The sequence below is a fragment of the Oncorhynchus mykiss genome, chromosome 2, assembly GCF_057628025.1.
Source record: "Oncorhynchus mykiss isolate SJ-2025 chromosome 2, ASM5762802v1, whole genome shotgun sequence".
NCBI classification, from domain to species: Eukaryota; Metazoa; Chordata; class Actinopteri; order Salmoniformes; family Salmonidae; genus Oncorhynchus; species Oncorhynchus mykiss.
In genome coordinates, this window is record NC_143023.1 from 94574557 (window position 1) to 94627888 (window position 53332).

At 43.9% G+C, this 53332-nt stretch overlaps 2 protein-coding genes across 2 annotated transcripts; one reads left to right on the forward strand and one right to left on the reverse strand.

Moving 5' to 3' along the window:
- The first annotated feature begins 5383 nt into the window (after positions 1 to 5383).
- On the forward strand, positions 5384 to 21790 carry LOC110500230 (neuroepithelial cell-transforming gene 1 protein). The gene is made up of 13 exons (XM_036959631.2): positions 5384 to 5705; positions 6959 to 7025; positions 8866 to 8931; positions 11096 to 11161; positions 11414 to 11521; positions 11721 to 11888; positions 13752 to 13814; positions 13898 to 13994; positions 16031 to 16107; positions 17130 to 17387; positions 17535 to 17705; positions 17918 to 18104; positions 20050 to 21790. The coding sequence occupies exons 1-13, from the start codon at positions 5581 to 5583 to the stop codon at positions 20430 to 20432; spliced, it is 1836 nt and encodes a 611-aa protein (XP_036815526.1). The 5' UTR covers positions 5384 to 5580; the 3' UTR covers positions 20433 to 21790.
- A 1444-nt stretch (positions 21791 to 23234) lies between these two features.
- On the reverse strand, positions 23235 to 30738 carry asb13b (ankyrin repeat and SOCS box containing 13b). Its single transcript, XM_021577491.3, has 6 exons — positions 30535 to 30738; positions 26811 to 27010; positions 26279 to 26429; positions 25873 to 26007; positions 25357 to 25548; positions 23235 to 24484 (listed from the first exon to the last, which is right to left on the reverse strand). The coding sequence occupies exons 1-6, from the start codon at positions 30575 to 30577 to the stop codon at positions 24321 to 24323; spliced, it is 885 nt and encodes a 294-aa protein (XP_021433166.1). The 5' UTR covers positions 30578 to 30738; the 3' UTR covers positions 23235 to 24320.
- Between the last annotated feature and the right edge of the window lie 22594 nt (positions 30739 to 53332).

The following is a 53332-nucleotide window of genomic DNA, read 5'->3' on the forward strand; positions in this document are numbered from 1 at the left end:
CTGGCCCAACAGCAGTCCCAACACCTTACCACCGCTACACCTGGCTATCAGCTGACCCAACAGCAGTCCCAACACCTTACCGCCGCTACACCTGGCTATCAACTGACCCAACAGCAGTCCCAACACCTTACCGCCGCTACACCTGGCCCAACAGCAGTCCCAACACCTTACCACCGCTACACCTGGCTATCAGCTGACCCAACAGCAGTCCCAACACCTTACCACCGCTACACCTGGCTATCAGCTGACCCAACAGCAGTCCCAACACCTTACCACCGCTACACCTGGCTATCAGCTGACCCAACAGCAGTCCCAACACCTTACCACCGCTACACCTGGCTATCAGCTGACCCAACAGCAGTCCCAACACCTTACCACCGCTACACCTGGCTATCAGCTGACCCAACAGCAGTCCCAACACTTTACCGCCGCTACACCTGGCTATCAGCTGAGCCTTGTCTGGCAGTGAAACAGTTCATTCAGCCCCATTTACTGCCTTTAAAAACATAGCTGACATGGCTGACTTGCTTAAACAAATGTGGTTTCTACTGTCATTTGAGATGTACGGACTAAGGCATAAAAGGGACGACAATCGGATAAGAGGCAATCCGTAATTTTGATTAAGACATTAATGAGCGAGCTAGGACGGACATAGTCATAACTATTTGTTCAGCACTTTTGAAATGTACAGTGACAGAATTCGAGCTGCAACAAACACTCAAACTGGACAATTAGCCACTGTCACTGATTCCTTCCAAACCACTCATTGTCGAATTTGCGATTCCCAACTTGTTGTTTATGTCTAATGGCCTATGAGCATCGATACGTTTTATCTATCATTTCTCTTCATTATTTATCTTCATATGTTAAGGATTAACATAACACTCACTGTCACAGTCATACGCTGGACCTAGTTTTGTCCCATGGAATAAATGTTGTGGATCTTAATGTTTTTCCTCATAATCCTGGACTATCGGACCACCATTTTATTACGTTTGCAATTGCAACAAATAATCTGCTCAGACCCCAACCAAGGATCATCAAAAGTCGTGCTATAAATTCACAGACAACACAAAGATTCCTTGATGTCCTTCCAGATTCCCTCTGTCTACCCAAGGACGCCAGAGGACAAAAATCAGTTAACCACCTAACTGAGGAACTCAACTTAACCTTGCGCAATACCCTAGATGCAGTTGCACCCCTAAAAACTAAAAACATTTCTCATAAGAAACTAGCTCCCTGGTACACAGAAAATACCCGAGCTCTGAAGCAAGCTTCCAGAAAATTGGAACGGAAATGGCGCCACACCAAACTGGAAGTCTTCCGACTAGCTTGGAAAGACAGTACTGTGCAGTACCGAAGAGCCCTTACTGCTGCTCGATCATCCTATTTTTCTAACTTAATTGAGGAAAATAAGAACAATCCGAAATTCCTTTTTGATACTGTCGCAAAGCTAACTAAAAAGCAGCATTCCCCAAGAGAGGATGACTTTCACTTTAGCAGTGATAAATTCATGAACTTCTTTGAGGAAAAGATTATGATTATTAGAAAGCAAATTACGGACTCTTCCTTAAATCTGCGTATTCCTTCAAAGCTCAGTTGTCCTGAGTCTGCACAACTCTGCCAGGACCTAGGATCAAGAGAGACACTCAAGTGTTTTAGTACTATATCTCTTGACACAATGATGAAAATAATCATGGCCTCTAAACCTTCAAGCTGCATACTGGACCCTATTCCAACTAAACTACTGAAAGAGCTGCTTCCTGTGCTTGGCCCTCCTATGTTGAACATAATAAACGGCTCTCTATCCACCGGATGTGTACCAAACTCACTAAAAGTGGCAGAAATAAAGCCTCTCTTGAAAAAGCCAAACCTTGACCCAGAAAATATAAAAAACTATCGGCCTATATCGAATCTTCCATTCCTCTCAAAAATTTTAGAAAATGCTGTTGCGCAACAACTCACTGCCTTCCTGAAGACAAACAATGTATACGAAATGCTTCAGTCTGGTTTTAGACCCCATCATAGCACTGAGACGGCACTTGTGAAGGTGGTAAATGACATTTTAATGGCATCGGACCGAGGCTCTGCATCTGTCCTCGTGCTCCTAGACCTTAGTGCTGCTTTTGATACCATCGATCACCACATTCTTTTGGAGAGATTGGAAACCCAAATTGGTCTACAGGGACAAGTTCTGGCCTGGTTTAGATCTTATCTGTCGGAAAGATATCAGTTTGTCTCTGTGAATGGTCTGTCCTCTGACAAATCAACTGTAAATTTCGGTGTTCCTCAAGGTTCCGTTTTAGGACCACTATTGTTTTCACTATATATTTTACCTCTTGGGGATGTTATTCGAAAACATAATGTTAACTTTCACTGCTATGCGGATGACACACAGCTGTACATTTCAATTAAACATGGTGAAGCCCCAAAATTGCCCTTGCTAGAAGAATGTGTTTCAGACATAAGGAAGTGGATGGCTGCAAACTTTCTACTTTTAAACTCGGACAAAACAGAGATGCTTGTTCTAGGTCCCAAGAAACAAAGAGATCTTCTGTTGAATCTGACAATTAATCTTAATGGTTGTACAGTCGTCTCAAATAAAACTGTGAAGGACCTCGGCGTTACTCTGGACCCTGATCTCTCTTTTGAAGAACATATCAAGACCATTTCAAGGACAGCTTTTTTCCATCTACGTAACATTGCAAAAATCAGGAACTTTCTGTCCAAAAATGATGCAGAAAAATTAATCCATGCTTTTGTCACTTCCAGGTTAGACTACTGCAATGCTCTGCTTTCCGGCTACCCGGATAAAGCACTAAATAAACTTCAGTTAGTGCTAAATACGGCTGCTAGAATCCTGACTAGAACCAAACAATTTGATCATATTACTCCAGTGCTAGCCTCTCTACACTGGCTTCCTGTCAAAGCAAGGGCTGATTTCAAGGTTTTACTGCTAACCTACAAAGCATTACATGGGCTTGCTCCTATCTATCTCTCTGATTTGGTCCTGCCGTACATACCTACACGTACGCTACGGTCACAAGACGCAGGCCTCCTAATTGTCCCTAGAATTTTTAAGCAAACAGCTGGAGGCAGGGCTTTCTCCTATAGAGCTCCATTTTTATGGAACGGTCTGCCTACCCATGTCAGAGACGCAAACTCGGTCTCAACCTTTAAGTCTCTACTGAAGACTCATCTCTTCAGTGGGTCATATGATTGAGTGTAGTCTGGCCCAGGAGTGGGAGGGTGAACGGAAAGGCTCTGGAGCAACGAACCACCCTTGCTGTCTCTGCCTGGCCGGTTCCCCTCTTTCCACTGGGATTCTCTGCCTCTAACCCTATTACAGGGGCTGAGTCACTGGCTTTACTGGGGCTCTCTCATGCCGTCCCTGGAGGGGGTGCGTCACCTGAGTGGGTTGAGTCACTGATGTGGTCATCCTGTCTGGGTTGGCGCCCCCCCCCCCCCCCTTAAGTTGTGCCGTGGCGGAGGTCTTTGTGGGCTATACTCAGCCTTGTCTCAGGATGGTAAGTTGGTGGTTGAAGATATCCCTCTAGTGGTGTGGGGGCTGTGCTTTGGCAAAGTGGGTGGGGTTATATCCTTCCTGTTTGGCCCTGTCCGGGGGTGTCCTCGGAGTGGGCCACAGTGTCTCCTGACCCCTCCTGTCTCAGCCTCCAGTATTTATGCTGCAGTAGTTTATGTGTCGGGGGGCTAGGGTCAGTTTGTTATATCTGGAGTACTTCTCCTGTCCTATTCGGTGTCCTGTGTGAATCTAAGTGTGCGTTCTCTAATTCTCTCCTTCTCTCTTTCTCTCTCTCGGAGGACCTGAGCCCTAGGACCATGCCCCAGGACTACCTGACATGATGACTCCTTGCTGTCCCCAGTCCACCTGGCTGTGCTGCTGCTCCAGTTTCAACTGACCTGAGCCCTAGGACCATGCCCCAGGAATACCTGACATGATGACTCCTTGCTGTCCCCAGTCCACCTGACTGTGCTGCTGCTCCAGTTTCAACTATTCTGCCTTATTATTATTCGACCATGCTGGTCATTTATGAACATTTGAACATCTTGACCATGTTTTGTTATAATCTCCACCCGGCACAGCCAGAAGAGGACTGGCCACCCCACATAGCCTGGTTCCTCTCTAGGTTTCTTCCTAGGTTTTGGCCTTTCTAGGGAGTTTTTCCTAGCCACCGTGCTTCTTCACCTGCATTGCTTGCTGTTTGGGGTTTTAGGCTGGGTTTCTGTACAGCACTTTGAGATATCAGCTGATGTACGAAGGGCTATATAAAATAAATTTGATTGATTGATTGAAAAAGGGTTTGCCAGTAGATTGTTGACTTGATTCATAATGACTGCTAGCCAAGATTTTGAAAGTTTGTTGACATGGTCAGTCCAATCAAAGCTACTGTACATATAACGTGATTTGACGTACTTTTATCTGTGGCCAATGACCTTGAGCCTTCTTGGAAAGACACTTCTAATGTAACTCTATGGCAGCACCCAAGGGGCTAGAATTTCGTAACTCTTGTCTTAGACTTGGCGGTGACGTTGTGTCCCCATGAGTGACAGAACACTGAGCCAATCACAGAGCACCATATTTTCTGCTGGCTTGCCCCACCACCACAGAAAGCACTGAGCTAGGCTGAAACACCTGCATTTTGGAGCCGCCTTACTCTAGAAAACAAAAAAGAGAATGTTTGTATGCAGCTTTATTAACGCAAACTGACATGTGACACGTATTAATGCCAACATAGCATGTAAAACAGGCAAGCCCTGCCCCACCTGCCTTGAATAATGGGTCACCACTGCTTGGCATAGATTGTTCAAGTGGACCTAAACCATTCCATAAAAATGCACCCCACACCATAACACTGTATCCCTCATTTACTCAAGTGTTTCCTTTATTTGGGCAGTTACCAGGATGCCTACAGTCGGGAAAAGAGTTTGTGCAGCATGCAAGCTAAATATAGTTTGTTGCATTGTGACCACAGACATATACTCCATAGAAATGATTTGTAACCTCTTACCCTGGCAATTTGACTGCTAAACTAATGGGTACTCAAGCAAATGGATGCCGGTCCTGATTTGAATGGGAACTGCCATCTATAGATTATATTTCTATGGTTGGTTGTTGTTGTCAGTTTCCCTTTTGCAGATTTCAAAATACAATCGCGGGAAAAACGTACAGTTTGGAAAGCAAATGCCTTCTACTGAAAAGAGAGAACCAATAGAATAAAAACAATTCTCAACAACTCCCAATTTTTTAGTTAACAGCCGCATTAATCACTTAATCGGGCCATGCTTAATCCGGCCATGTTTCTCACTGAAGTGAATTTACTGAGAGACCGCCAACGTGCTTTTCCTCAATATTCTTTTCAGTAAATTAACTCCTCCCACTCGAAATCCTCAAGCTTTCCCTCATTGGCCGATTTGTGATATTCCGCCATATTCAAACTTCCGCCGTCACTTTTGGTTGGATTGATCGATTTACTGCGGATTTCTTTCATCCATCGTTGCAATTTCCATTGTTTTGAATTAGCGATATTAGCTAGCTTCCTACTACACCCAACCTCTAAAATGGAGGAGTCAGAGGTGGGCGAATTATCTGTGGAAGACGAGCCGAAGAGACGAAGGATTTCCTCGAAGAGAACGTCCACGGTCAACTCAGAAACCTCCCCCGCCACTGTCAACAACTCCAAAAAGTAAGAAGCGATGGGTAATATTGATACATTGAATGTGTGTTTCTAGACTAAAAAAAATAATATTCAAGATTAGCCCGATATGCTAGCCAGATTTGGAACCTAAAATTTGTCACATCACATGGTAAATCCATTTAATAATGGTTCAATCAATAAAATATGGATTTAGGTTGGCCTTCATGTTACTGTGGCTAGTTAGCCAAACGTATCAAGCTAGGGTCCCCTGATTTTAACGTATGGGTCATGTGCTCTGTTTACATTTTCTAGTAAATTAGCCTCAAACAAACACTGCATCGTGAACTATAATTCTGGATTTGCACTCTAGTAAGTTAACGTTAGAGTAGTTAGTTAGCTAAGTTAACATGTATTGGCTATACTAACTAGTAACGTTATGTAGCTAACTAGTTTCGTTTGATTTTTTTTATTTAGACAAAACAAAATGTTCAGTTTGAGTAGTCTCAAATTTGCCTAAAATAGTTAGCTAGCTAACTACGTCCATAGCAGTACATCAGTGGACCACCCCACAGCCTTTTAGAGGCATCTGATGCTGAACTTACTATCAATCTCCTGAGGAAAGAGTCCATCAAAAGATAACATTGTTCTTCTATATCGGTGTTGTAGGTTTATCTAGAACACCTTTTCAGGAAAGTTGTATGCTTTGCCTCAAACATACTGACGAGACCACCATCGCATGTTGATTTTTGTCCACCCACACCAGACGCGATCAGGACACCCAGGTTGAAATATCAAAACAAACTCTGAACCAAATATATTAATTTTGGGACAGGTCAAAAAGCATTAACTCTTTTGGCAGTTTAGCTCGTTTGCTGTTGCTAGCAAATTTCTCCTGTAATATAAAAAATACTCCGATAATTAATCCACAGATAAACGGGTAAACCGAGTAGGTTTTTAGTCATCTTTCCTCCTCCAGGCTTCATTTTCTTTGGACTTTATATTGCGGTTGGCAAGCTACATTGCAATACATTTTTAACTGCTTTTCGACCTGTCCTCCAATTTAATATAGTTTGTTAAGAGATCGTTTTGATATTTCAACATGCTGGTCGTGTCTGGTGTGGGTGGACGAAATCAACATGTAAGTCTACACTTAACACCAAAAGTATGATTTGTGTGTGTGTGTCTGATTTGTCAAAGAGTCAGATTCCATACGCCCTAGGTAGGGGCATTTGAGTTGGGATACAGTATGAATATCTCAAATAGTGTTTTATTTCTGCCTGTTTTCCTTTCTCTCACTGTAGACCTCCACTGTGCCGAGGGAGTTCCTTCACCTTTCTGACTCCAGGAACACCATGGGACTTCAGTCTGGTGAGTAGTACTAAACTAATGTAACGCCAACATCAATCCAGCATCTATCTCTGTCTTTATCAATTACTACGAAGTCAGTCAATAAACTTTTAACACAGTACAAAAATAATTACTTCATTTATTTCAATGTGAAATGTACAGTGCCTTGTAAAATTATTATGTCCCCTTGTTTAGACAAGCCTAAGTGTAAAGGAGTCACAAATCACATAAGTTACATGGATTCACTCTGTGTGAAATAATAGGGATTGACATGATTTTTGAATGACTAACCCTTCCTCTGCCCCCCCCCCCCCATACATACAACAACTGTAAGGTTCCTCAGTCAAGTATTTCAAGCACAGATTCAACTTCAAAGACCAGGGAGCTTTTTGAAAGCCTCATAAATAAGGGCAGTGATTGCTAGGTAACAATAACTCATCAGACATCGAATATCTCTTTACGCGTAGTCAAGTTAATAATTATGCTGTGGATTATGTATTAAACCACCTAGACACATCACAGATACAGTTGTCCTGAACTGAGCTTCAGGACAAGAATTAAACTGCTGAGAGATTTAGTTACCATGAGGCCTACAGAGTTCAATGGTTGTCTTTTGGGAAAACTGTAGTGACTCACAATAATTACCTAAATGACAGAGTGAAAAGAAGAATACAAATATACAGAATAAAAAATATTCCAAAATATGCAGGGAGGAAAAAAAACAGCAAAGGAATACACTTTTTTGGTATAAAGAGAAACTAGGTGGGGCTAAGCAAAGACTAAATCCTAGAAGAAACCGTCTGCATTCCACCAGACACTGGGAGAGGAAATCAGCTTTCAGCAGGACAATGAACTACAACACAAGGCCAAATCTACACTGGAGTTGCTTACAAAGAAGACAATGTTTTTGAGTGGCCATATTACAGCTTTGACTTAAATCTGCTTGAAAATCATTAGCAAGTTTAGAAAATTGCTCAATAGCCATGATCCCCAACAGAGCTTGAAGAATTTTGAAAAAAATAATGGATAGGGCCTCCCGGGTGGCGCAGTGGTTAAGGGCGCTGTACTGCAACGCCAGCTGTGCCATCAGAGTCCCTGGGTTTGCGCCCAGGCTCTGTCGTAACCGGCCGCGACCGGGAGGTCCGTGGGGCGACGCACAATTGGCCTAGCGTCGCCCGGGTTAGGGAGGGCTTGGTCGGTAGGGGTGTCCTTGTCTCATCGCGCACCAGCGACTCCTGTGGCGGGCTGGGCGCAGTGTACGCTAGCCAAGGTGACCAGGTGCACGGTGTTTCCTCCGGCGCATTGGTGCGGCTGGCTTCCGGGTTGGATGTGCGCTGTGTTAAGAAGCAGTGCGGCTTGGTTGGGTTGTGTATCGGAGGACGCATGACTTTCAACCTTCGTCTCTCCCGAGCCCGTACGGGAGTTGTAGCGATGAGACAAGATAGTACAATTGGATACCACGAAATTGGGGAGAATTCAACAAAAAAATGTATAAATATTGCACAATCCAGGTGTGCAAAGCTCTTAGAGATTTACCCAGAAGACCCGCAACTTTAATCAATGCTAAAGGTGTTTCTAACATGTATTGACTCGGGGAGCTGAATACTTATGCAACTACTATATTTGTATTCATCTTTTATCATTTTTCTTCCATTTTGACATATGAGTATTTTGTGTAGATCGTCGACAACAACAAAAAATACGATTCCATCCATTGTAAATCCCACTTTGTAACACAATAAAATGTGAAGAAATTCAAGGGGGTTTGAGTACTTTTGCAAGGTACTGTATATTCACATTTTTAAATCTTGTGAAGGTTAGCAACACACTCATTCTGTACACGTGTTTATCTTTCCCACAGAAGAGGAAACACAAAGAGCCCAAGGATGATGACACTGTCAGTCTGTCCAGCTTTGACCTCAAAGTAGTAAGCCAAGGCTCCACCAAATGTTACACGTTTTCTGAGGATTAATACACGCCCCCGCCCCATGTGATATATGTATATACTGCATACCGGTAGACTATATCCTGCCCCCCCCCCAATGTGATATATGTACAGTGCCTTGCGAAAGTATTCGGCCCCCTTGAACTTTGCGACCTTTTGCCACATTTCAGGCTTCAAACATAAAGATATAAAACTGTATTTTTTTGTGAAGAATCAACAACAAGTGGGACACAATCATGAAGTGGAACGACATTTATTGGATATTTCAAACTTTTTTAACAAATCAAAAACTGAAAAATTGGGCGTGCAAAATGATTCAGCCCCTTTACTTTCAGAGCAGCAAACTCTCTCCAGAAGTTCAGTGAGGATCTCTGAATGATCCAATGTTGACCTAAATGACTAATGATGATAAATACAATCCACCTGTGTGTAATCAAGTCTCCGTATAAATGCACCTGCACTGTGATAGTCTCAGAGGTCCGTTAAAAGCGCAGAGAGCATCATGAAGAACAAGGAACACACCAGGCAGGTCCGAGATACTGTTGTGGAGAAGTTTAAAGCCGGATTTGGATACAAAAAGATTTCCCAAGCTTTAAACATCCCAAGGAGCACTGTGCAAGCGATAATATTGAAATGGAAGGAGTATCAGACCACTGCAAATCTACCAAGACCTGGCCGTCCCTCTAAACTTTCAGCTCATACAAGGAGAAGACTGATCAGAGATGCAGCAAAGAGGCCCATGATCACTCTGGATGAACTGCAGAGATCTACAGCTGAGGTGGGAGACTCTGTCCATAGGACAACAATCAGTCGTATATTGCACAAATCTGGCCTTTATGGAAGAGTGGCAAGAAGAAAGCCATTTATTAAAGATATCCATAAAAAGTGTTGTTTAAAGTTTGCCACAAGCCACCTGGGAGACACACCAAACATGTGGAAGAAGGTGCTCTGGTCAGATGAAACCAAAATGGAACTTTTTGGCAACAATGCAAAACGTTATGTTTGGCGTAAAAGCAACACAGCTGAACAAACCATCCCCACTGTCAAACATGGTGGTGGCAGCATCATGGTTTGGGCCTGCTTTTCTTCAGCAGGGACAGGGAAGATGGTTAAAATTGATGGGAAGATGGATGGAGCCAAATACAGGACCATTCTGGAAGAAAACCTGATGGAGTCTGCAAAAGACCTGAGACTGGGACGGAGATTTGTCTTCCAACAAGACAATGATCCAAAACATAAAGCAAAATCTACAATGGAATGGTTCAAAAATAAACATATCCAGGTGTTAGAATGGCCAAGTCAAAGTCCAGACCTGAATCCAATCGAGAATCTGTGGAAAGAACTGAAAACTGCTGTTCACAAATGCTCTCCATCCAACCTCACTGAGCTTGAGCTGTTTTGCAAGGAGGAATGGGAAAAAAATTCAGTCTCTCGATGTGCAAAACTGATAGAGACATAACAGCTGTAAGTCGCTTGGGGTATCGCAGCAAAAGGTGGCGCTACAAAGTATTAACTTAAGGGAGCTGAGTAATTTTGCACGCCCAATTTTTCAGTTTTTGATTTGTTAAAAAAGTTTGAAATATCCAATAAATGTCGTTCCACTTCATGATTGTGTCCCACTTGTTGTTGATTCTTCACAAAAAAATACAGTTTTATATCTTTGTTTGAAGCCTGAAATGTGGCAAAAGGTCGCAAAGTTCAAGGGGGCCGAATACTTTCGCGAGGCACTGTATATACAGCATGCCAGTAGGCTATATCCTGCCCCCCATGTGATATATGTATATATCCTGCCCCCCACCCCCCCCCCCCCATGTGATATATGTATATACAGCATGCCAGTAGGCTATATCCTGCCCCCCACCCCCCATGTGATATATGTATATACAGCATGCCAGTAGGCTATATCCTGCCCCCCACCCCATGTGATATATGTATGTACAGCATGCCAGTAGGCTATATCCTGCCCCCCACCCCCCATGTGATATATGTATGTACAGCATGCCAGTAGGCTATATCCTGCCCCCCACCCCCCATGTGATATATGTATATACAGCATGCCAGTAGGCTATATCCTGCCCCCCCCCCCCCTAACGGCCTTGTGAGCGTCACTGACTAGTCTAAGCCTTCTCTGGTACCATCTTTACAGAAGAGAAAACGCAAAGAGAAAAAGGAGGATGACGACACCGTCAGTCTGTCCAGTTTTGACCTCAAAGTAAGTCGACAGAGAGGAATGCCTCACTTCTAGTCCTTAGGACACTTTGCTGTGTTTTTTTTAATGTATTATTTCTTACATTTGGCACAAGCATTTTGCTACACTCGCAATAACATCTGCTCACCATGTGTAAGTGACCAATATATATGTGAGAAGTGGAGTAAAGCAAAGCGATAGGGTCGTTAGTTATATCCCCTGGGTATGTATTCAGATTGCTGTCCGTAACAATGATTTCACTCCTCTGTATTGCAGGAGCCCAGTAACAAGCGTGTGCGACCACTGAGCCGGGTGTCATCTCTGGCTAACCTGATCTCCCCTTCCAAGAATGGAGCCGTCCGACGCTTTGGTCAAACCATCCAGGTATGGTATATATCATGCTGTCATAACTCCAGACAGAAGCCAATGGCACGTGACCTGATAGCAGATCATTTTTGTTGTTGTGTGGATTTTGTTTAATGAACAGCAGGAAGTTATAGAGAAGGAGATTGACAGTAGTGGCACGGACAGAGAAGCCCGAGACCAGACTCTGGCGTGTCTAAATTATTACTCGTGTCCTCAGAACATGTCGCTGCGGGGTGACAGCAAGTCGCCGGGGGCGTCCCTGAAGTCGTGCAGTAAGGCAGCGGGCCCAACACCTCCCAAACGTAGGAACAGCACTCTGTGGTCTGAAACACTGGACGTTCACCAGAAGAGCACCTTCTCCACCAAAGAGATTAAGAGACAGGAGGTAACATACAACTGTAGCATACGTTATCATCATAGTTCAATGACTTTTATAGATAATGCGTTGTGCCAAGCATAATATAATCACAATATTTCATGCCTTATTATAAACTGGGTGGTTTGAGCCCTGAATTCTGATTGGTTGAAAGCCATGGTATATCAGACCTTATACCACGGATATGACAAAACATTTATTTTTACTGCTCTAATTACGTTGATAACCAGTTTATAATAGCAATAAGGCACCTCGGAGGTTTGTGATATATTGCCAATATACCACGTCTAAGGGCTGTGTCCAGACACTCAGCATTGCGCATAAGAACAGCCCTTAACTGTGGTATATTGGCCATATACCACACCCCCTCTGGCATTATTGCTTAATTATTGTATATGTAGTAGGGCTGGGTGATATAGTTAATGTAATTTATTCTAATTGCGCGATATTCCAAATGCCTGTATCGCAATAATCACGTTTTTATTTTAAAATACATTTTATTTTGTGTTTGTCTGCTTGTTCTCATGATGCCTTGTCGTTCTCGCTCCTGTGCTGTGTGCACTTTCCCATTTACAAACACACCAAGCCCCTGCCCCCGCCACCCACACCAAGCCCCCGCCCCCGCCACCCACACCAAGCCCCGCCACCCACACCAAGCCCCTCCCCTGCCGCCCACACCAAGCCCCCGCCGCTCACACCAAGTCCCTGCCCCCGCCACCCACACCAAGCCCCTGCCACCCACACCAAGCCCCTCCCCCCGCCACCCACACCAAGCCCCTGCCACCCACACCAAGCCCCTGCCACCCACACCAAGCCCCTGCCACCCACACCAAGCCCCTGCCACCCACACCAAGCCCCTGCCACCCACACCAAGCCCCCGCCACCCACACCAAGCCCCTCCCCTGCCGCCCACACCAAGCCCCCGCCGCCCACACCAAGCCCCTCCCCTGCCACCCACACCAAGCCCCTGCCACCCACACCAAGCCCCCGCCACCCACACCAAGCCCCCGCCACCCACACCAAGCCCCTCCCCTGCCACCCACACCAAGCCCCCGCCACCCACACCAAGCCCCTCCCCCCGCCACCCACACCAAGCCCCTCCCCCTGCCACCCACACCAAGCCCCTGCCACCCACACCAAGCCCCTCCCCCCGCCACCCACACCAAGCCCCTGCCACCCACACCAAGCCCCTCCCCCCGCCACCCACACCAAGCCCCTGCCACCCACACCAAGCCCCCGCCACCCACCCACACCAAGCCCCTCCCCTGCCACCCACCCACACCAAGCCCCTCCCCCCGCCACCCACACCAAGCCCCTCCCCCCGCCGCCCACACCAAGCCCCTCCTCCCCCGCCGCCCACACCAAGCCCCTCCCCCTGCCACAGATCCAGAGCAGACGCTGCTGAAAAGTGCGTATCAATGAACATTGATTTAGGAAAATAAGACCACGTACAGCACCAAAATAAACCAATATGATTTTTAGGCCGTGTCACCCAGCCCTAGTATGTAGTAAGGGGATTGATGTCATAGTTTGCAGTTTGTGTCAGAGTTCGATATGTACTCTTTGTCTGGTATGGAATAAAAATAAAAAATTTTTTATTTTATTTAATTTATTTTATTTATTTTATTTTACCTTTTACCTTTTAACCAGGCAAGTCAGTTAAGAACAAATTCTTATTTTCAATGACGGCCTTGGAACAGTGGGTTAACTGCCTGTTCAGGGGCAGAACGACAGATTTGTACCTTGTCAGATCGGGGGTTTGAACTCACAACCTTCCGGTTACTAGTTCAACGCTCTAACCACTAGGCTACCCTGCCGCCATGATGAATTCAGAAGTGGCAAGTCTTATTGACCACATAATGTTCTCTCTAGGCCATTCATGAGCTATCCAGAGGAGAACAGGACCTTATTGAAGACCTCCAAATGGCACGAAAGGTACAATAAATGATTCAATTAACAAGTTTGTCTCTTCCCCTCGTGAAGCTGATTGACCTTAGCTTTCATTTCTTGTTCAACAGGCATATCATGATCCCATGCTGAAGCTTTCCATCATGACAGAGGAGGAGCTAACTCATATATTTGGAGATCTGGATTCTTACATTCCACTTCATGAAGGTACTAGGTCTTCATCGTATTCGTACATTCCACTTCATGAAGGTACTAGGTCTTCATCATATTCGTACATTCCACTTCATGAAGGTACTAGGTCTTCATCGTATTCGTACATTCCACTTCATGAAGGTACTAGGTCTTCATCATATTCGTACATTCCACTTCATGAAGGTACTAGGTCTTCGTCATACATTCCACTTCATGAAGGTACTAGGTCTTCATCATATTCGTACATTCCACTTCATGAAGATACTAGATCTTCATTATATTTACTACTAGCCTCAACAGGGTTGGGGGTCAATTCCAGTTAATTTTAATTACATTTTAGTTTCAAGAATTGGAGTTGGATTTTCCATTTACTTCCTAAATTGAAATGGAATTGACCCCAGCTCTAAGCATTAGTGTCAATAGTGCTGCCAACTCTTTATTTGAGAGTTGGTGGCTACTGGTTTAGTAACCCCCAATACGCCCTCTGGTGGCTACTGGTTTAGTAACCCTCAATACGCCCTCTGGTGGCTACTGGTTTAGTAACCCCCGATACGCCCTCTGGTGGCTACTGGTTTAGTAACCCCCAATAGGCCCTCTGGTGGCTACTGGTTTAGTAACCCCCGATACGCCCTCTGGTGGCTACTGGTTTAGTAACCCCCGATACGCCCTCTGGTGGCTACTGGTTTAGTAACCCCCGATACGCCCTCTGGTGGCTACTGGTTTAGTAACCCCCGATACGCCCTCTGGTGGCTACTGGTTTAGTAACCCCCGATACGCCCTCTGGTGGCTACTGGTTTAGTAACCCCCGATACGCCCTCTGGTGGCTACTGGTTTAGTAACCCCCGATACGCCCTCTGGTGGCTACTGGTTTAGTAACCCCCGATACGCCCTCTGGTGGCTACTGGTTTAGTAACCCCCGATTCGCCCTCTGGTGGCTACTGGTTTAGTAACCCCCGATACGCCCTCTGGTGGCTACTGGTTTTAGTAACCCCCGATACGCCCTCTGGTGGCTACTGGTTTTAGTAACCCCCGATACGCCCTCTGGTGGCTACTGGTTTAGTAACCCCCGATACGCCCTCTGGTGGCTACTGGTTTAGTAACCCCCGATACGCCCTCTGGTGGCTACTGGTTTAGTAACCCCCGATACGCCCTCTGGTGGCTACTGGTTTAGTAACCCCCGATACGCCCTCTGGTGGCTACTGGTTTAGTAACCCCCGATACGCCCTCTGGTGGCTACTGGTTTAGTAACCCCCGATACGCCCTCTGGTGGCTACTGGTTTAGTAACCCCCGATACGCCCTCTGGTGGCTACTGGTTTAGTAACCCCCGATACGCCCTCTGGTGGCTACTGGTTTAATAACCCCCGATACGCCCTCTGGTGGCTACTGGTTTAGTAACCCCCAATACGCCCTCTGGTGGCTACTGGTTTAGTAACCCCCAATACGCCCTCTGGTGGCTACTGGTTTAGTAACCCCCAATACGCCCTCTGGTGGCTACTGGTTTAGTAACCCCCAATAGGCCCTCTGGTGGCTACTGGTTTAGTAACCCCCAATAGGCCCTCTGGTGGCTACTGGTTTAGTAACCCCCAATAGGCCCTCTGGTGGCTACTGGTTTAGTAACCCCCAATACGCCCTCTGGTGGCTACTGGTTTAGTAACCCCCAATAGGCCCTCTGGTGGCTACTGGTTTAGTAACCCCCAATAGGCCCTCTGGTGGCTACTGGTTTAGTAACCCCCAATAAGCCCTCTGGTGGCTACAGGTTTAGTAACCCCCAATAGGCCCTCTGGTGGCTACAGGTTTAGTAACCCCCAATAGGCCCTCTGGTGGCTACAGGTTTAGTAACCCCCAATAGGCCCTCTGGTGGCTTCTGGTTTAGTAACCCCCAATACGCCCTCTGGTGGCTACTGGTTTAGTAACCCCCAATAGGCCCTCTGGTGGCTACAGGTTTAGTAACCCCCAATACCAGTGACTACGACAAGACTATTTGAAGAAGAAGAAATCCTCTTGAAATAGAGGGCTGATGGTTTCGTTCGTGTGTTTCTCCTTGCTACAGACTTGTTGGATAAGCTTGCAAAAGGCACCGGTCCTAATGGAACAGTTGGTCAGATTGGACAGATCGTCGTGGACTGGGTAGGTGCCTCCTCTCTTGTGTATTGGGTTTATGGTATTTATCTGTGTATTTTTAATAACCTGCCCAGGGACTGCGGTTGAAAATTAGCCGGCTGGCTAAAACCGGCACTTTTACTGAAACGTTGATTAATGTGCACGGTCCCAGTAAAAATAAAATAAACTCAAACTCATTTGTATATTTCTTTATGGCTATTTTTTCTATTGCGTGAGCTCGAGCGAGTAAGATTTCCAATGTATTAATTACACTTTGCAAATAAACTTGAAATGTAAAATCTTTCTCGCATCGCCAGTATTTAGAATTTAATGTGTTTTGTTTATTTATGAAATGTAGTCCCAGCTTCATGCTCTCGCCCCCCGTGTTGCCTTCATCCACAGATGCCATCTTTGACCTTCTTCTCCCCGTCTTTAGAGAGAGAGGAGTCAGCTGCCATCTTTGACCTTCTTCTCCCCGTCTTTAGAGAGAGGAGTCAGATGCCATCTTTGACCTTCTTCTCCCCGTCTTTAGAGAGAGAGGAGTCAGCTGCCATCTTTGACCTTCTTCTCCCCGTCTTTAGAGGGAGGAGTCAGATGCCATCTTTGACCTTCTTCTCCCCGTCTTTAGAGAGAGAGGAGTCAGATGCCATCTTTGACCTTCTTCTCCCCGTCTTTAGAGAGAGGAGTCAGATGCCATCTTTGACCTTCTTCTCCCCGTCTTTAGAGAGAGGAGTCAGATGCCATCTTTGACCTTCTTCTCCCCGTCTTTAGAGAGAGGAGTCAGATGCCATCTTTGACCTTCTTCTCCCCGTCTTTAGAGAGAGAGGAGTCAGCTGCCATCTTGATCATCTTCTTCTCTTTGATTTAAAAAGCAGACACGTTTCCATGATCTGAAAATGACACTTGTCTTCTTCTCTTCCAAGTTTTCTTTGTCTGAATGTGCACAGGGATGAAACTCCTTTTTTCTTCATTTCTTAATGTTTTGTGGGGGGGGGGGGGTGAGAAAGAGAATGTGTCTTCATCTTCATCACCCCCCTGTCGTCCTCTAGTTGCCAGGTCTGAATGCGTACAGAGACTATTGCAGTAACCAGCTGGCTGCCAAGGCCCTGTTGGACCAGAAGAAGCAGGACCGGAAGGTGCAGGACTTCCTGCAGCGCTGCCTGGAGTCTCCCTTCAGTAGGAAGCTGGACCTGTGGAGCTTCCTGGATATCCCCAGGAGCCGTCTGGTGAAATACCCCCTGCTGCTGAGAGAGATACTGAGACATACACCACCAGATCACCCTGACGTTCCCTGTCTGGAGAAGGCGGTTTGTAGAGAGCACCCACACTACCTTACATCGTCACACAGTTATCGGACACATCATAAGAGTTACAAATGGCACAGCCACACATGCTAATAGAATTCTACATGTATTAAGAGTTGAATTGACTGAGGTGTAACACTGTGATTCCAGATAGCCATCATCCAGGGTGTGCTGTCTGACATCAACATGAGGAAAGGAGAGTCAGAGAGTCAGTACTACATTAATAAGCTGGAGTATCTGGACGACAGGCAGAGAGACCCGCTCATCGACAACTGCAAGACCTTGTTGTGTCACGGAGAGCTACGCAACAAGAGTGGCTCGGTGAGCCTTGTTCAGACACGCTGTATAGCAATATAACCTGTTCTGTATGGCTTTATGCCCCCTCCAACTACCATGTATCCAGGCTTTCTGTTTTTCTTCTCTGTGTAAAGTTGATTAATCAAATGTATTTATAAAGCGTGTGTTTTACATTAGTAGTTGTCACAGTGCTTTACAGTACCGGGCATGTTGTGATAACTCTGTGTGTTGTGTAGAAACTGCACGTGTTCCTGTTCTCTGAGCTGCTGGTGCTGACGAGGCCGGTGACACGTCACGAGCGGAGCTGCTACCAGGTGTACCGTCAGCCCCTCCCCATCAGAGACCTGGCTCTGGAGGACCTGCAGGATGGAGACGTACGCATGGGAGGGTCATTCAGAGGGGCCTTCAGCCAGGGGGAGAAAGGTGAGGAGTTATGGTCTGGGGCTCAATTGTTTCAATTAGACTTTCTTCAATTCCTTGTGTTCTTTTTCAAAAATGCGTTGGACAAGTAGATCTCAGGATTAAATGTCCAGTTTATGAGTTGCTGACACAATATCCTGTGTGTCGTTAACACCACCTATATTTTTCTGGGTTCATGATCCTATTGGGACAGATACTGAGACCAAGGAGATGTGCAGTTTCTTCCAGTTGTGCTTTAGGAGGTATTACAGTGCCTTGCGAAAGTATTCGGCCCCCTTGAACTTTGCGACCTTTTGCCACATTTCAGGCTTCAAACATAAAGATATAAAACTATATTTTTTTGTGAAGAATCAACAACAAGTGGGACACAATCATGAAGTGGAACGACATTTATTGGATATTTCAAACTTTTTTAACAAATCAAAAACTGAAAAATTGGGCGTGCAAAATTATTCAGCCCCCTTAAGTTAATACTTTGTAGCGCCACCTTTTGCTGCGATTACAGCTGTAAGTCGCTTGGGGTATGTCTCTATCAGTTTTGCACATCGAGAGACTGACATTTTTTCCCATTCCTCCTTGCAAAACAGCTCGAGCTCAGTGAGGTTGGATGGAGAGCATTTGTGAATAGCAGTTTTCAGTTCTTTCCACAGATTCTAGATTGGATTCAGGTCTGGACTTTGACTTGGCCATTCTAACACCTGGATATGTTTATTTTTGAACCATTCCATTGTAGATTTTGCTTTATGTTTTGGATCATTGTCTTGTTGGAAGACAAATCTCCATCCCAGTCTCAGGTCTTTTGCAGACTCCATCAGGTTTTCTTCCAGAATGGTCCTGTATTTGGCTCCATCCATCTTCCCATCAATTTTAACCATCTTCCCTGTCCCTGCTGAAGAAAAGCAGGCCCAAACCATGATGCTGCCACCACCATGTTTGACAGTGGGGATGGTGTGTTCAGCTGTGTTGCTTTTACGCCAAACATAACGTTTTGCATTGTTGCCAAAAAGTTCCATTTTGGTTTCATCTGACCAGAGCACCTTCTTCCACATGTTTGGTGTGTCTCCCAGGTGGCTTGTGGCAAACTTTAAACAACACTTTTTATGGATATCTTTAAGAAATGGCTTCCTTCTTGCCACTCTTCCATAAAGGCCAGATTTGTGCAATATACGACTGATTGTTGTCCTATGGACAGAGTCTCCCACCTCAGCTGTAGATCTCTGCAGTTCATCCAGAGTGATCATGGGCCTCTTGGCTGCATCTCTGATCAGTCTTCTCCTTGTATGAGCTGAAAGTTTAGAGGGACGGCCAGGTCTTGGTAGATTTGCAGTGGTCTGATACTCCTTCCATTTCAATATTATCGCTTGCACAGTGCTCCTTGGGATGTTTAAAGCTTGGGAAATATTTTTGTATCCAAATCCGGCTTTAAACTTCTTCACAACAATATCTCGGACCTGCCTGGTGTGTTCCTTGTTCTTCATGATGCTCTCTGCGCTTTTAACGGACCTCTGAGACTATCACAGTGCAGGTGCATTTATACGGAGACTTGATTACACACAGGTGGATTGTATTTATCATCATTAGTCATTTAGGTCAACATTGGATCATTCAGAGATCCTCACTGAACTTCTGGAGAGAGTTTGCTGCACTGAAAGTAAAGGGGCTGAATAATTTTGCACGCCCAATTTTTCAGTTTTTGATTTGTTAAAAAAGTTTGAAATATCCAATAAATGTCGTTCCACTTCATGATTGTGTCCCACTTGTTGTTGATTCTTCACAAACAAAATACAGTTTTATATCTTTATGTTTGAAGCCTGAAATGTGGCAAAAGGTCGCAAAGTTCAAGGGGGCCGAATACTTTCGCAAGGCACTGTATATGTGGATGTGTTTTACCATGAACAACAGTTTATATCATCTTCATTTTTTTTCTCCTTCTCTCGCTGTCCTCCAGCTAAGAACGTGTTCCGCGTGACCTCCCTGGACCCGACCCACGGCCAGTCTCACACTCTGCAGGTCAACGACGTCTTCCACAAGCAGCAGTGGCTCAACTGTCTCCGCAGCGCCATCGACGCCCAACCTCAACAGCAGAGGGCGCCACTCAGAGATCAGCACAGTGAGGCTACAACCATGACCAGGGCCAAGCGTCGTTCTTCTGTGGTGTCCATGTCTGATATGGTGGGGGAAGGGGCAGATGAGAACGTCTGGCACCAGGTCGGTGAGCCAATCCTTGGGTGTAAAGGCACAGAGACACTCCCCGCGTCTGGTTCTTCAAGTAAAATCAAAAGAGAGTGGAGCCGTGGTACTCATCGCAGGAGGAAAGAGACCGGGGTTTAGGAGAACGGAAGAGTCCACGGAGCCTCGTGGGATGTCTACACCTGTACACCTTCATTCATTTGTATTTCTACTGTGTCTTCTTCTTCTATGGTGTTATGTTGGACTTCTTACTTGTGATATTAATGTGGAGGCTACTTGTTTGTGAATTTCCATTACACCTGTCTGTCGAGTAGTGATTTAGCATAAAAGAGTATGTATGACAATAGCAGTGATGTACCATGACGACCATGTAGTAAGCTATGTCAAAACCGTCCAATCACATCCGTCCAGTCTGTGCACTGCAAACCAATGAAATTGAAGAGTTCTGTAAATTTCAGGAGAAAAAAAAGTTATTGGTTTACTTTACAAGGGAATGATATTTGCCAACCAAATTGACTGAAAATGGTTGTTACAGCGATTATGAGAATTAGGATTTTAGGATTAGGATTTTTTTTTTAAATGTTAAAATGACTAACTCTGTTTTTTTATACAAAATAGCACTGTTTTTAGCTCTTAGAATAAGAATAAATGTTGCTTGGAACTGGAATTTATTAACCACTTGATTTGATAAGTCATTATTTCTACAGGGTTGGTCCGTGTGTCCTTCGTTACTATTAAAAAGGCCTCTGCAGGCTTTGTTGAGACGTTTCTCTGTGCCCCAGTATGACAGCCTATTCCATGCTTTTTTTTGGGGGGGGGGGGGGTTTCATAGCCCTATGTGGCCTGGTCAAAAGTAGTTACACTATATCGGGTTGTGGGGTGCCATTTTGAGACTGGAGCCTCTCTTTCCATGCAGCACCATGTGTTGAGGTTGATCTTCAGTAGTGTACACAGTGCAGACCACATGCAAATATTAGTCAACTGTCTGATGTGTTGTTGTGGAGACAAAGGTGACAAAGGATAAAATGAGTATGTTGTTGTGAGAAGGCTCGGCCGATTCTCTACCCTCCTTCACAAGGAAGTGTTCACTCTCTCACATTTTAAAAGTCTTGGATTAGTGTAAGTACGGCAGAAGGGAGTTTCTAACATATTCCTACAACCAGCCCGTTCCTTTTAAATCCGTGAAGGAGAGTGCGCAAGTGTAGGGTATGAGGGCACGCCTGGAGAGAAGGGTAGAGAATTGGACTGCAACTGAGTTGTATTAATGGTGGGAAAGTAAAGGTTTCGGAATGGGTTCTCTTGAGAACTGGAGGTGAGAGAAGCACGAAACTGACACGACAATCAACCACAAGTTATGCTGTGTGCAAAGAGAGGGGAACAAGTATCACTGGAATGCTTTGTGTGAAAAGGGAAAGACCAATTAGATTATGTGAGGGAAAATCTGTGAGAAGCTACCTGTGTTCCTTTTCAATTAAAAATAAAGAGCTTTGATGTTTGAATCGATGCTGTGAGATTTCCGTTTGTCAGCTGTCACTGGTGAAGAGAACAAGACCTCTGATGTGAAGAAAGAGGAAGTCCTCTAGTGTGTGTGTGTGTGTGTGTGTGTGTCAGCATACTCGGAAGCAGACAATGACCGCTAAACCATGCTTATTTGCGCAATCGTTTTAACCCTGGAAAGCCCCTACTTCCATGGCTACATCCACCAAACAAGATGCTCCTTCCCCATTCTCCAACAGACTGTTAACTGTGACAGTTTGTCATTTCAGATAAAAAAGCTAATGTTAACCACACAGTAGTTCTGTATTTCTCCTCAAAAAGTATTGTGAATATGGCACTGCTTGGTGCTCGGTTTACATGTTCCAACATATAACACAATATACAGTACCAGTTTAAAGTTTGGGCACACCTACTCATTCAAGGGTTTTTCTTTATTTTTTACGTATTTCCTGCATAGAATAATAGCGAAGACATCAAAGCTATGAAGTAACACATAGAATCATGTAGTAACTGAAGAAGTGTTAAACAAATCAAAATATATTTTATATTTGAGATCCTTCAAAAGTAGAGGCTCTTTGCCTTGATGACAGCGTTGCACACTCTTGGCATTCTCTCAACCAGCTTCACCTGGAATGATTTTCCAACCGTCTTGAAGGAGTTCCCACATATGCTTGTTGGCTGCTTTTCCTTCACTCTGCGGGCCAACTCATCCCAAACCATCTCAATTGGGTTGAGGTCGGGTGATTGTGGAGGCCAAGTCATCTGATGCAGCACTCCATCACTCTCCTTCTTGGAGAGTCATTGTCCTGTTGAAAAACAAATTATAGTCCCACAAAGCGCAAACCAGATGGGAAGGCGTATCACTGCAGAATAATGTGGTATATATTTGGACTGCAATTTCTGAGGTTGGTAACTCTGGGTCTTCCTTTCCTGTGGTGGTCCTCATGAGAGTCAGTTTCATCATAGCGCTTGATGGTTTTTGCAACTGCACTTGAAGAAACTTTCAAAGTTCTTGACATATTCCGGATTGACTGACCTTCATGTCTTAAAGTAATTTCTTTGCTTATTTGAACTATTCTTGCCAAATAGGGCTATGTTCTGTATACCACACCTACCTGGTCACAACGCAACTTATTGGCTCAAACGCATTAAGAAGGAAAGAAATTCCACAAATTAACATTTAACAAGGCACTCCTGTTAATTGAAATGCATTCCAGGTGAGAGAAGCTGGTTGAGAGAATGCAAAGAGTGTGCAAAGCTGTAATCAAGGCAAAGGGTGGCTACTTTGAAGAATAGAAAATATATTTAGACTTGTTGAACACTTTTTTGGTTACTACATGATTCTATGTGTGTTATTTCATAGTTTTGATGTCTTCACAAGTATTCTACAATGTAGAAAATAGTAAAAATAAAGAAAAACCCTTGAATGAGTAGGTGTGTCCAAACTTTTGACTGGTACTGTACATCATTTATTTTCAGTAAAGCAACAATGGAAGAGTAAAAAGTATTAAGAACAATACAATCAATTAATATGATAACAAAATTCATTTCAAGGGGTGTGCACTTGACCCCTGCGACAACACCCTCCTTTCTAACACTCCAACCATACAGAAGAAGACAAAATGCAACACTTATAAACTCAAAATAGACATATACAGTATTCATGGAATTTACATAAATCAAATAATTTGTATTATTTACATAGTTTATATACACATTATTCAAAATAAACATACATGTTTGATATGTACACATAATTACACAATCCTAAAAGCTTAGCTAAAAGATTTAAGAATTCAGAAAGGTTGGACAGACTAGCCTGGTCCCAGATCAGTTTGTGCCGTCTTGCAGTTGGCAAGGCACAACATCCCAAACATAAGGCAGGACAAATAGATCTGGGTACAAGCATGAGACTATGCTTAGTGGGAACGCTTAGGCCTAGATTCAATCCGTATCGTAGAGACTGCATTTAAGATATCTCGGCTCAATCAGAAATGACCTTTACAGATGGATAGAAATATAACCCTTCGGCGATACAGATTTGAGTATCGCCCTCAGTCTTTCGAGCATAGCTAGCTGACACCTGTCACATCAGTAAGCTTACATTCATATCCCTACTTTTCATTGTAGTTTAACTGAAACCTTAACTCAGACAAATGAGTTTGGGCTCTCTTGCTTCTAGCCTGGTCCCAGATCTGTTTGTAATTGTATAAACAACTCCTATAGTCGTTGTCAATGTGTTTTTAGCCTGACAATGACAATAGGAGTTGGCAAGAACGCGCAAACAGATCTGGAACCAGGCTACCCTGCATCTTCATTCCCATCTAGTCTGAGGGCCAGTCTGTTTGTGCAATCAGCCATTGTTAGAAGTAGGATGGGGCTTGTTAGAAGTAGGATGGGGCTTGTTAGAAGTAGGATGGGGCTTGTTAGAAGTAGGATGGGGCTTGTTAGAAGTAAGGATGGGGCTTGTTAGAAGTAGGATGGGGCTTGTTAGAAGTAGGATGGGGCTTGTTAGAAGTAGGATTGGACTTGTTAGAAGTAGTCAAAGTCCAAGTCCAGATCTGGGGGTGGCTGATATGAGAGGTAGCAGGTGATGCGATTGGGCAAGCCCAGTTTGGACACGTCGTCCAGGGCTCTTCTGCCCAGTGCTGTTCTCAGAGCTATCCTGCTGATCTGTTGTAGACTGAGGGGAGTATCTGGGAAAGAACGAAAACATGTCCGTTGAGATAATTATATTATATTAACCCTTTTCACACTGTTGTGCCAACCTGAACTGCATTGTGAGGTTCTAATATTTTATTAAATATTTTATTTTCATATTGTCCTCTCCAGCATGGCTCCAGCAACTACGGTGGATGCATAACAACTACGGTGGATGCATAACAACTACGGTGGATGCATAACAACTACGGTGGATGCATAACAACTACGGTGGATGCATAACAACTACGGTGGACGCATAACAACTACGGTGGACGCATAACAACTACGGTGGACGCATAACAACTACGGTGGACGCATAACAACTACGGTGGACGCATAACAACTACGGTGGATGCATAACAACTACGGTGGATGCATAACAACTACGGTGGATGCATAACAACTACGGTGGATGCATAACAACTACGGTGGATGCATAACAACTACGGTGGATGCATAACAACTACGGTGGATGCATAGCAACTACGGTGGATGCATAACAACTACGGTGGATGCATAACAACTACGGTGGATGCATAACAACTACGGTGGATGCATAACAACTACGGTGGACGCATAACAACTACGGTGGACGCATAACAACTACGGTGGACGCATAACAACTACGGTGGACGCATAACAACTACGGTGGATGAATAACAACTACGGTGGATGCATAACAACTACGGTGGATGCATAACAACTACGGTGGATGCATAACAACTACGGTGGATGCATAACAAATGCAGCTCAGCTCTGCTCAGTAGTGTGAAAATCTCTCTTTGAAGGTCATATTTTCATACATAGGATAATCTCTACACTTTTCCAGTCTTTTCTACCTACGTGGCATGAATAAAATACTTACTTTCATAGAACACTAGGCAGATATTGGTGGGAGAACCTTGACTTGTGTAGTTGATGGGCTTTTTGCCCAGGTTGTCCCTGGCATATATGTTCCCACCAAACTCAATCAGCAGCTCGATCAGATCCACGTTCTTTACTTTGGCTGCGTGATGGAGCGCCGTCTCGTGGAGCTTGGCAGCGTTCACGTTCGCCCCTTTGGAGAAGATGAAACGGTTTGATTTTAAAAAGGGAAGTGGTCGAGACTTACCGTTATACACGTTCTGAAAACTACAATCTGCATCAAAAAAGTACAGGACGTTGTTTTAACTGTAAAATGTCAAGATCAAGTTATGGTTTGAATTGATGTAATGCTTCAAATGTACGTCTGAAGTTTCTCAATATCTCAAATCTCACCTTTTTTATAAAGTTAGGTTAGGTACTTATTTACTTGAGAGAGCACAGTCCCATTAATAGTCTTTGAATGATCAGGAGCAAAACAACATTTTGAAATAATGTTACCACAATGTGGTCCACCCACCTGCATTGAGGAGGACCTTGGCGCAGTCAAAGTGTTGTCTGGCACACGCTACATGTAACGGTGTCCCGAAGTGGCAGTCATGGGCCTCCATCAGAGCTCCCACGTCTATCATGAGCTGAACGCAGTCAGAGTTACCTGTAACACACACACACACACCTACGTCAGTCATAGTTCAACACTTGGGTATTGAGGGGGACTAACTACACAATATCAATCAATCAAATGTATTTAGAAAGCTTTTTTTTTTTTTACATCAGCCGATGTCACAAAGTTCTATACAGAAACCCAGCCTAAAACCCCAAACAGCAAGCAATGCAGATGTATCCCATTATCCCAGTGTATGTGTGTGTTCTTTATACTGTGTTACTGCCGTGCCCTCGCCCCCTCTCACAACATGAACATGTACCCCCCATGCAGGCCTCGTGGAGGGGTGAGAAGGTGAACAGTGGAGGGTTGACCGTAGCCCCATGTTGTATGAGTAGTTTCACACACTCCAGGCTGCCCGCAGCGCAGGCGTCGCACAGCGGGGTACTGCCGTCAATGTTCCGCGCATCCACCTGAGTGAGACAGACAGACAGGCACACACAAATCAACATTATAGCACCTCATTTTTTTAAATGTTCACTGATACCTCTCAAGAGTCCTTAAATAGAGAATCTGAACTATTGATGGTCCATTAAATAACAGTTGTATAACAAATCAATGTGTAATTTCAAATCTAAAAACCCTTAGGCTCCCAGGGACTAGCTCCCCCTCAAATTCTGAATTTGGCTTCTATTCAAATGTCTCCCGGCCCTCACAGGAACAGTCACAGTTGTTTGCATGTAGAGGTTACTGCAGATAAGTCACCACGCTAAGGATTCCCCCCCATTCCAGATTCAGCAGTAGTACCATTACCGACAGACCTATCACAAGAGAAAAATAGCCCTCTGACTCACGTGAGCACCAGCGTCCAGCAGCAACCGGACACACTGTGTTTGTCCCTGTATGCAGGCCTCGTGGAGGGGGGTTATGGAGTCCACAGCCACTATGTTAACTGCTGCACCTCCCTGGATCAGCTTCTGTAGCTGAAGAGCCTTTCCCTGGGCTGCTGCCTCGTGTACCGCCGAACGGTCTGTCCAGAACCCCAGGCCATGAGCTGCAGGTCCGGGAGGGAAGGAGAAAAGCAATGAATTCCTATAATTCAATTCAATTCAATTCAAGGGCTTTATTGGCATGGGAAACATGTGTTAACATTGCCAAAGCAAGTGAGGTAGACAACATACAAAGTGAATATATAAAGTGAAAAACAACAAAAATTAACAGTAAACATTACACATACAGAGGTTTCAAAACAGTAAAGACATTACAAATGTCATATTATATATATATACAGTGTTTTAACAATGTACAAATGGTTAAAGGACACAAGATACAATAAATAAGCATAAATATGGGTTGTATTTACAATGGTGTGTGTTCTTCACTGGTTGCCCTTTTCTCGTGGCAACAGGTCACAAATCTTGCTGCTGTGATGGCACACTGTGGAATTTCACCCAGTAGATATGGGAGTTTTTAAAATTTGGATTGGTTTTCGAATTCTTTGTGGATCTGTGTAATCTGAGGGAAATATGTCTCTCTAATATGGTCATACATTGGGCAAGAGGTTAGGAAGTGCAGCTCAGTTTCCACCTCATTTTGTGGGCAGTGAGCACATAGCCTGTCTTCTCTTGAGAGCCATGTCTGCCTACGGCGGCCTTTCTCAATAGCAAGGCTATGCTCACTGAGTCTGTACATAGTCAAAGCTTTCCTTAATTTTGGGTCAGTCACAGTGGTCAGGTAATCTGCCGCTGTGTACTCTCTGTTTAGGGCCAAATAGCATTCTAGTTTGCTCTGTTTTTTTGTTAATTCTTTCCAATGTGTCAAGTAATTATCTTTTTGTTTTCTCATGATTTGGTTGGGTCTAATTGTGCTGTTGTCCTGGGGCTCTGTAGGGTGTGTTTGTGTTTGTGAACAGAGCCCCAGGACCAGCTTGCTTAGGGGACTCTTCTCCAGGTTCATCTCTCTGTAGGTGATGGCTTTGTTATGGAAGGTTTGTGAATCACTTCCTTTTAGGTGGTTGTATATATACAACTGAGCTCCGAAAGTATTGGGACAGTGACACGTTTTTTTGTGACGACTCCCCCACTTTGGCACTTCGTCCAATAGAAATGAATGGGAAATAATTTTGGAGTCACTTTTATTGTAAATAAGAATAGAATATGTTTTTAAAACACTTCTACATTAATGTGGATGCTACCATGATTATGGATAATCCTGAATGAATCATGAATCATGAATGATGATGAATGCGAAAGTTAGACGCACCCCCCCCCAAAAAAAAATGCTAGCCTCCCATGTTATTGTAATGGTGAGAGGTTAGCATGTCTTGGGGGTATGATATTTGTGTGCCTGTAACTTTCTCACTCATCATTATTCACAATTCCTTCATGACTAACTGTAATCATGGTAGAATCCACATTAATGTAGAAGTGTTTAGAAACATATTCTATTCTTATTTACAATAAAAACGTGACTCAAAATGACACAATACATTATGTACCATGAATTTCTATTGGGCACTAATTAATCTGAAACACAACCAAAACAAACAGCAAATGCATCCAACAAGTTTGTAGAGTCACGAGCTTGATGTGGTCATTGCGTGCGAGGAATATGGGACCAAATAGTCAACTTTTTACTACTTTAACGCACATATAAGTGAATTTGTCCCAATACTTTTGGTCCCCTAAAATGGGGGGACTTTGAACAAAAAGGGCTGTAATTTCTAATTGTTTAACCCGATATGGATGAAAATAGCCTCAAATTATAGCTGACATTCTACCCCTTTAACTTCATTGTCACTGTATCATTTCAAATCAAAGTGCTGGAGTACAGAGCCAAAACAACAACACAATTGGCCACTGTCCCAATACTTTTGAAGCTCACTGTATGATACAGAGAGTACATGCACATGTTGTATTGATGCCTATATCTATTTATTCTGCCCAATAACTGTTGATCTAATTTTCATGATACAAAGAGGGCAATTATATATTTTACAGTCAAATTATTTGAGCTCATTACACAAAGTAGGCCTTTAATTTATGTCTGTATTTATTATTAAATAATGTCCGTTGCTGATTTGGGCAGGAGCTCACTGGAGCTGAGTACCAGTGTTGTGCCGAAAATCTCCCCCCTGCCAGAATTCTCCCTCTATGTCCCTTCTATCTTTGGACTGCAAGGACTGGTACACATCATAATTATTTTGGTAGCTCATGTTGACCAGTAGTGTGTGCCACAGAAATGATTTGACTGTAGCCACAAAATTAAGGAAATTAGAGGGGGGGTTCGGCAGGCATTTCCTTAATTTAATTTCCTTAATTTTGCGGCTAGAGTCAAATTATTTCTGTGGCACTTATCAGAGTCAAATACTTTCTATAGAACAAACTTCACGTTAGGCAACCCGAAATGGATAATGAATGTGTGTGTGTTATATTAAACACAGAGGGAGTGAAATGTAGGCAAGCAATAGATATTTCAGAACAATTCCCAGTCGAATAAGACATGGGAGAGATTACGAATTTTGGCAAAGAGATTTATTTATAGACTAATACACTTGAAACAAATAGCCAAACCGAAAACTGTAAACATTACTAGTGCTTCCCCCGCGATCAAACCGCCATAAAAAAAAAATGAAACAAAGCCTAACGTGATCATTGACAACTGCATTGAAGGACACAAATAAAAAATGATTTCTGCTACTAAGATCAGTGAAATGTAGGCTAAACTAACAACGGAGTGAAGAGCAGAAATCTCAACTACCAAGCAAGTCGCATCAATGAAGCATTGATTGTGTGCAAGGGGGGTGGGGTTCTGGCAGGGGGGTGAAGTTCGGCACAACACCGGTACCACACACTTTCTAACGCTCCAGCTCTTGTTCCTACTATAGAATATGAGCTCGAACGTATTGTGGAGCTCCTGCACCTAAATATAAATACTAGAGGCACCGAAAATGAGTAACGGCAACTAATTTCAGTCCAAGTCAAGCAGTGAAAAAACACGGTGTTAGATGTTGAGTTCTCGCTGAAACCCATTGTAGGCTCCAGAGCAATAAATCATTGGTCCAAGACACCGCTCTCACGACACGTGAATCCTGTCATAAACCCGCACCTCCCTCCCTACGAGCTTACCCGTTGCTGACGTCCGCTGTCTGTCTATGTGATGGTTGGTGACATGCATAGGCATAGTCCTAACCTAAATGTATTACATCTAGACAACATTGGCTAGATTCATGATCTGGTCAGCAAAAAAGCTAGATACAGCGAATGAATGTTATATAAGGATCACCCAGGTTACCTACGTAGCCTACAAAATAGTACATGCTCTAATACACTGGTCTCTAGCTTGTTATAACAAGCTTAGCTGGATGGTCTCAAATTAGGTCAGTAAAACAAGGAAGAGCAGAACGTTTTCTAATATTAGGCCTGAATAAGCCAGCTAAATAAAATACTCAACAAGGGAGAGGCATGACAAATATTTTACTATAATTTTGATTGTGGGTTAAGCATTCATGCTGTTTACGTCATGAGCATTAGCCTCTTTGAACTTTCAGACAGGCGAGACACAAATAAAACAACTCACCTATATCTCCAAACAGCGATGGTCTGGCACGAGTAATCTCCATTTAGCTATAGATATTATATCCTCTAGTCTTGCAGAATAAATTGATGCATTTTAAAACGCAGAGAAGACCAGTGAAGCATTGCTGCAGTAACGTTGTTGATAGTGGTGGATGATGGCTTAAATTAGAAGCACACAGAACTAAAAAGAACATCAATGGCTTGTGGGATTTGTAGTTTGTTGTAACCTGGTCTCAGAGTATTTCATATTATCCTGTATGAGACACTTAATTTAGAATGAGATGTTACGTTTCTTATGGTATGCAATTCATTTGTGGTTGTCCATTACCCATTTCATATGATATGTTATGAATTACAATTCATATTATATTTTACGAATTTGCTAAATGTACAATATGTTAGGAATTCTCTAAATAAATATGTTACAAATTCTAGCTAAGTGGTTAACGTTAGCTAGCTGGCTAACATTAGCTAGGGGTTAGGGGTTAAGGTTAGGAGTGTTATATAAATATTCATACACATAGCTCATATAAACAAAGACATTCCGTCGTAAGAACACATACACCCAGCCATAAGACTGACCCCCTCTTCCTTATATAAACACACATCTCATCTCCCTCTAACTGGCCGGTCCCAAGAGCAAAGAACTTTTGCTGTGCACCAATGGGGCCCGCTCTGGCTAGAGCAAGGCCCGCCTCCAACCCTCCGACCAGTCAAGAAGACCGAAACGACAAGACTCCACCTACTTTATTCTATGTATAAAAATGTATGTAACCATTGTATAGGCCTCTTTTTCACCTGGCTCCTTGCCGAGTTATGTGAACTAGGTCCGTGCACGTAAAACTGCGGGACAAGATATCTCTGACTCATTAAAACTGTCTTTTGTTACAACTGAAATCCACTCTGTCCAGCGTCCGTGATTTGTTCTCAACTCTCCAGTATTTGAACACTAACAGGAGTTAGGTTAAAGGGTTAAGGTCACCGTTAGGGGAAGTGTTAGCTAAAAGGTTTATGGTTAGGGGAAGGGGAAGGGGAAGTAGTTGCAAAGTAGCTCAAAAGTAGTACGTTGTTGAAAAGTTGCTAATTAGCTAAAAAGCTAAAGTTGTCCGTGATGAGATTCAAACTCGCAACCTTTGGGTTGCAAGACGTTTGCATTATACGCCTACCCATCCACCCTGACCAACCACCCCTGCTTTCGTTTTCTGTCTCATGTAACCATATGAAATGTAACATATTCTAAAAGGAGTGTCCAGATTTGCATACAAAATCATATGAGATGCTCTGAGACCAGGTTGCAATGAATGATGGTTCCAGACAGAAATATATATTTTTCTTAATATTTGGTTCTGGTTCCAACATGGACCAACTTGAAAGAAAGTTGAACATCCATGCCTCTGCAGTAACTGGAAGACCAGTTCCACTCACACTTACCCCACCAGACATGCCACCAGGGGTCTTTTCACAGTCCTCATATCCAGAACAAATAAGCGTACAGTATTACATAGAGCCCTTATTGCATGTAACTTCCTTCCATCGTATATTGCTCAAATAAACAGCAAACCTGGTTTCAAAAAACAGATAAAGCAACACCTCACGGTACAACGCCTCTCCCCTATTTGACCTAGGTAGTTTGTGTGTATGCATTGATATGTAGGCTACATTTGCCTGTCCTTGAGCTGTTCTTGTCTATTGATGTTCTGTATTATCTCATGTTTCGTGTTTTGTGTGGAACCCCAGGAAGAGTAGCTGCTGCTTTTGCAACAGCTAATGGGGATCCTAATAAAATACCAAATACATGAACAATATTTGTTTGTCTGTGATTTTTTAAAACTGTACCTGTGTGTGGACGATACTGTTGTGTATTCTATTGCCCCTACTGTCGACCAGGCTCTATCTGACCTACAGTCTGCTTTCATTGTTTTACAAAATACCATTATTGATCTTAAATTAGTATTGAATATGGGAAAAGCAAGTATGTGTTGTTTTCTATAGAGCATAAAAATGACTTAAAATATTTGAGCATCTGTACCTTAGACGGTGCCCATATTGATCGTATCCCTACTTACAAATATCTTGGCATTTAGATAGATGATAAGTTGTCCTTTAAAAAAAACAGATGAATTTAAGTAAGAAGATGTGAATGAAAATCTTCTATCTTTCTATAGCTTCTTCTATAGAAAAGGGCAATGCTTCTCACTTAATAGTAGAAAGCAGATCATTCAGTCAATATTTCTACCGGTCCTAGAATATGGCAACATCATTGACACGCTTACAGCTGCCACTTCATTAAAGCCGTTCGCTGCAGCTCGTTCCAGTCTCTAGCTGCAGCGAACTGAAAAGAGGAGCGACCCAGGGATGTGTGTGCTTTGGGGACCTTTAAGAGAATGTGACTGGCAGAACGGGTGTTGTATGTGGAGGATGAGGGCTTCAGTAGACATCTCAGATAGGGGGGGAGTGAGGCCTAAGAGGGTTTTATCAATAAGCATCAACCAGTGGGTCTTTCGATGGGTATACAGAGATGACCAGTTTATAGAGGAGTATAGAGTGCAGTGTTGTATCCTATAAGGAGCATTGGTGGAAAATCTGATGGCCGAAAGGTAAAGAACATCTAGCCGCTGGAGAGCACCCTTACCTGCCGATCTATAAATTATGTCTCCATAATCTAGCATGGGTAGGATGGTCATCTGAATCAGGGTTAGTTTAGCAGCTGGGGTGAAAGAGGAGCGATTATGTCAAAGCTGCAGGCTATGTGCTGAGAGAAGGACAGTGTACCGTCTAGCCGTACTCCCAAGTACTTGTATGAGGTGACTACCTCAAGCTCTAAACCCTCAGAGGTAGTAATAACACCTGTGGGAAGAGGGGCATTCTTCTTACCAAACCACATGACCTTTGTTTTGGAGGTGTTCAGAACAAGGTTAAGGGTAGAGAAAGCTTGTTGGACACTAAGAAAGCTTTGTTGTAGATTTAACACTCAATCCGGGGAGGGGCCAGCTGAGTATTAGACTATCATCTGCATATAAATGGATGAGAGAGATTCCTACTGCCTGAGCTATGTTGTTGATGTAAATTGAGAAGAGCGTGAGGCCTAGGATCGAGCCTTGGGTTGCTCCCTTGGTGACAGTGGGTGACACAGCAGATTTTCTGACTTTATACACTGCAGTCTTTGAGAGATGCACACACAAACAAAACGTACGCTTGAACGAATAAGACAACAAAAATGTGTCTTTTGGAAACAAACTTTAGAAGAGGAATTGGATCAGCACGAAAACAGAATGAGACGTAGCAACATGACATTATTGTCCTTACCAGAACTTTCCAGTTACGTGGTCAAACTGATAGAGGAACTTGATGTGGGTATTTTTTTATTTTTATTTTTTTTTATTTTACCTTTATTTAACCAGGCAAGTCAGTTAAGAACAAATTCTTATTTTCAATGACGGCCTAGGAACAGTGGGTTAACTGCCTGTTCAGGGGCAGAACGACAGATTTGTACCTTGTCAGCTCGGGGGTTTGAACTCACAACCTTCCGGTTACTAGTCCAACGCTCTAACCACTAGGCTACCCTGCCGCCCCTGGTATATCACCAGAGGATTTGGATTGATGCCATAGGATCTGCGTGAAACAGAAAAATTCTAAATACCCACGAATGATAATGTTCACACTTTGGAACTATCAGACCAACGTCAACATTCTGAAGGCGCGAGGGGGAAAGGAGATCAAAATCCAAGGCCAGACCATTCGATTATTCCAGGACCTGTCTGCTAAACTGAGAAAGAAACGTAAGGAATACCTGCCAATCAGACAGCCTCTTGAGGAAAATGGGATAAAATCTCAACTCCGCTTCCCGGCAGTGCTGTGGGTAAGGAAGGGAACGCAAAGGATGGAATTCACAAGCGCTGATGAAGCCTTAATCAAGCTGCAAGAAACCTTTCCAGTCGAAGGCCTACAAACATTCTGCATAATGGGGACCTCAGTGGACAGAGTGGAGTTCCCTGCACTGAGAAGAAGATGGAGTGGGAAAAAGCCATGAAGGCACTGTAGGTTACATACAGTGATACCTAAGACCTGCTTATCGTATGTTGTGAAAATATTATTTTCCCCTCCCCTAATACAAACTATACTCTACTTTCCCCAAACTGTTCTTCTCTATTTACAGTACCAGCCATAGTTTTGATTTATTTTTACTATTTTCTACATTTGTAGAATAATAGTGAAGACATCAAAACTATGAAATAACACATATGGAATCATGTAGTAAACAATAAAGTGTTGAATAAATCAAAATATATTTTATATTTGAGATTCTTCAAAGTAGCCATCCTTTGCCTTGATGACAGCTTTGCACACTCTTGGCATTCTCTCAACCAGCTTCTTGAGGTTGTCACCTGGAATCTGGTGCATCAGACACTTCCCTGAAGTATGAGTGGTGCCTCCACTCATCTCACTTTGCTCTTTTCGGTGGACCCACTCGCCCCATGTAGAGCCCCACCAGCCACTATACTTTCATTGAATTCATAAGGTATAATTCATAAGAAGTACTTTCTTGATGTTTTTTTGTCTGTTCCCTGTTAAATGTTTGCTCAGCCTACATGTTCACACGTTCTCTATATGTAATGTATACAATAACTATGTACTCATACTATGATTCTTCCATACCCACGGGATGTCCAACACGCTCATATGACATGTCTGCTCAAATGTTTTATCTGGTTCTTCAATGAAAGACAAGGTTAGCTTTTATTCTATACAAGTAAGAGCCAACAAAATCCAACTGATTACAAGAGGAGCTGGGTTGAACAGGCCTATGCTTCCACCTACTGTGGTAACAACAGAGGTATAGGCATCCAGATAAATAAGAATACAACCTTTTCCCTTATATCCCAGCACATGGACCAAGAAGGACATTTTCTACTTTTGAATTGTACAGTCATGGTCAAAAGTTTTGAGAATGACACAAATATTAATTTTCACAAAGTCTGCTGCCTCAGTGTCTTTAGATATTTTTGTCAGATGTTACTATGGAATACTGAAGTATAATTACAAGCATTTCATAAGTGTTGCCTTATGGCAAGGTGCTCCATCATGCTGGAAAAGGCATTGTTCGTCACCAAACTGTTTCTGGATGGTTGGGGAGAAGTTGCTTTCGGAGGATGTGTTGGTACCATTCTTTATTCATGGCTGTGTTCTTAGGCAAAATTGTGAGTGAGCCCACTCCCTTGGCTGAGAAGCAACCCCACACATGAATGGTCTCAGGATGCTTTACTGTTGGCATGACACAGGACTGATGGTTGCCCCAAACAATCGGAAAGGGGATTCACCAGAGAAAATTACTTTACCCCAGTCCTCAGCAATCCAATCCCTGTACCTTTTGCAAAATATCAGTCTGTCCCTGATGTTTTTCCTGGAGAGAAGTGGCTTCTTTTCTGCCCTTCTTGACACCAGGCCATCCTCCAAAAGTCTTCTCCTCGCTGTGCGTGCAGATGCACTCCCACCTGCCTGCTGCCATTCCTGACCAAGCTCTGTACCGGTGGTGCCCCAATCCCACAGCTGAATCAACTTTAGGAGACGGTCCTGGCGCTTGCTGGACTTTCTTGGGCGCCCTGAAGCCTTCTTCACAACAATTGAACCGCTCTCCTTCAAGTTCTTGATGATCCGATAAATGGTTGATTTAGGTGCAATGTTACTGGCAGCAATATCCTTGCCTGTGAAGCCCTTTTTGTGCAAAGCAATGATGACGGCACGTGTTTCCTTGCAGGTAACCATGGCTGACAGAGGAAGAACAATGATTCCATGCACCACCCTCCTTTTGAAGCTTCCAGTCTGTTATTCGAACTCAATCAGCATGACAGCGCGATCTCCAGCCTTGTCCTCGTCAACACTCACACCTGTGTTAACGAGAGAATCACTGACATGAATTCTTATTTTAGCAGGCGATATAAATCAGACATTCGGCAAATAGCAATAAAAACTGAAAATTCAAGGAGTCTCCTAAGAGGCTCTATTTTACAGGACCCCTGGAGATACCCAACTACAGAGTACTACTCATTTTTTTCTCAAAGTAAGAAAAGCTATTCAAGAATTGACTACATTTTTATTTCCAAAAATGCACTCAACAATATACTGGGTTCAAAAATCCATGATAAAGTGATATTGGATCATTCTCCTGTGTCATGCTTAAATACACAAACAGAAAATACACCTAACAATAGAATATGGAGAATGAACAGAGCTCATCTTCAAGACCCGAAATGTATTTAAAATATAAATTATATAATTAAAACCTTTACCAATACAAATGTAGACATACAGGACAGAGAAAAGCCGACCCCCAACATAATTTGGGATGTTTTTAATGCGTACATTATGGCAATGATAATCTCATACTCTGCTAAACTTACATCTGAGTTGGAAATTCAAATTATAGAAAAATATAAATAAATCACTATCTTAGCCCATAAAAAATCTTTACAAGGTATAGAAGAAAATGCAATTTGTGAAATTAACCAGGAATATGATCTTCTACCTTTGAAGAGAGCTAACAACTACAGGTGCAACTCAAATAAAGCATACTATTTAATGGCAAATAAACCTCGCAGCCATCCCAAATAGAATACACGCCAAACCAGTTATAATTTTAAAAGATAAGGATACAAATGCTTTAATTAGAAACAACAAAGCTATTAATAAAAAATATATAGTTTCTATGAAAATGTACATAAATAATAATTAAATAACAGTTGGATTGGTACTACAGCCTTCTTAGACTCAATAACCCTGAAGCAACTATCAGCAAAAAAATAAATAATTAAATCACCCAAAAATAAATAATACCGGTTTTCCCCCTATTTACTCAAATGACTCTCAATTCAGTGTTTTCGAGTTCCATTTATCAAACTGTTATTTCAGCTACAGTGGGGCAAAAAAGTATTTAGTCAGCCACCAATTATGCAAGTTCTCCCACTTAAAAAGATGAGAGAGGCCTGTAATTTTCATCATAGGTACACTTCAACTATGACAGACAAAATTAGGAAAAAAAATCCAGAAAATCACATTGTACGATTTTTTATGAATTTATTTGCAAATTATGGTGGAAAATAAGTATTTGGTCAATAACAAAAGTTTATCTCAATACTTTGTTATATACCCTTTGTTGGCAATGACAGAGGTCAAATGTTTTCTGTAAGTCTTCACAAGGTTTTCACACACTGTTGCTGGTATTTTGGCCCATTCCTCCATGCAGATCTCCTCTAGAGCAGTGATGTTTTGGGGCTGTTGCATGTTCAGGGGCAGAACAACAGATTTTTACCTTGTCAGCTCGGAGATTCGCTCTAGCAACCTTTCGGTTACTGGCCCAACACTCTAACCATTAGGCTACCTGCCACCTCCTGCTGCTAACAGTAGAGTTTCCGCCGCTGTCCCTGTCCCCATACCAAGGGGAACATTTTGGTTTTTTCCCTAACACTTATTTTACTTTAAGAATAAAAACCAAGTATAATAAAAATCTAAATGCATTTTAAGCTAAAATCTTCTTCCAGCCGTTAACAAGCTCAAAAAAAAGAGTCCTCGTCCAAAATCATGCCTCCTTTATACCCTCCATTTTTCTTTCTGCGAACTCATTGTGGCCAACTCATTGTGGCTAACACCTACCCCAATGACGCATCCAGTGGTGAACAAACACCTAAGGAGGCCATCGTTCAAAAAGGTGCTTTTTCAGCCCCCCTTAACTCCCACCTAGTTCTCACCAAAGCAGGATGTCCGCTTCAACCCCTTAACCGCTCTAAACCTAGGGATTAACTTTTAAAACAGTAATTTATTATCATGAACCTTCCTTACTCTAATCTTACTCCAAATACTCGTACCCCCCCCCCCCCTCTAAGCTAAACAACATTATAAAACTGTTAACAATTTACTGCATTCCTCTAATGACCCTTGAATATCTTCCATAGTATATTACCCCCTGTTTCCAACCTTTAACATTTAACATATTTAACCTTTAATCATTTTTTAAATAAATGCCACTGCCACTCATTAATTTTTTGATATTTTTCTTATTTTCTTTAATCAATACCAATTCCCTCTCAGAGTTCATACTTCTTTGTGCTCCATGTGTGTGTGTGTGTGTGTGTGTGTGTGTGTGTGTGTGTGTGTGTGAAAGTGAAACTTCTTCATGACTATGTGTGCGTGGGCGTATGCAAGTTGTGTTTTTAAAATGTCACACAGAAAGATAGGCCTTAATCTACTACTCTTGTCAATGTGACTTTATTCAGCAAATGATAACTCCTAAACTTATTTAGGCTTTTTATAACAAAGGGGTTGAATACTTATTAACTCAAGACATTGCAGCTTCACAATTTTTATTAATTTGTTATTTAAAAAAAATTGAACAACATTATTCCACTTTGACATTATGGAGTATTGTGTGTAGGCCAGTGACAAACAGTCTCAATTTAATCCATTTTAAATTCAGGCAACAAAAAATGTAAAGTCAAGGAGTGTGAATACTTTCTGAAGGCACTATATCGGTAAAGGCAACAGGATAGATAACAGACAGTAGCAGCAGCGTATGTGGGGAGCGTGAAAGTGTGTGTGTGGTGTGTGTGGTCAGAATGCATGTGTGTGCATGTCATGTGTGTGTGTGTATGTAGTGTGTGTGTGTGTGTGTGTGTGTGTGTGTGTGTGTGTGTGTGTGTGTGTGTGTGTGTGTGTGTGTGTGTGTGTGTGTGTGTGTGTGTGTGTGTGTGTGTGTGTGCGTGCGTGCGTGTGTATAAAGAGTCCAGTGTGTGCATAGAGTCAGTGCAAGAGAGTTGTGCAGAAAAAAAGTAAATGCAGGTTGTCTGGGTAGCCATTTCATTGGCTAATTAGCAGTATTGTTTAGAAGTCTGATGGCTTGGGGGTGGAAGCTGTTCAGGGTAATGTTGGTTCCAGACTTGGTGCATTGGTACTGCTTGCCGTACGATAGCAGAGAGAACAGTCTGGGGTTTGGGTGGCTGGAGTCTTTGACAATTTTTGGGGTCTCCTCTGACACCGCCTGGTATAGAGGTCCTGGATGGCAGGGAGCTCGGCCCGAGTAATGTACTGGGCCATACGCACTACCCTCTGTAGTGTACACACTACCCTCTGTAGCGTACACACTACCCTCTGTAGCGCCTTGCGGTCGGATGCTAAGCAGTTGCCATACCAAGCGGTTATGCAGCCAGTGAAGATGCTCTCGATGGTGCAGATGTATAACTCTTCGAGGATCTGAGGGTCCATGCAGAAACTTTTTAGCCTGCTGAGGGGGAAGAGGCGTTGTCGTGCCCTCTACATGACTGTGTTGGTGTATTTGGATCATGATAGAACCTTAGTGACAGTTGTGGCTGCTTCGCATGATGTATTGTATTATTCTCCATTGTTTTTCACAAACACCGCTTTAATAAAAAAGAAATGTTCCTCTCTTTCACGACACGTCTCTCTAAGTAAGTTATTTTATTAGCCTTTTTCCTACTATCAATGTTCAGTTTATGTGCACAGCTTGAGTTGATTGGCCTGTTTTGCGTGCGATGCGTCACAATCAAATGCCCACCACATTACCTCCCTAGAGAAGTGTATTTGGTTATTGTCACAGCTGTGTATATTCCCCCACTAGCTGATACCACGACAGCTCTCAAGGAACTACACTGGACCTTGTGCAAACTGCATATCCCGAAGCCGCATTTATTATAGCTGGGGACTTTAATAAAGCAAATCTGAGGAAAACACTACCAAGTTATATCAACACATCACCTGCAGTACTCGCGCTTCAAATACTCTCAACCATTGTTACTCTCCCTTCCGGGATGGATACAAGGCCATCTCCCGACCTCCCTTCAGCAAATCAGATCACTACTCCATTCTTCTCTTCCCTCCTATAGGCAGAAACTCAAACAGGAAGTGTCCATGCTAAGGTCTTATCAACGCTGGTCAGGCTAACTGGAATCCTGGCTTCAAGAATGTTTTGATCACGTGGATTGGGACATGTAACAGGTTGATTCTGAAAATAATATTGGTGTATGACGGAGTTCATCAGGAAGTGTATAAGGGATGTTGTTCCCACTGTGATGATTAAAACCTATCCAAACCAAAAAACGTGGATAGATGGCAGCATCTGAAGCCTGAGCACCGCATTTAACCACGGCAAGTTGACTGGGAATACGATTGAATACAAACAGTCCTGTTATGTCCTCCGTAAGGAAATCAAACAGGCAAAACGTCAGTACAGAGACAAAGCGGAGTCGCAATTCAACGTCTCAGACACAAGACGTATGTGGCAGAGACTCCAGACAATCACAGATTATAAAGGGGAAACCATCCACGTCGCGGCCCCCGACGTCTTGCTCCTGGATAAGCTAAACACCTTCTTCACCTGCTTTGAGGATAACACAGTGCCACCGACACAGGCCGCTCCAGAGGACTGTGAGCGCTCGTTCTCCGTGGTCGTTGTGAGTAAGACATTTAAGCGTGTTAACCCTCACAAGGCTGCATGCCCAGACGGCATCCCTAGCCGCGTCCTCAGAGCATGTGCAGACCTGCTGGCTGGAGTGTTATTGGACATGTTCAATCTCTCCCTATCCCAGTCTGCTGTCCCCAATTGCTTCAAGATGTCCACCATTGCACCTGTACCCGAGAAAGCGTAGGTAACCAAACTAAATGACTATCGCCCTGTAGCACTCACTTCTGTCATCATGAAGTGCTTTGAGAGACTAGTCAAGGATCCTATCACCTCTACCTGACCTGTCACCCTAGACCCACTGCAATTTGCATACCGCTCAAATAGATCCACAGATTATGCAATCGCCATTACACTGCCCTGTCTCATCTGGACAAGAGGAATACCTATGTAAGAATGCTGTTCATTAACTACAGCTCAGCCTTCAACACCATAGTACCCTCCAAGCTCATCATAAAGCTCGGGGCCCTGGGTCTTAACCCAGCCTGTACAACTGGGTCCTGGACTTCCTGACGGGCCGCTCCCAGGGGGTGAAGGTAGGCAACAACACCTCCACTACACTGATCCTTAACACAGGGTCCCCACAAGTGTGCATACTCAGCCCACTCCTGTACTTCCTGTTGACCCATGACTTCGTGGCCACGTACGCCTCCAACTCAATCATCAACAGTGGTAGGCCTGATAACCAACAATGACGAGACAGCCTACAGGGAGGAGGTGAGGGCCATGGCGGCGTGGTGCCAGGAAAATAACCTCTCTCTCTCAACGTCAACAAAACAAAGGAGCTGATCGTGGACAACAGAGGGAGCACGCCCCCATCCACATCAATGGGCCGCAGTGGAGGTGAAAAGCTCCAAGTTCATTGGCGTACACATCACTGACAATCTGAAATGGTCCACCCACACAGACAGTGTGGTGACGAAGGCACAACAGCATCTCTTCAACCTCAGGAGGCTGAACAAATTTGGCTCTACCCCTAAGACCCTCACAAACTTTGACAGATGCACCACTGAAAGCATCATGTCAGGCTGTATCACCACCTGGTGATACGGCAACTGCATCGTCCGCAACCGCAAAGGCTCTCCAGAGGGCGTTGCGATCAGCCCAACTCATCACTGGAGCACACTGCCTGCCCTCCAGGAGACCTACAGCACCCAATGTCACAGCTCCTCAAATCAAATCAAATCAAATCAAATTATTGTATTGGTCACATACACATGGTTAGCATCATGTGTATCATGATGTATCATTGTATCATTGTATTGGTCACATACACATGGTTAGCAGATGTTAATGCGAGTGTAGTGAAATGCTTGTGCTTTTAGTTCCGACCGTGCAGTAATATCTAACAAGTAATCTAACAATTTCACAACAACTACCTTTTACACACACAAGTGTAAAGGAATGAATAAGAATATGTACAAATAAATATGTGGATGAGCACTGGCCGAACGAGATGCAGTAGATGGTATAGAGTACAGTATATACATATGAGATGAGTAATGTAGGGTATGTAAACATTATATAAAGTGGCATTGTTTAAAGTGACATTTATTACATCAATTTTTTAAATTATTAAAGTGTCTAGAGATTTGAGTCAGTATGTTGGCAGCAGCCACTCAGTGTTAGTGATGGCTGTTTAACAGTCTGTGTACGCGACCAATAAAATTTGATTTGATTTGAAGTCAGTGGTAGGGAAGAGTGTATGATATTGTTTGAAAGTTGCTCTTACTAGTTAGGCAAACCTGGGGAAGGTATAACACATTTAGTATTTGATCTGTTATATACCTATTTGGGCTAGTGGTCATTTGTAATGTGATTCTCTATTTGCCCTCAGTATGCATTTCTTCAACATTTCTGAATTCCATTTCGCTGCACCCTGATAAATATTTCTTCAACATTCTGAATTCCATTTCGCTGCACCCTGATAAATATTTCTTCAACATTCTGAATTCCATTTCGCTGCACCCTGATAAATATTTCTTCAACATTCTGAATTCCATTTCGCTGCACCCTGATAAATATTTCTTCAACATTCTGAATTCCATTTCGCTGCACCCTGATAAATATTTCTTCAACATTCTGAATTCCATTTCGCTGCACCCTGATAAATATTTCTTCAACATTCTGAATTCCATTTCGCTGCACCCTGATAAATATTTCTTCAACATTCTGAATTCCATTTCGCTGCACCCTGATAAATACTTCTTCAACATTCTGAATTCCATTTCGCTGCACCCTGATAAATATTTCTTCAACATTTCTGAATTCCATTTCGCTGCACCCTGATAAATATTTCTTCAACATTTCTGAATTCCATTTCGCTGCACCCTGATAAATATTTCTTCAACATTCTGAATTCCATTTCGCTGCACCCTGATAAATATTTCTTCAACATTCTGAATTCCATTTCGCTGCACCCTGATAAATATTTCTTCAACATTCTGAATTCCATTTCGCTGCACCCTGATAAATATTTCTTCAACATTCTGAATTCCATTTCGCTGCACCCTGATAAATACTTCTTCAACATTCTGAATTCCATTTCGCTGCACCCTGATAAATATTTCTTCAACATTTCTGAATTCCATTTCGCTGCACCCTGATAAATATTTCTTCAACATTTCTGAATTCCATTTCGCTGCACCCTGATAAATATTTCTTCAACATTCTGAATTCCATTTCGCTGCACCCTGATAAATATTTCTTCAACATTTCTGAATTCCATTTCGCTGCACCCTGATAAATATTTCTTCAACATTCTGAATTCCATTTCGCTGCACCCTGATAAATATTTCTTCAACATTCTGAATTCCATTTCGCTGCACCCTGATAAATATTTCTTCAACATTTCTGAATTCCATTTCGCTGCACCCTGATAAATATTTCTTCAACATTCTGAATTCCATTTCGCTGCACCCTGATAAATATTTCTTCAACATTCTGAATTCCATTTCGCTGCACCCTGATAAATATTTCTTCAACATTCTGAATTCCATTTCGCTGCACCCTGATAAATATTTCTTCAACATTCTGAATTCCATTTCGCTGCACCCTGATAAATACTTCTTCAACATTCTGAATTCCATTTCGCTGCACCCTGATAAATATTTCTTCAACATTCTGAATTCCATTTCGCTGCACCCTGATAAATATTTCTTCAACATTCTGAATTCCATTTCGCTGCACCCTGATAAATATTTCTTCAACATTCTGAATTCCATTTCGTTGCACCCTGATAAATACTTCTTCAACATTCTGAATTCCATTTTGCTGCACCTGCTACCTATTGCTATTCTGCTTTCACACAGCTGACTTTTTTTTTTTTTTCCTTCAATAGTTTTCTCGGCAGTATAGACTTGTGGCTCACAGAGTGGTCTTGGAATGAGGATTGGAAAGCGTACAGCATGGCAGCGGTCAGAGAAAAGTGTTACCCAGTTATGTCGTCAGAACCATCCGTAACAAGTACCCCTCATCCACCGGTGTCTACGCTGAAGTCAAGGAGGCAGATCACACCTTCAGAATCCTTTGAAAAACCTTCCACTGATGGCCCATCGCCTTTCCCTTCCCTTAGTTTCTATCTCATTTTCTCATTCATAAATGATTTGTTGGTATACTGCAATTCTACTGCCAATGTGTACAAGATCAAATACTCCTTACTAGACATGCAACACATAGCCTTGAAAAATCCCAATTGACACCTGTGCTATGGATGTATAAGAAGACCAAAAACAGTATAATCACTTCAAATTGTTTTCTGAGGGAAAATGATACATTGTAAACTTTTACATTTCCAATTGAGGAATGAACATGTATAACAGTTTTATTTAACAGATGGAATAAATAATAATATATTGACAGTATCTGTAGAAAATCCTCTCCGAACCCTCTCTCTGACCCTGGGAGTTGTATCATTAAAAGGCTGCATCAAGCAGCTTTACCATCCCCCAATCAGAGCCTGACTATTGTTTTGCAACAGAGGGCAATTCACAATGCCGTTGTTAGGGAGGTTACTAGGGAGCCTTCTGGGAGAGTTTCAGAGATAATCACAAACTCTCCTTTACTCCCTGGGTCAAAGAGAGAGGGTTCAGAGGGGATTCTCTACAATATCAGTGCAATACAGTAGCATCAGTTAGCTAGTTGGTGGTCGGTAGGATAAAATGACTGGATTTGAATAGTAAAATATATAGTAATAATGCTTACAGTAGGTTGGGTGGGTACATTGCAGTTGAGTCAAGTAAGAGGTAGTTGTTTAAGTGATAATGCCCTCGAAGACGGTTTTTGTAGGATATATTGGCATGGGTGTTGTTAGGCCCGAGACGAAGCCGATGGCCAGCAAACCGTGCCAATACAGCGTAACCTCCAAACACCGGTTTCGAGGGCATTATCACTTTTATACAACGGGTTACCAACATACTAAAATAATGATTGACATATTTTAATTTTTTAAAACTTTATGTTGATGCATTTATTTATACTATTTCATCCTTCCACAAGGTACAGTCCCGACACAAATCAAGGGTTGTGTCGGGACCCAAGCCGACTGACTGGTCATTCATTCTATCGGTTCGGTTGCTAGAGATGCAACCCAGTCGTTCAGTCTTTTTTTTTCTATATCTATGGACAGTTGTTCGTTCTAAATGTTCCATTTCCATACTGGCTAGGCAACGTTCTTATCCCTTGCTTGCTAGCAAGCCAACTACGGTTAACTTGCAGTCACTTCAAAAAGTGCAGCCAGAAGAACAGCAAAGCATTTGCTGTTTTTAGTGACATTTATTTGGATTCATCCATAGTAATGAAATAACGAGGTGCAATTTCACCTGGCATAGAACATTTTCTCACTCGTCAGGACACTGTTGTTCAGAGGAGCTAGCCAACAACACAGCTAACACAATCCATTCAAACTGAAGCTGGAAAGACTGCAAACTAGCTGCACTTTGTTTAGTTTGAACGTTTTTCAATTGACAACTAAATGTTAGTATAAAAGAAATGTGAGATCATTTCTAGATGCTTTTTATAGTGGAGATCAAGTTTATAAATTGCCTGGCTGGGCTGATGAGATAGTGGATTGTGCAGTCAGATGGAACAGAGTAAACAGACATTTAAACGTCTTAGATTTAGCCGGTGGTACTTGTGGAATAGACACCGGCTAGAATGCAGATTTAACCAATCAGCATTGAGGATTAGACCCACCTGTTGTATAATGTGGCATAGGTAGTTGCGCAGTAGCAACAGTTGTGTGTGTGTGTGTGAGAGATGTAAGGAAAAAGACAGCTTCAATCTCGACAAAAGGCAATATTTTATTACCAAGTCTCCTGTGAACATCATGCTACACACTCACTTTTGCTCACAGACATATAACACGCGCACTCACACACAGTCTTGGTCGAACAGGGAGTACAGGAGGGGACTGAGCAAAAAAAAACACATAAGCAACAAGACAATGCCAAATCAGTGTCACGTTCTGACCTCTATTTCCTTTGTGTTGTATTTATTTAGTATGGTCAGGGCGTGAGTTGGGTGGGCAGTCTATGTTTGTTTTTCTATGTTGTGGGGCAGTTCTATGTTTTCGGCCTAGTATGGTTCTCAATCAGAGGCAGGTGTCATTAGTTGTCTCTGATTGAGAATCATACTTAGGTAGCCTGGGTTTCACTGTGTGTTTGTGGGTGATTGTTCCTGTCTTTGTGTTTGCACCAGATAGGGCTGTTTTGAGTTCTCACGTTTCTTGTTTTCATTAGTTTGTTCATGTATAGTGTCTTCATTAAAATACAATGAACAACCACCACGCTGCGCTTTGGTCCGCTTCTCTTCCTCCTACAGACGAACGCCCTTACAGAATCACCCACCACAACAGGACCAAGCAGCGTGGCAACAGGCAGGAGCAGCAGGAGAAGCAACAGCGGCTGCAGGAGATACGTAGTAAGGAATTCTGGACATGGGAGGAAATCCTCGACGGGAGAGGACCCTGGGCTAAGCCAGGAGAATATTGCCGCCCCAAGGCCGAGCTGGAGGCAGCAAAAGCAGAGAGGTTGGCCGAAGCAAGCACGACGGCGCGGACAGAGGCCCGAGAGTCAGCCCCAAAAATTTATTGGGGGGGGGCTAACAGGGAGTATGGCTACGCCAGGTAGGAGACCTGAGCCAACTTCCTGTGGTTACCGGGGGGCTGGAGAGACCGGGCAGGCACCGTGTTATGCTGTGGAGCGCACGGTGTCCCCAGTGCGGGTGCACAGCCCGGTGCGGTACATTCCAGCTCCGCGTATCGGCAGGGCGACCGGGACCATTCAACCGGGTAAGGTTGGGCAGGCTCGGTGCTCAAGAGCTCCAGTGCGCCTGCACGGCCCGGTCTATCCGTCACCACCTCCACACACCAGCCCTCCGGTGGCAGCTCCCCGTACCAGGCTGTCTCTCCGGCCCATCCTTGCAGGGGCTCTCTCCTCTCCAGCGCTGCCGGAGTCTCCCGCCTCTCCGGCGCTACCAGAGCCTTCCTCCTCTCCAGCGCTGCCGGAGTCTCCCGCCTGTTCGGCGCTAGGAGAGCTACTCAGCCCAGCGTTGCCGGAGCTTCCCGTCTGCCCAGCGCCACCAGCGCCGCCCGTCTGCCCAACGCCGCCAGTGCCGCCCGTCTGCCCAGCGCCGCCAGTGCCGCCCGTCTGCCCAGCGCCGCCAGTGCCGCCCGTCTGCCCAGCGCCGCCAGTGCCGCCCGTCTGCCCAGCGCCGCCAGTGCCGCCCGTCTGCCCAGCGCCGCCAGTGCCGCCCGTCTGCCCAGCGCCGCCAGTGCCGCCCGTCTGCCCAGCGCCGCCAGTGCCGCCCGTCTGCCAGGAGCCGCCAGTGCCGCCCGTCAGCCAGGAGCCGCCAGTGCCGCCCGTCAGCCAGGGGCCGCCAGTGCCGCCCGTCAGCCAGGGGCCGCCAGTGCCGCCCGTCAGCCAGGGGCCGCCAGTGCCGCCCGTCAGCCAGGGGCCGCCAGTGCCGCCAGTCAGCCAGGGGTCGCCAGTGCCGCCAGTCAGCCAGGGGCCGCCAGTGCCGCCAGTCAGCCCAGCGCCAGCGCCGCCAGTCAACCAGGGGCCGCCAGTGCCGCCAGTCAGCCAGGGGCCGCCAGTCAGCCAGGGGCCGCCAGTCAGCCAGGGGCCGCCAGTGCCGCCAGTCAGCCAGGGGCCGCTAGAGCCCCTCCGCCCGGAGCAGCTGTCCCTCTGTCCCGAGCAGCTGTCCCTCTGTCCCGAGCAGCTGTCCCTCTGTCCCGAGAAGCTGCCCCTCTGTCCCAAGCAGCCCCTCTGTCCAGTGGGGTCATTGAGAGGGGTGGGCATGGTGAGTAAGCCACGGAGGCGGACAATAAGGCGGACTAAGACAATGGCGAAGTGGGGTCCGCGTCCCGCGCCAGAGCCGCCACCGCGGACAGACGCCCACCCAGACCCTCCCCTATAGGTCAAGGTTTTGCGGCCGGAGTCCGCACCTTTGGGGGGGGGTACTGTCACGTTCTGACCTCTATTTCCTTTGTGTTGTATTTATTTAGTATGGTCAGGGCGTGAGTTGGGTGGGCAGTCTGTTTGTTTTTCTATGTTGTGGGGCAGTTCTATGTCTTCGGCCTAGTATGGTTCTCAATCAGAGGCAGGTGTCATTAGTTGTCTCTGATTGAGAATCATACTTAGGTAGCCTGGGTTTCACTGTGTGTTTGTGGGTGATTGTTCCTGTCTTTGTGTTTGCACCAGATAGGGCTGTTTTGAGTTCTCACGTTTCTTGTTTTCGTTAGTTTGTTCATGTATAGTGTCTTCATTAAAATACAATGAACAACCACCACGCTGCGTTTTGGTCCGCCTCCACGTCACAACAAGAGAACCGTTACAATCAGTCTTTTATTTAATAATACATTTTTCTTTTACATTAACTAGGTAAGTCAGTTAAGAACAAATTCTTATTTACAATGACGGCCTTTTATACATTGGGATCACTGAGAAATGACCTTGTTTTTGAAAGAAAAGCTAATTTTTTTGTCCATTAAAATAACATAGAATTGATCAGAAATACAGTGTAGACATTGTTAATGTTGTCAATGACTATTGTAGCTTGAAACGGCTGATTTTTTATGGAATACAGTGCCTTGCGAAAGTATTCGGCCCCCTTGAACTTTGCAACCTTTTGCCTCATTTCAGGCTTCAAACATAAAGATATAAAACTGTATTTTTTTGTGAAGAATCAACAACAAGTGAGACACAATCATGAAGTGGAACGACATTTATTGGATATTTCAAACTTTTTTAACAAATCAAAAACTGAAAAATTGGGCGTGCAAAATTATTCAGCCCCCTTAAGTTAATACTTTGTAGCGCCACCTTTTGCTGCGATTACAGCTGTAAGTCGCTTGGGGTATGTCTCTATCAGTTTTGCACATCGAGAGGCTGACATTTTTTCCCATTCCTCCTTGCAAAACAGCTCGAGCTCAGTGAGGTTGGATGGAGAGCATTTGTGAATAGCAGTTTTCAGTTCTTTCCACAGATTCTCGATTGGATTCAGGTCTGGACTTTGACTTGGCCATTCTAACACCTGGATATGTTTATTTTTGAACCATTCCATTGTAGATTTTGCTTTATGTTTTGGATCATTGTCTTGTTGGAAGACAAATCTCCATCCCAGTCTCAGGTCTTTTGCAGACTCCATCAGGTTTTCTTCCAGAATGGTCCTGTATTTGGCTCCATCCATCTTCCCATCAATTTTAACCATCTTCCCTGTCCCTGCTGAAGAAAAGCAGGCCCAAACCATGATGCTGCCACCACCATGTTTGACAGTGGGGATGGTGTGTTCAGCTGTGTTGCTTTTACGCCAAACATAACGTTTTGCATTGTTGCCAAAAAGTTCAATTTTGGTTTAATCTGACCAGAGCACCTTCTTCCACATGTTTGGTGAGTCTCCCAGGTGGCTTGTGGCAAACTTTAAACGACACTTTTTATGGATATCTTTAAGAAATGGCTTTCTTCTTGCCACTCTTCAATAAAGGCCAGATTTATGCAATATACGACTGATTGTTGTGCTATGGACAGAGTCTCCCACCTCAGCTGTAGATCTCTGCAGTTCATCCAGAGTGATCATGGGCCTCTTGGCTGCATCTCTGATCAGTCTTCTCCTTGTATGAGCTGAAAGTTTAGAGGGACGGCCAGGTCTTGGTAGATTTGCAGTGGTCTGATACTCCTTCCATTTCAATATTATCGCTTGCACAGTGCTCCTTGGGATGTTTAAAGCTTGGGAAATATTTTTGTATCCAAATCCGGCTTTAAACTTCTTCACAACAATATCTCGGACCTGCCTGGTGTGTTCCTTGTTCTTCATGATGCTCTCTGCGTTTTTAACGGACCTCTGAGACTATCACAGTGCAGGTGCATTTATACGGAGACTTGATTACACACAGGTGGATTGTATTTATCATCATTAGTCATTTAGGTCAACATTGGATCATTCAGAGATCCTCACTGAACTTCTGGAGAGAGTTTGCTGCACTGAAAGTAAAGGGGCTGAATAATTTTGCACGCCCAATTTTTCAGTTTTTGATTTGTTAAAAAAGTTTGAAATATCCAATAAATGTCGTTCCACTTCATGATTGTGTCCCACTTGTTGTTGATTCTTCACAAAAAAATACAGTTTTATATCTTTATGTTTGAAGCCTGAAATGTGGCAAAAGGTCGCAAAGTTCAAGGGGGCCGAATACTTTCGCAAGGCACTGTGTATACATGGATTTAAATTTCTGCTGGTCCTTGACAGGCGCGGCAACGGCCTTCATGAGGTAGTCACCTGGAATGCATTTCAATTAACAGGTGTGCCTTGTTAAAAGTTCATTTGTGGAATTTCTTTCCTTCTTAATGCGTTTGAGCCAATCGGTTGTGTTTTGACACGGTATGGGTGGTACACAGAAGATAGCCCTATTTAGTAAAAGACCAAGTCCATATTATGGCAATAGCAGCTCAAATAAGCAAAGATAAATGACAGTCCATCATTACTTTAGGACATGAAGGTCAGTCAATACGGAACATTTCAAGGCCTTTGAAAGTTTCTTCCAGTGCAGTCGCAAAAACCATCAAGTTCTATGATGAAACTGGCTCTCATGAGGACCGCCACAGGAAAGGAAGACCCAGAGTTACCTCCGCCACAGAGGATACGTTCATTAGAGCTAACTGGCTCTCATGAGGACCGCCACAGGACAGGAAGACCCAGAGTTACCTCTGCTGCAAAGGATAAGTTCATTAGAGTTACCAGCCTCAGATTTCACCCCAAATAAATGCTTCACAAAGTTCAAGTAAGAGACACATCTCAACATCAACTGTTCAGAAGAGACTGCGTGAATTAGGCCTTCATGGTCGAATTGCTGCAAAGAAACCACTACTAAAGGACACCAATAATAAGAAGAGACTTGCTTGGGCCATGAAACAAGAGCAATGGAACATGTTCCGGGATTCTTCCGATGGCATTGAGGAGTACACCACACCAGTCACTGGCTTTATCAATAAGTGCATCGAGGATGTTGTCCCCACAGTGACTGCACGTACATACCCCAACCAGGGTAGGTAGCAACACATCTGCCATGCTGATCCACAACACTGGAGCTCCCCAGGGGTACGTGCACAGTCCCCTCCTGTACTCCCTGTTCACCCACGACTGCATGGCCAGGCACGACTCCAACACCATCATTAAGTTTGCAGACGACACAACAGTGGTAGGCCTGATCACCGACAACGACGAGACAGCCTATAGGGAGGAGGTCAGAGCCCTGGTCGGGTGGTGCCAGAATAACAACCTATCACTCAACGTAACCAAGACTAAGGAGATGATTGTGGACTACAGGAAAAGGAGGACCGAGCACGCCCTCATTCTCATCGACAGGGCTGTAGTGGAGCAGGTTGAGAGCTTCAAGTTCCTTGGTGTCCACATCACCAACAAACTAGAATGGTCCAAACACATCAAGACAGTCGTGAAGAGGGCACAACAAAGCCTATTCCCCCTCAGGAAACAAAAAATATTTGGCATGGGTCCTGAGATCCTCAAAAGGTTCTACAGCTGCAACATTGAGAGCATCCTGACTGGTTGCATCACTGCCTGGTACAGCAATTGCTCAGCCTCTGACTGCAAGGCACTACAAAGGGTAGTGCGTACGGCCCAGTACATCACTGGGGCTAAGCTGCCTGCCATCCAGGACCTCTACACCAGGCGGTGTCAGAGGAAGGCCCTAAAAATGGTCAAAGACTACAATCGCATGGCAAGCGGTACCGGAGTGCCAAGTCTAGGACAAAAAGGCTTCTCAACAGTTTTTACCCCCAAGCCATAAGACTCCTGAACAGGTAATCGAATGGCTACCCTGACTATTTGCATTGTGAGCCCCCCTCCACCCCTCTTTTTAAGCTGCTGCTACTCTCTGTTTATCATATATGCATAGTCATTATAACTATACATTCATGTACATACTACCTCAATTGGGCCGACCAACCACTGCTCCCGCACATTGGCTAACCGGGCTATCTGCATTGTGTCCCACCCACCACCCGCCAATCCCTCTTGTACGCTACTGCTACTCTCTGTTCATCATATACGCATAGTCACTTTAACCATATCTACATGTACATACTACCTCAATCAGCCTGACTAACCAGTGTCTGTAGGTAGCCTCGCTACTTTTATAGCATCGCTACTGTGTATAGCCTGTCTTTTTTACTGTTGTTTTTATTTCTTTACTTACCTATTGTTCACCTAATACCTTTTTTGCACAATTGGTTAGAGCCTGTAAGTAAGCATTTCACTGTTGTATTCAGCGCACGTGACAAATAAACTTTGATTTGATTTGTACATTAGACCGGTGGAAATCTGTCCTTTGGTCTGATGAGTGCAAATTTTTGACTTTTGGTTCCAACCGCCGTGTCTTTGTGAGACGGAGAGTAGGTGAACGGATGATCTCCACATGTGCGGTTCCCACAGTGAAGCATGGAGGAGGAGGTGTGCTGGTGTGGGGTTGCTTTGCTGGTGACACTGTGGGGGATTTCTTTAGAATTCAAGGCACACCTAACCAGCATGGCTACCACAGCATTCTGCAACGATACGCCATCCCATCTGGTTTGCGATTAGTGGGACTATAATTTGTTTTTCAACAGTACAATGACTCAAAACACCTCCAGGCTGTGTGTGCCAATGTTGGTGTTGCTTCACAGTCGCCGCTGTTCCATAAGGTGTTTTTTAATCTGTTTTTTAAAATCAAATTTTACTGCTTGCGTCAGTTACTTGATGTGGAATAGAGTTCCATGCGGTCATGGCTCTATGTAGTACTGTGGCCTCCAATAGTCTGTTCTGGACTTGGGGATTGTGAAGAGAC

What these genes read in the sequence shown, in the direction of transcription:
- asb13b (XM_021577491.3), bottom strand. Translation starts at nt 30,577, where the DNA reads ATGGAGATTACTCGTGCCAGACCATCGCTGTTTGGAGATATAG. An exon ending in ATCGCTGTTTGGAGATATAG is followed by an intron (nt 27,011 to 30,534) that starts GTGAGTTGTTTT and finishes CCGGACCTGCAG; the next exon opens with CTCATGGCCTGGGGTTCTGG. An exon ending in CTGCCTAGTGTTCTATGAAA is followed by an intron (nt 24,485 to 25,356) that starts GTAAGTATTTTA and finishes GTTCTTTCCCAG; the next exon opens with ATACTCCCCTCAGTCTACAA.
- LOC110500230 (XM_036959631.2), top strand. Translation starts at nt 5,581, where the DNA reads ATGGAGGAGTCAGAGGTGGGCGAATTATCTGTGGAAGACGAGCCGAAG. An exon ending in CACCATGGGACTTCAGTCTG is followed by an intron (nt 7,026 to 8,865) that starts GTGAGTAGTACT and finishes TCTTTCCCACAG; the next exon opens with AAGAGGAAACACAAAGAGCC. An exon ending in ACCTCCAAATGGCACGAAAG is followed by an intron (nt 13,815 to 13,897) that starts GTACAATAAATG and finishes CTTGTTCAACAG; the next exon opens with GCATATCATGATCCCATGCT.